Raw genomic sequence first — 72089 nt, 5'->3', positions numbered from 1 at the left:
TTTCAGTTATTATAACTGAATTGGTTTTGGCACCAAAGTATAGCCTTTGTTTCGAGGATTAGCTTTTAGAGTGTATATATACTCTTGATCATGTAATGCAGAGAGAGTTTTTTGGAGGGGCTGAAAAATAGAGTTTTTCTTGCAGAAAAACAGAGAGTTCAATAGAGAAAGAGAGCTAGGAGATTGAGAGAGGTTTTGAAAAAGGGAAACCAAGAGGGATCAAGCTAGTTGCTGCTTGTATTGAACTTGTAATGTTTCATGATCAATGTGATGATGATGAGCTGCATTTCCCGTGGATGTAGGCACATTGCCGAACCACGTTAAATCTGGTGTAAATCTTTAGGTTCTTGCTTTGCTGTGTTTTCTTCCTTTTTTTGATCTTGTGCAAGTTTAGAAGAAGCAGAACTGATACAAGAACCAACAAGTGGCACCGTCTGCGGGGAGATCAAGATCAAGAAAGATGTGAACAACAAAGTATGATATTGAGAAGTTTTCAAGGGAAAATGACTTTGGGTTATGGAGAATCAAGATGGAAGTAATCTTGATTCAATATGGTTGTGCATAAGCTCTTAAAGGAGAAGAAAGGATGTCTGAATCTCTAAGCTCAAAGGAGAAATCAGAGATGATTGATAGAGCCAGAAGTGCAATCATTTTGTGCCTTGGAGATAAAGCTTTAAGAGAATTTGCAAGAGAAAAGACAACAGCCTCAATGTGGTTGAAACTGGAGTCATTGTATATGACAAAGTCCCTTGCAAATCGGCTATGCTTGAAGCAACAACTGTATACCTTCAAGATGACAGAGTCAAGAACAGCCACTGAACAATTGGCTGATTTTAACAAGATCCTTGATGATTTGGAAAATATTGAAGTAAAGCTTGAAGAGGAGGATAAAGCTCTTTTGCTTTTGAATTCCTTACCAAAATCCTTTGAACATTTCAAGGATGCAATTCTTTATGGCAAAGATCAAGACATTACCCTAGAAGAAGTCCAAACCTCAATAAGGACCAAGGAGATGCAAAAACAGCAAGACTCCAAATCTGAGGATAATGGTGAAAGCCTGAATATTTCAAGTGGAATGAGTGAAAAGAAGCGAACAAGAGAAAAGAAGTCCAGATCAAGGTCAAGGGATTCAAAGAATGGCCAGAAAACAAAGCTCAAATGCTTTAATTGTCACAAAACTGGTCATTTCAAGAAAGACTGCCCAGACAAGATCAAGAAAGGATCTTTGGACTCTGTTGACATAGTTGAAGCCTCTGAAGGTTATGAGAGTGCAGGTGTTTTAGTAGCTTCTAATACCAAAACACAAACAGAATGGATTATGGATTCTGGATGCTCGTATCACAGCAGCCCGAGAAAGGACTATTTTGAGACCTTGGAACTGAAACCAGCAGAAGTTGTACTGCTAGGAGACAACTACCCCTGCAAGGTACAAGGCATTGGAACTGTGAGACTAAAGATGTTAGATAATAGAGAGTATCTACTGAAAAATGTAAGGTACATTCCAGAACTCAAAAGAAATCTTATTTCCATAAACATGTTTGATGATCTAGGATATTCAACTAGAATTTTAAATGGTGTTCTTAAGATTTCAAATGGATCGTTAATCATAGCTAAGGGTAACAAGAATAAAAGTAATGGCTTGTTTATTCTTGAAGGTTCCACTATTATTGGACAGGCATCGGTAGCTAGTAATACATTGATTGATAAAACAAAACTTTGGTAATCGTCTGAATGAAATCAAAAGATGTAACTCTTCAAATAGTTTTTGACTTTTTCAAATTGGTTTTTAAGTTTTTCTAAAAGTCATAACTCTTCTAATGGTTGTCTTGACCAGACATGAAGAGTCTATAAAAGCAAGGCTTTGTTTTGCATTTCAATAATCTTGAATACTTTTCCAATCAATCTCTTACAATCCTTCACAAGCCTTGAATCTCTTTGAACTTCTTCTTCTTCTTTGTACCAAAAGTTTTTTGAAGTTTTCTGGTTTTCCAAACCTTGAAAACTTGTGCTATTCATCTTTTCATTCTCTTCTCCCTTTGCCAAAAAGAATTCGCCAAGGACTAACCGCCTGAATTCTTTTTGTGTCTCTCTTCTCCCTTTTCCAAAAGAACAAAGGACTAACCGCCTGAATTCTTTTGTGTCTCCCTTCTCCCTTGTCAAAGAATTCAAAACGACACAATCTGAGAATTCTTTTGATTCTTCCCATTCCCTTATACAAAAGTGTTCAAAGGACTAACCACCTGAGAATTCTTTTGTATCCCCATTCACAATGTATCAAAGGTTTAACAGCCTGAAATCTTTGTCTTAACACATTGGAGGGTACATCCTTTGAGGTACAAGTAGAGGGTACATCTACTTGGGTTTGACTGAGAACAAGAGAGGCTACATATCCTGTGGATCAGTTCAAGTGGAGGGTACATCCACTAGGGTTTCAAAGAGAACAAGGGAGGGTACATCCCTTGTGGATCTTTGCTTGTAAAAGGATTTTTACAAGGTTGAAAGAAATCTCAAGGACCGCAGGTCGCTTGGGGACTGGATGTAGGCACGGGTTGTTGCCAAACCAGTATAAAAACTCTTGTGTGTTTGTTTCCTTCTTCCCTACTCTTTTACTTTCCGTTGTGCATTTAATTTCCGCTTTTACTTTCTGTTAAGTTTCTCTTCTACTCCTTATTCTCTTAACAACATAAGTAAAAGCCTTAGAAGAGTAATTTTTAATTAGTAAAGGTTTAGGAATAATTAATTCACCCCCCTCTTAATTATTCTGAGGCCACTCGATCCAACACTTTTGAGTATGTGCATTTTGATTTATGGGGACCATCTAGAGTGAAAACTCATGGTGGAAGCTCAAACTTTCTCACCATCATAGATGATTTCTCAAGAAGAGTATGACTGTATGTTTCAAAAAATAAGTCAGAAGCTTTTCAAAAATTCAGAGAATGGCATACTCTTATTGGAAATCAACTTGATACAAAATTAAAAGTTTTAAGGACTGACAACGGCCTAGAGTTTGTTTCAGAGCAATTCAATGAGTTTTGCAGGAAAATAGGCATCAAAAGGCACAAAATAGTCCCTCACACACCACAGCAGAATGGTTTAGCAGAAAGAATGAATAGGACCATTTTGGAAATAGTGAGGTGCATGCTACTAAGTGCAGGACTGCCAAAGACCTTTTGGGGAGAAGCTACAAACACAACAACATATTTGATTAACAGATGTACTTCATCAGCCTTAGGTTTCAAGACATCAATGGAAGCTTGGAGTGGTGAACCACCTGACTACTCAGGATTAAAGGTGTTTGGATCATTGGCCTTTGCTCATGTTAAACAAGGAAAGCTGGATGCAAGGGTTGTAAAGTGTGTGTTCATTGGCTATCCTGAAGGAGTTAAAGGGTACAAGCTGTGGAAATTGGAACCTGGTGAGACAAGATGCATCATCAGTAGGGATGTAACCTTTGATGAGAGTAGAATGGAAATGCTAAGTAAGGAGCAGAAGGATAACAGCTCAAGTAGTGAGAGTACCAATTTTGAGGTGAAGCATTCTGAGATTTTAGATCATGGAAGTGGAAGTACTATTGATCACACTGATCAAGGAGAAGCTGGAGATAATGAAGAGCTGGCTACTTAGCATGACTTGTCCAATTATCAATTGACTAGAGATAGAGAAAAAAGGGTGACAAAGCCTACAAAGAGGTATGGTCATGCTGATATTATCTGCTATGCCTTGAGTGTTGCTGAGGAGATTCAAAATTCAGAACCAAGGACCTGGAGGGAAGCAATTGAAAGTGAAGACAGTCAGTTGTGGCTTCAGGCAATGAGTGAAGAAATGAAATCTTTGAGAAAGAACAAGACCTGGATACTTGTGGATCAACCCAAGAAGCAGAAGGCTGTTGGATGCAAGTGGATTTTCAAGAAGAAAGAAGGCATTGCAGGAGTAGAAAGGCTTAGATTCAAGGCAAGATTGGTAGCAAAAGGCTTTACACAGGTTGAAGGAATTGATTACAATGAGATTTTTTCACCAGTTGTGAAGCATTGTTCAATAAGAATCATACTTGGTCTGGTAAATCAATATGATTTGGAACTTGAACAGCTAAATGTTAAAACAGCTTTTCTCCATGGAAATCTGAAGGAAACCATTTACATGAACCAGCCTGAAGGTTTTGAAGAAGGGGAGAACAAGGTGTGCTTGCTGAAAAAATTCTTGTATAGACTGAAGCAAAGCCCTCGAATATGGTACCTGAAATTTGATGAGTTCTTAATCAGATATGGCTTCATTAGAAACAGATATGACAACTGTGTATATATCCTGAAAAAGGGGAAAGTGTGTGTTATCTACCTTATCTTGTATATGGATGACATCCTCATAGCGAGTGCTAATAAGGAAGAGATTAGGAAACTCAAAGAAAGCTTGAACACAAAATTTGAGATGAAAGATCTAGGGTCAGCTAGAAGGATACTCGGGATTGATATTCATAGGGATAGAGCAAAGGGTGAACTATTCCTATCCCAAAGCAATTACCTCAAGAAAGTGGTGGAAAGGTTTAGGATGCATCAAAGCAAACTTGTTAGCACACCACTTAGCCATCATACAAAGCTTACTCTAAAATTGGAAAGAATATAAAGATTGAATAAAAGCAATATTGGAAAGAATATATTAAGGAAATAAAAAAGAAAAGAAAAAAAAAGAGGACCAAATAACAACATAATCCCATCCTTTTATTAGAAACCAGACAGGCCAGTTAAAAGCTATAATCTCATACCTAACATTTTAATCCTAACATCCAAACACACTCTCCAACCTTGGTGCTTTGGCAGGCTGCCTATGCAATGGCTCGTTGACTAGCCCAAGCTAATGTTGCAATGTCAAAGTCACCACTCATCGCTTGTTTTCATTTGACAACTATAATGAATAGCTCTAATAGTAATACCAAAAAATAACTTATTATATTATCAAAATATTAGACATGATTGGAAACTTTGTATGATGACCATATTTACGGTAAGCTTTATAGAAATGCTAAAAATATTTTTCCAATATTGCTTTTATTCAATCTTTATATTCTTTCCAGTTTTAGGGTAAGCTTTATAGAAATGCTCAAGCTCCTCCTTATTCCATTGTGGCCCTAACATGTCAGCCAATTTTCTATTTTGCAAATCATTGAAATTAAAAAAAATTATAAGTTAAGAAATAGAATCCATAATGCCTAACCAAGTTAACCAAATTTTTTTCAATACCTAAGTATACATTGACAAAATGCTAAAAAAAATTATAAAACTGGAGGAGCTTGAGCATTTCTATAAAGCTTACTGTAAATATGGGAAAGATTGGAAGAAGGTTAGTTCTAGTTAGTCATAAGGTTCTTTTTATTGAATAAAGGCTATAGGTCAAATTTCACAATCAAGTTTTGGGACATGCTAGGTGCACCCAGCAAATTTTTGAATGGGCAAAAATGCCCTTGTGCCAATCTGTTTATCCGGAAGAAGGTTCTTCTGGAATAACTACCGGAAGTACTTCTTCCGGAATAATAAGAAGTTCTTATACCGGAATAACTTTTTCGGTAGATATCCCGGAAGGTTTTTATTGGAAAATATTTTTTAAAAAAAATTAATGGCCAAGACTCAAACCCAAGATTCTGGGGTTATTATGATAATGCTCAAACCAACTAAACTAATGAATCAATTACATTATAAAATAAATAATATTAGTATACATAAATTATTACTATACATAATTATCACTAACATTTCTAATGCATATTTAATGCGCATGTAAATTTCAATAATAAATATTTACTTATGTAATATGTATATTTTTTTAAAAATAAAAAATATTTTTTATGGCAACATTTTATTTGTATTACAAAATTTAATATATATTAAATAAATATTATTTATTTTATAACAATATGCATTAAATTTTATAATAATAATCTGAATTAAAAAAATATTTAATGCAAGCTTTGGTTTTCTTAAAATTTTAATGACAATTTTGCCCCTGTCTTGTTTTTCTTTAAATTTAGTGCGCCTTCCGGTTTTACGCTTCCTTTGTGTTTCACTTTCACTCTCGTCCTGTGTGCTGGGTAGTTTTTGCAAGCTTTGGTGGTTTTTGCAAGTTTGTTGGAAGTAGTTGTTTGGTGAAGGTTAAATGTTGGTGGTTTCTATCCTAGTTGCTCTTCTTATTCCCTCGGAGGTACGCATTTTATGGTTTTTTTTTGTTTTCTTTTTGTGTTCATATGTTACAGAAGAAGCAGTAAAATGTTGAGGAAGGTTATTCAGTAAAAACTTCTTCCAGAAGACGTTCCTTCTTCCAGAAGAAGTTGTTCCGGAAGTTGATGCTACTTATTCCGGAAGAACGTTTTTCGTAATAAGGTGTGTCAGCTTCCGGAAGAGCTTCTTCCGAAAGAAGTTTCCGGAAGAACTTCTTCCGGTAGTGCACACTGCTTCTTCCAGAAGAAGTTCTTTCGGAAACTGTATTTTTTTAATTTTTTTTGGAATTGTATTTTTAAATTTGTCAAAAAATTAATATATATGAATATTATAATTTATAATATTTTTATTTGATATTTTTTAAATTGTGGATAATTGATTTAATTAGGTACAATAATTTAGGTATATTATTAAATGATTTAGATAAAATAATTGTATTTTGTTGTAGTAGTAAAATGTTTTACTAGTTGATATAGTGTTAACTTTAGTTTAAGTAAATAATTTAGTTTTAACTTTTGTATTACTTGTGTATGATGCATAATTTAGTAATATGTCGTTAAGATGGACGAAGATCAATGGACGTACGACTACACGATGTCACAAGAAGTTTATATGGATTATGATAATGAAGAAGAATATGGTGTGAATGAACCACATGTTGATTGTTCGAATGCTTTTAATACCTGTCAGGTAATCATGTTCATTAGTTTGAGTCATTTGGTTAAACGTATGTTTCGTATAAAAATTAATATGTCAGAGTTGCGTTGTAGGTCTTTGGTACTCAAGATGATATTTTGCAGTGGGCTCGAACAGTTGCCCATGAAAACGGATTTGTTGCAGTGATTATGAGGTCTGACACAGATACTAGTAGCAGATGAAGAAGTTCATTTGTGTTAATTGGGTGTGAAAGGAGTGGTCTGTAGATGTGTAGGAATAAAGAATTCGTTAGGAGAGACACTGGGAGTAGGAAATATGGTTGTCCTTTCAGGCTTCATGGGAAACCAGTGCATGGAGGGGAAGGTTGGATGGTGAAGTTGATCTGTGGGATTCACAATCATGAATTGGCCAAGTCCTTAGTTGGACATCCATACGCTGGGCGATTGACTAAGGATTAAAAGAAAATTATTGCTGATATGACAAAGTCAATGGTGAAACCAAAAAACATCTTGCTAACATTGAAGGAGCACAATGCCAACAGTTGCACCACGATCAAGCAAATTTACAATGCAAGAAGTGCATATCGTTCTTCAATAAGAGGAGCTGATACCGAAATGCAACATCTAATGAAGCTTTTCGAACGTGATCAATACATCCATTGGCATAGATTGAAGGATGAAGTTGTGGTGCGTGATCTGTTTTGGTGTCACCCAGATGCAGTAAAGTTATGCAATGCATGTCATCTGGTGTTTTTTATAGATAGTACCTACAAAACAAACAGGTACAAACTCCCATTACTTGACTTCTACTTGGATTGCATATCTGGAGGGTGAGTGTGTTTAATAATATTGTATGGGCTTTGGAACGGTTTCAATGTCTATTTTTAAGAAACGATCGTCTCCCTAGGCAACACATGGATTATCCCCCACAAGGAAAAATTTATTATAGCCTAGACGAATAAGGTCATGCACCTAGGCAACACAACAACAAACAGGTATTAAAATCTTATTTTTTTTCTAGTAAGGATTATTAATAAATGGTATTTAATTGTTGTATATTTTTCATGTTTGTTGTGTATTTTAAATGTAGGATTGAATCAGCTCATTAGGCTCTAAAAAGAGTATTACAAAATAGCCTTGGAGACCTGTGTAGTGTTTGGGATGCCATGAACAACATGATCACGCTGCAACATGTTGAAATTAAAGCATCCTTTGAAACCAATACGCATGTGGTTGGACATGTATTTAAAAAAACCTTATACAAGAGGCTTGTTGGAATGGTTTTAAGGAACACTTTAAATGAGATTGTTGGCAAGGTTGAGAGTCTACGTTATCTCGGCAACAATCCCTCTTCTTGTGGTTGTGTGATGAGAAGCACGTTCGGTCTTCCTTGTGCATGTAAGCTTTCTAGGTATACTACTGGCAGCATCCCATTAGATTCAGTCCATATGTCCTGGAGGAGACTTTGCTTTTCAGACCAAGGGTTATGTGAGGTCGAAGACAGCATCAAGGAAGAGATTGAGACCATATCTGAAAGATTTGAGGAACTTGATGTGTGTGGCAAACTAACTCTCAAGAGTAAACTTTGAGATATTGCATACCCTGATCATAACTCTATGTGCCCTCCTCCGTCAAAGGTCAACACTAAAGGTGCACCGAAGAAACCGATGAAAAGAAGTCAAAGATCCACAAAGCGTGATCCGTCTTACTTGGAGTATGTTGATGCTTTTCATTCTGTTCAAAGCAGCAACTCTTCAGTGAAACATAGTGCATCATCTTCTGAACCGCCGAAGCCAACAAGGATCATCCCGATGTTGGATCAATTTGCGCCATTTAGACAGGATTTCATTCACAACATTGTGGATGTAAAAGCGGACGGTAACTGGATATCGGTCCATTACCGGTTTATTAGGTATGGGGGAAGATTCTTGGTCGTTGGTGCGCAACAAATTGATTAAAGAACTTGACAGATGGTCGCATGACTACAACAACCTCTTCGGTGGCACAGAGAGATTTGAACAATTAAGACTGTCCCTACTTGTTGATGGGTTTTCCAAGGTATGTTTTTAGGTTATTTTTTTTAAGAATAAACTTTAAATAACTTATATGTGTATGTTTGCTTGATTCAGGTTAGTGTGGACAAGTGGATGGATATAACGGAGATGGGATATGTCATTGCATCACGGTATAACGTAATCCTTGTGTCGTTGTCCCGAAAACAAAGCATGACATTTTTTCCTCTTAGAAGTCAACCACCACCCGATTCTTCTGTGCACCGCATGATATGTGTTGGTCACATGTTTGAAAATCATTTCGTTCAGGTACATTGAAGGTAGTTAGTCTAAGAATTATGCAATCACTTCCCTGGTTCATTTGAGTTAATAATGTTTGTTCACGCACAACAAGTTTATTTGAAAGACCGTTGTCCTTTACCGCCTCTAGCATTGTTGTGGTCAACCAATTATTATTCTCAGGCAAAGCAGTGGCCAACTCTATATATTAGTAGAATGCAGCAGTACACAAGCTTGATGTCATTCAAAAGAGACTATGTCGACCTAAATGAAGACTGAACATGCATTGTTTATCTAATTGTATTCATTACGCGATATTATTTGTTGTAAGCCATTAAAGGATAATTATTAAGTACTCGTTGCGTTAAGAAAAAAATTAGTTGGTGCAACCAAAATCAATTACGCATGTACGATACATCGTTGTCATAATTGACAGCACATAATGATATGCATACGTATTAAAGTTTGAGCGTGACACGACATTGACTTAGTAGGAAACATAAACATGAAACATGTTCACGCGTGTTCTTTTGGAAAAAAAAAGTGAAGCAATCTGTCGGTGAGAACCATGTATATATATGAGACATGGCAAACGCTAATAAATCATACATTATCTTGCTTTTACATACTCTCCCAATCGATACACAAAGTATGACATTTTTAGGAGAAACTAGCAGTCAGACGATTGTCAACTCAAGGTTGGGTTTCATTTTTCCAAATGGATCGATTATTCACAATGATAGTGGGGTTTACTTCCAAACTTCCACTCCGGTGCCCATTCGAGTACCAAACAGCTATGATTTTGCAAGCCTAAAAACCAGAATACACAATACCCTTCAGCTAACCGACAAATAATTTTTGGATAAAATTCACTACCGCCAGCCATTCACCCATACAGGTAACCAAATTCGCTTTCAATGTATGCAATTGATAAATGATGACGATGTCAACACAATGTTAATGTGTAATGATCAATTTTCGTGTGTTGGTCCGATTGAGTTATTATGCATTGTTGGAAGAACACCAGATGAAGTAATAAACTTACTTGAATGCACTACGACCCCTACTCATGACGCGCTCTTGTATTACAACGGGAGATATAACATGCCACCCCGGAACAAATTTGTAGGATGCCCGTTCACAGGACAAAATCCAAAGAAATTTGAAATTCCTTCAGGATGTACCCTCGATGAACTGAAGGATTTGATAAAGCAAGTTGCACCTAAAGGGATTTCCCCTCATGGAATTCACGAATCACAAGCGGTAAGACGATTATTTTTTTTATAACCAGGACATTTTGAGTATTCAAATAAAGTTATAAAATATGAAATTAATGAGCTGAAAACCAACGATGAAGTGCTAAAGGTGTTAGTACAATCTAATTATTTGAAAAAATATGGGTCAATAGAAATTTTAGTTGTTTTTACTAAACATGGTATGGAATTTGAAGACGATGGATGCCACGTCGCTAAACGAATGAATGCAACATTGATTTTTTTGTTTTTAATGTAACTTTTATCTGTTTGTTTACAGCGTGTATGAATTCCATAATAAAATTGAAGGGTGGAAATCTTTTTTTTTATTTCGTGCTTGTTTGTCTTCTTTGACGATATTATTTTTTTTTCTTCTTTGACGTCCAAACATGAGAAAAAGCGCCCCTAGAATGTCTTAGGCGACTCGCGCATGATTTAAAAAAAAAAACCCCAAACATGGGTACTTGAACATGTGTGAAGGGTCCAAATCCTATTTTTTTTTAATTTCGTGCTTGTTTTTTGAGGTGTTATTCGGTGGAACCGGCTGACGATATTATTTTTTTTGGCTTCTTTGATGTCCAAACATGAGAAATAGCGCCCCTTGAATGTCTTAGGCGACTCTCGCATAATTTTAAAAAAACACCGAACATGGGTACTTGAACATGTGTGAAGGGTCCAAATCCTATTTTTTTAATTTCGTGCTTGTTTTTTGAGGTGTTATTCGGTGGAACCGGCTGACGATATTATTTTTTTTTACTTCTTTGACGTCCAAACATGAGAAATAGCGCCCCTCGAATGTCTTAGGCGACTCTCGCATAATTTTAAAAAAACCCCGAACATGGGTACTTGAACATGTGTGAAGGGTCCAAATCCTATTTTTTTTTTTAATTTTGTGCTTGTTTTTTGAGGTGTTATTCGATGGAACCGGCTGACGATATTATTTTTTTTGGCTTCTTTGACGTCCAAACATGAGAAATAGCGCCCCTCGAGTGTCTTAGGCGACTCGCGCATAATTTAAAGAAAACCCCGAACATGGGTACTTGAACATGTGTGAAGGCTCCAAATCCTATTTTTAAAAAAAATTAGCTATCTTACTTTAAAACATAAACATTAAGCTATCTTATTTTTAAAAATTTATAATTTTAATCTCATTCTTATGAAGGAAAGTCATCATTTTCGGAATCGAAATCGAAATCAGAATCGGAATCGATGTGTCATATAGAGTGCAAAAAAAGTAAAGTAAACTATATTAAACAAAAAAGTGTAACAAATACAAAAAATGATGTCAACTACAAAACATAAAAAACATCATCAATGCTCTGTGCGCTATCTTTGTCGAGCCCTCATTCTTATGAAGGAAAGTCATCATTTTCGGAATCGAAATCGAAATCAGAATCGGAATCGATGTGTCATATAGAGTGCAAAAAAAGTAAAGTAAACTATATTAAACAAAAAAGTGTAACAAATACAAAAAATGATGTCAACTACAAAACATAAAAAACATCATCAATGCTCTGTGCGCTATCTTTGTCGAGCCCTAACACTTCCATCTGCGCTGGCACCCCCTCTAGCGATCCTCAGGCAATCTTGGATGATATCATGTAACTCTGTCCCTGCAGTGACCAACCTAAGGTTGAGCACACACTCCAACCTTTCTGCGATCGCCTCATAACCTTCGTAATCATCCTGTGAAAGTCATAAAAAACATTTATTACAAAATTTAAAATAAATAACAATTCATCAAACATTAAACGCGCAAACAATCTTACCACTTTATGTCGAGGGGGGCAAATGCCACTGGAACCTGTGGGATGTCCGGCTGCATGTAGTCCTCATGGTCTGGGGCAGGTGCATGTCTGGGCTAGTCACCTACCTGGGTCGGTATCATGAATGGGCGAGATATCTAGAAAAACCACTCCATGTAATCCGCAGATACCCGCCCAAACACTACACAAAGGTCACCCACAACTACTACGTGGTCCGTGAAATGCATCCACCTGTCATCTATATCATCATATGACAACGAAGCGCTAACAGGCGGCAGAAGGATGCTCTGAATGTACCCAAACTGGCGTAGCACCCTCTCCGATCATACTATGACCACCGTAGGACCCAATCTCAATTGACCCTAGAACGATGAAATCAGCTCAAACCCCCTAACCCCTCGATGGTCACTGTAAGGCAACCAGCACACGTCTGTGACCGTCAAAGCATCACAACATGCCCAGTATGGTGCTCCTATAATTCCCTTCATATGAGCCTTCATCGTCAGCCACCGAGAGGCACGAGGGGACATCTCCTCATACGCATCATCGGTGACACACTAATGCACACTCAGAAAATGCTCATAGATCCAGCACTACAAAAAAAACTAGGTTAACATAACATAAAAACATGTTTACATCAATCCAATGTAACATATTAACAACACAAAATTTACCTGTAATAAAGTAAGGTGTCCCCCAATCTGTCGTGTCGTGGTCCTAGAAGCTTCATCTAACTGGTCATACATATGAACCAGGGCCGCAGCTCCCCAGGCATAACCCCCACTCTGACCCAGGTCGCGAAAAGCCTCTAGATGCACCACATGAACATTTGTTGCACTCTTGTTAGAAAAAAGAGTGCAACCGACCGGGTGTAGGAGATAAGCACGAGCTGCTACAATCCGTCGTCTTGCTTGGCATCTCATCTCATAGATGTCCCGAACCCATGAGAGGCGTACGTATGCCCCGCGTGCTCGTACTGTCTCGGCTCTAGCCTCCTCACCAGACACCTCGAGCAACACCATCAACAAAAATACCGCCTCGTCCACGGAAAGAGCCTCGAAACTGTGGAAGGCACCACTGATAGGGAGACGGAGGAGTGACGACACATCATCTAGTGTGATCGTCAACTCTCCTACTGGAAGGTGAAAGGTGCTGGTCTCCCTGTGCCACCTCTCCACAAATGCGGATATAAGTCCAAGATCGCTGGTTACAACTGAACACTCGATCAATGGACTTAATCTTATGGCGACAACCAGCCCTTCAATCGCAGGTATTGGCCTCCCAATTAACGCCACCTTCCTCCCGTGTGACACCAACTTTAGCTCAGGACGCTCCTGAATTGAAGTACAAATCATTCGAAATACACAAATATCAAAAAAATTTAATGACAAACAAATCAAGAAGAAAAAAGTAAGAAATTATAATACCTGTCCAGTCCAAATGGCATGTGTGACATGCTTCGCAAATGAAGTCAGAACTGATGGGTCACGGGGCCCACCAGGGAATCCCTCATCAGTATATGACCCCTCAGCACCATCACGACTTAAGTCCTCTGCAACAGTCGCATCTACGTCTGCGGTCATCTGAGGCACATCTTCACTCCTCTGAGCAACATCGTCAGCCATATGAGGGACATCCTCAGTCACCTGAGGAACATCCTCCGCCATATGAGGAACATCCTCAGTCACCTGAGGAATACCCTCATCAACCGTAATATATACTCGTCGCCTACGGGCTGATGCAGTAGGTCTACGCCTCTGGGGAGCATCGACTGCATCATGCTCATCCTGTCTACCTCTACCTATAACCCTAGCTAAAGCATGACCTAAACCTCGTGTTCTAACCATGATCTGCAAATCATGAAGAACACATATTTTTTTGGGTTAAATAAACTATTCATATAATTAAAAATCTACATACATTTACATAAATCTTCAGCCTTACGTTATAAACCCTAATCACACTACCCTAAGCATTGTTAACTACCCTACACTAAACCCTACACACTCAACCACTAAACATATATCTTACACTCAACAAGATCCTAACCCTAATACCAAATTTTTTATGCAAATACAAAAAAACAAAAATTTAACCTAATATATAATATTTAATTAATTTTTTTTACTTACCACCATGAAATCATAAATATTTGAATTATTATAAAGCAAAATTTAAAAAAAAACTTCATTTATATAAAAAAAAAACTAATTTTGGAAAAATTATTCCTTCTTCCGGTAGAACGTTTTGTTATACCGGAAGAAGGTTCTTCCGGAGAAGCTATCGGAACAAGTTCTTTCGGTAGCTGTACCGGAAGAAGGTTCTTCCGGTAAAACAAATTGTTATACCGGAAGAACCTTCTTCCAGTAGCTTCTCCAGAAGAATTTTTTGTTCTAGCGGAAGAACCTTCTTCCGGTATAACAAAACGTTCTACCGGAAGAAGGTTCTTCCGGTAAAGCTACCGGAAGAACTTGTTCCGGTAGCTTCTCCGGAAGAACTTTTCTTCTACCGGAAGAACCTTCTTCCGGAGAAGCTACCGGAAGAACTTCTTCTGGTTGTATCGGAACAGTTGCTCTTCGCCATTTTCAGGCGATTTTCAGGTCTTCTACCCTAAAGCTAAACTAACTAAACAGTTAACCTACGAGAGGAGGGGAGATAGGGGTTACTAACCTCGACGGCAGAAATGCAGCAACGACACCACGGAAGCTTCGCAGCAACGCAACAATAGCAGATGGCAGGCGCGGAGGAAGAAGAAATGAAGCAAGAAGAAAGAAGGCAGAAAGGTGGGGAAGAAAACAAAGGGCCAGCACATTTTCTTTTTAAATTTTAACTTAAGGGCAATTTTGCCATTTCATAAAATTGTTGGGTGCACCAGCAACATTACTGGGTGCACCTAGCATGTCACTCATGTTTTTGTCTAATAAATGGGCCACATATTTAGTAATACTGCTTAAAATTCCACAGAAAGTTGCACAAGGTTATGTCTATTTTTGTGAATCTACCTTATTGAATGCACTGCAATTTCCTTGTGCAACATTATTACTGAACATGTTGTTCTTTTCAGTGACATTTTTACCTATGTTTATAGGTTGCTCTTGCAGTGCGTAATAGATCTGTGGAAATGGTAGAGGCCCTGTACACTATGAATAAGGTAAAAGCAGTACAAGCTTCAACATCTTGATTTAATATATTCTTTTTCCTTAATTAGTTTAGTTTCCATTGATTCATGTAAGTATATTTTTGTGATTTTAATTTCAGTTAATTAACATTTTTTTTTAAATTTATCATAATAAAATATTTTGTTTATCTTAAGTTTTCATAAATTTGAATTTTTTTAATTTTGATCTTCAACAGCAAGAGAAGTAATGCAAGCATCAGGTTCATGTGAAGAAGTGCATGAACGGCAGCTAGCACAAGTAACTCCTCATCATCATCAACAACAACAACATGCTCATCATCATCAAATTTCAAACTCAGCTTTTCATATTAGTAGGTCGTCACATCCCATCTCTACCATTATCTCTCCTCCCCTCCATCACACTTTCATCATTCTCGATGACAACTCTTACCATGTCTCTAGCATAATGCTCCAAAATGAAAATTTTTAGGTAATCACAACTCAAATCTCACTTCTTAAAAGAAGTATATAAGGTTATAATACTACAAGAATTATGATTTTTAGTGACTAAAAAATTGTGATGAAAATTCCAAGTTGTCACTAATAATATATCATCAGTGACTAAATCTTATTTTGTCACTAATATTATTTACAATAGTGACAAAAAAGAAGTTGTCACTATAATTTTATTATTAGTGACAAAAAAAATATTTGTCACTAATATCTACATATTTTATTTCCATATTTAAAATTGTTACTAATGCACATTCTAGTAATCAACATTATTAAGGTATTTATGGCAAAAATAAAAAAACAAGTTTGTCATAAATATTATGTTTTATTAGCCTATTTCTTTTCAATTACAATTGACAAATTATTCGTCATTAAAAATTTAAAGCAAAAAAGAAGAATTTAACCTATAACCTCTTACTATAAGATAATATAAATAATAAAAATAAATAAAAATATAAATGAAATATATAAATAATAACATATAAATAAAAAAAATATAATGATGCAAATATAAATAATAACATAAAAATAAGAAAACATAAATAACATCATATAAATAATAATAAAATATAATGATTCAAATATAAACAATAAAATGTAATTATTGAAATATTAGTTATCTTGTAAATGTAATTTTTAAAATTATTTGAATACAAATATTTATCAACTGGTAGAATGCCGAGTGTGTTGAGATTTGAGATAAGTAATTAAAAATACTTATTATATGCAAAAAAAAAAACTTAAAATATTAAAATATTTCATGTCTATTTTGGTTATTACATAATTTATTCAAACTTCATCCATTTTAATGTTCTCTATATTAATTAATTATCACTAACAGTTGAATTTTTTAATTTTTGCTATAAAATTGTTTTAAATTATTTATTATCATTTAAATTGTTTATTGGAGTTTTAAAACACATATATATTAATTTTTTTCTGACCTTAAGATATTATTAGAATAAAATATTATATTTTGATTTTACTAGCATTTCTGTAAGGAGGTCACTAACAACAAATTTTGTACAGTTAACTTTGAAAATATAGACGACTAAAATATAGTTAAAGTAGAATTTTAACCACCTTATTCTCTTCTGTTTTTTTTTTTTACCAACCACCTTGTAGTGGTGGATTTGAGGGTAGTTAAAACATTAACTACCTTTTAATATTAATATTAGTTTATTAAATCAAATTTTTCATCTATTATTCCTATCAAACTAAAAATGTAAAATTTAGTTTTATTATGCAGAGTAAATTTCAAGAAAAGGAACGTGTATGATCTTCAGCATAACAATTATTATAGCAAGCAACAAATATAATATATGACTAAAATAAATACAAAAGTAACTAATAATAAATTTTAGTGTACAAAAATTAAAATAAATATGTACAATACTAGTTTTTATCTTTCCTAATTTTTCTCAATATCTTTTTATCTTTATCTCTTTTGCTTTATTAATAACTATTATTTTATCATTTTTATATATTTGTTATCATTTTATATTAATTATTATTACTCATTATTTAATTGGTTGAAAATAAATATGTATTTTTTTTAAAAAAATATTTTTAACAAAATTGTGTCATAAGAAAAAATGTTAATCCAAAAATAAAATAAAATTTAAATTTAAATAAATAATTTGATTTTTTTTACTTTTTAAAATATTTTTAAATACATAATATTTATTTAGTCTAATTAAAATTTAATATTTTAATGATAACTATATGTTTTATACATTAAAATAGACTAATGTAATGCACATGATAAAATAATAGTCTGAAAAAATGTATATTTAATAAATTAATTATGATGATAAAGTTATTTTGTTTAAGAAAATAACATTATCAACATTTAAAAAAAATTAAAAGGTAATTTATGACATTAAATTTAATGATTTGGATTTATCTTTTCTTTTAATCCAACTAAAAGTCTAGTTTCATTTTTTATTTAATTATCTAAATTTACGATTATTTTTAGATAAATTTTTAACTTAGTGCACTTTGAGGGTTCAATGTCATTATATATATATATATAAAGTATCTTATATTTTATACAATTTTATTAGTCACCTCTTTAAATATTTTATCTTATAAGAGTATTTTTTAACGGTCATATTTATCTTTTGTTTATTTTTTCTTTGTTGCTACTCCAACTAAATTTATTTGATTTTGTGTTACTTCTAACAAAAGATAGTTTGAATTTAAACTTGAATAATACTTATTCGAGTAGTTTTCCCTCGGTTAATTAAATTTTGAAAATTCCTGTAACATGGAGTATGTACCATATATGGATTTCTAACTACACTAATAACTGTTGCAAACCAAGGAAAATTTATCCACCAAATTAGAGGTTTTTTTGGACTTGAATATATTTTTTGTCCTTGGTAAATTAACAAATTTTATTTTTGGTTCTTAATAAAATTATTTTTTGTGTTAAGTCCCTAATAAAATAAGAAAATTAATTTGTTTTATGTTTTAATCCTTCTAATATATCTATTTTTTATCTCTCTAGTATGTAGATAATTTTTTATTAGTATCTATCGAGTATTTTTTTTCAAAGGGACTAATAAAAAATGAACAAAATTTTATAAGGACTAAAATAAAATAACAATAACTAAAAATAAAATTTTTGTATTATTAGGAACTCGATGAAAAAAATTATTAGAAATCCAAAATAAAATTTAACTAATTTATTATGGACTAAAAGCATATTTAAACTTTTTTATAAAATTAGAACTCTCTCCTGCCTCATTGATAAAAAAAAATAATTCTTCATTCAATTTCCTCTCATTCCACCTCCCCAACTAAAATATTATGTGAATGAATTAGATAAAGGAGGAAGTTATAACTTCCCCATTATTAATTAACCTCTCTCACCCACTCTTAAACAATTCGTTCTCTACAAAGACTCACCTGTAACCTTCCACCTACTTGCGTCAAAATTAAAACCAAAAGCACCCACACAAAGAAGTTACCTTCCCTTGCACTGAAGAAGGAGAAAATAATATCAAAGGTTGAAGGTTCAAGTACGAGGAGCTTAGGTGACATATGAAGGTTAGTATACAATTAGGTCAATTATATTTAATTTATTTATATATTTGAATATTAGTTATATCTTCAAATTGGTTTGATAATGTATCTTGATAGTATTTAATTTTTAGTTTATCTAACTAGGTGAAGGAATATGCAATGAAACAAATTCAATCTCAATACAAGAATAAGCTTTATCATTTACATCAAGCTTGTCTTAAAGAAAATGATAGACCAAAATTTGTATCTTGGAATTGGCTAATTAAAAACAAGTGGAGTGGTTCAAAATTTCAGGTAAAGTTATCTTATTATTTTGAACATAATTTTTTAATAGTTTTATGCTTATAATATAAAATCATTTATACTTTGATGTAGGAAAGAAGTTTGACAAACAAAGCTAATCGAAGCAAGTAAGAAATAAAATCAATTATTGGCACAAAATCAATCATGCAAAAGGCATTTGAAATGGTAACATCTTTTAATATTTTATATTCATTTTTTTACAAGTTATATAATAATAACTCTTTTTTTATTTTGTGATTTTTTTTATATGATATATGAAAGTTTGGTGAAATTTATATAAAGGCATCATGCATTAGATTATATTGTTTTTATATTATTTAATTTGTCTTTTACTATATTTAATTTTAATAGAAATAAGATTCAAAGTCTGGTGAATGGCATGGAAGTTTGGAAGGCCACGCACATGAGATCTAATGGAATTTGGTGCATTCCAAAAGGAGAAGAAATCATGGTAAAGAAAAAATTCATTTTAAAGTCTTGATGTCAATATTAGAATTAAAGACATTAATTGTATTATGATATCATATCTAGTTATATTTTTGTGAAAGATTTTTCTTTCCATTTGTCAACTAATAATGTGAAGATTTTAATGTAAGTATGAAAATTATACATACTTTTTCCACATTATACAGGAAGCTTTGGAAAATATGGGAGATATATATCTACTAACTCAAGTGCTCATGTTAGTAATACGAAACTCTTTTATTGAATATTTTCTTTTAAACTTATTATGTGGTCATTTTTCTAAAACCCAAATTCCAATATTTTTTATTTTTTATCTGATTTATTTTTTTATATTTATTTGCAGGATTGAAACTAAATGTAGTTTTGGTATTGAAACTAAACGTACGACGATACTACTTAATGTAGTTATGGGATTGAAACTTACGAAGATATTATTTTTTATTGTGATGTCGAGACTTTAATATTATAGGTTATGTACTTGGCTTTATTATTTTTATGAGAATCTAAATATTGTATTAATGTATTTGATTTACGTATTTTTGGATACTATTGTTTTAGTTTATCGTTCAACATGTAATGACTTTGTTATATTTTAATGTAAATTTTGATTTATTTGATTATTTATTTTTATTTCAATGATAATTATTTCAGCATTTAAAAATAATTTTCAATGCATTATTGATATATTTAAAAAATAATAGTGATAATAAAACAATATTTTTTTAAAAAAAATAGTAATAAAAATCATACTAATTACAATTAGTAGTTACTTGTGACGAAAAATTGATACTAATAATAACATTTTATCATTAATTATTTTGTCGTTATAAACTATTATAGGACATTGGTGACGATTACATAGAAATATTAGTGATGATATTTGTTTTCACAATAAAATAATATTTTTGTGACAACTAAAAATATCGTCACTCTTATATCAGTGACTCGCATATTAGTGACGACTGGTGACAAATCAAAATATTGTCACTAAATATTTATAGTGATGATTTTTAAAGTTTTTTGTCACAAATTTTTTCATCACAAAAGATATATTTTCTTGTAGTTTGCTTTCATAATAAGCTAAATTTTGTATATGCTCCCTAAAAGGTTTATATGGGAGGATTAAAAAAAACGTTTATCACCTTGTATGACTTATATTATTATTATTATTATTATTATTATTATTGACAACTCAGATCATCATAGTCATCATCATTAATGCTTGAAGCCTCCCTCTAGTTTTCTTTCAACAAAATCCCAAGAAATAATATTCATAGTTTTCCTATATATGGTGGCCATTTAATAATATCCACTAAGTTTGATTTTGTTCTTCTAATTTTGCTATATATTCTTCACAAAGTTTAATTTTTTATTCATTTGTAATGATTTTTTAAATTATTTAAAAAAACATTCTAAGACAGTTATCTGAAAAATTGTCATAGAATCCTCAATATTTTTTAAAAAAAAATATATTCTTTTTTAATATTATCTTAACATGTTATAAAAAAGAATTAAATGAATAATAAATATATTGTATTTAATTTTTATATAATAAATAAAATAATTAAGAAGAGATATTACAAAATAATTTAGAATTAAATGTTATATCATTTTGAGTTCTTATTTTTTGTTGACTCAATTCATAATGTTACATTATAGTTTTTTTAATGAAAAAATTTAGGTGAATTAAGTTTTGATGACTCATCAGGTTGGACAATGAACATTTATAAAAAAATATTTATAAATTATTTATCAATAAAATTCTCAATTCAACAATGAAAATCAAACATTTAAATTGATGTTTTTTATGAGATATGAGTATGTTCTTTTATTAACCGAATCAATATTTATTGACTTAATATAATTAAGTAATTCATACATATTTTTTCTAATATAATTTTAAGTAATCTTTGATTGACAAGATTATTTTTTTAAAAAAATATTGTAAGTAATTCAGCATGACACATAGGTGCTGAATAACTAAAAAAGAATAAAATAAAAAAATAAGAAAGAGGGAATGTAAAATAAATAAAGTCAGTAGAAAAATGCAACTTACTATTGTGGATTGATGTTGTTGCACGATTGCAGTGAACAAATATTGTTGTACAATCTCAGCTCTTCAAAAATTGAAAACCACGTGTCCAATGTACACGGAGAAATGGAGATATGAAGAAATGGAGATATCTATTTTTTTTGAGAAAGGGAGAGGAGCCTGACTCCATTTTCGTACTGAGCTACTTTAACAAACCTTTATTGAGCCTCTAAAAAGACGCGAAGCGATCATCATTTGCGAGTGTCGCTGCACACACACATTGACCAATGGAGCTGCAAAGCATGAGCGTGTTTGGATCCGAAGCATTCCAATAAATATGAATATATTTAATAGAAAAGTGGGAATAAAATAAACAAATATACCTATAAAAATTGAGCACAAGCTAGCTAATACCACGTGGTAATTTAAAAACAGAAAGAAAAATAAAATAAATCAGAAATCACGTGGTCATCTTAAGATTGGCTTCGCACTCTGCACGATCACAATAAAATACAAAAGGGAAAAGTTGCTACAATTTGTGGTGTGTATATAATAAGGAAGAGAAGAAAATTTATATTTTTATGATATTTTTATACTTACGAAAGAGATAAAAATAAGACAAAAATATAAAATAAAATAAACAAATGACGCGACGATGAAATAAAGAGAAAAAATCATTACAAAAATATTGTAAGTGCAGAACTAAATAACTTTATGTATATCGTTATAAGATTTGATTTCTTTATTTAAAAAAAGATTTCATTTCTTAAAATTATTTCTTCTTACATGTCATTTTAAGTTTTATAGAAAATGTAATTTTATATAATATCATGATATATTCAGTAAAAAAAAATATCATGATATAATCCAGTCCTCCTAAATATAATGTTACAAAAAAATATTATTATGACTTAAAATATATTTACAAATATTTTATGAGTTTGATTTTGATAAGCGTTAGTATAAATTTTTTATATTTAGATATAATTTCTAAATTAATTATAATAAAAATTAACAATTTTTAAATACACGACTATTTATAAATAAATAAATTTGATACATTATTAATTTATTATTATAAGTTAATTAATTAAAAATAATTTAGTTGCCTATGTTTGTTTCTTCATACTTACACACACAAAAGACTATGTTTGAATCAATTTTTAATTTCTATATGTTTTGTTCATTTCTCTCGATGCTTTCCACGTGTATGGAGGTAATCTAAAATAAGATAGATTCAGATACATGCGACACGAACTTCTGTATGATTTGCTTCCAGTTGGATCACGATCTTCTATGATTTTTCCTAAACAATAGAAATTTTAGTCTTCAAAATTGTATATTTTATGACAATGTTAACGTGATATAAAAAATTTCACGAACGGATAGATAAAAATATAAATGAAAAATAAAATGTAGCTGGTATGGTCTTTCTAACTTTCTCAACTGCATCTTTGTTCGTCTTAATTTCCTTTCACTTAAACATCGATGCACGGATATTTCAAAATGAAACAAGTACCAGTATCAGATATTTAATTAAAGAACATTAAAAACAATAATAATTTTACAATAAATTTATAACCATATTAAAAGTCCCACCTACGCATGATAATTAGTGCTGTACCCGTTATAACGTAGCACCTAACGCTTATTCTAAGCTTAGATCGAGGGAGAGTAATAAAGTTAAATTTTATTATTTAAAATAGTTAAAATAAGATAAAATAAAATAGGATAAATTGTAATTTTACTCTTCTATAATTTTAAATCCGCGAATTTAAAATCGTAGGAAAACCAAAATTATAATTTAACCAATAAAATACATATATGAAAAATAAAAGAAAAATAATTGTGTTGATAACATGTGTTTGTGAAATTAAAATAGAACTTAATAACTTAGAAGCAATGGAGCTTCGGAAACAAGAGAATAGAAAGAATAAAGAGACTAGAAACCAAACAGAGAACTTCATTTTCTCATTCCATCTACGATTAATACAAATGAGATGTCTTCTTTTTTCTGAGATAAATGGGCAAAGCCCCACAACAGAATGAGATGTCTTATTTATAGGCATAAATCTATAACTTAAGAAATTCATCTTTATTAAGGGTGAAAAGATGAATAGAGAATGGGTTATAATGAGTTAAAAGCTTAGATTTATGAAATGTCATAGATCGAGGGAGAGTAATAAAATTAAAATTTTATTATTTAAACTAGTTAAAATAAGATAAAATAAAATAGGATAAATTATAATTTTCGTTTTCTATAATTTTAAATCCACGAATTTAAAATTGTAGGAGAACCAAAATTATAATTTAACCAATCAAATACATGTATGAAAAACAAAAGAAAAATAATTGTGTTGATAACATGTGTTTGTGAAATTAAAATAGAACTTAATAACTTAGAATGGAGCTTGGGAAACAAGAGAATAGAAAGAATAAAGAGACTAGAAACGAAACAGAGAACTTCAATTTCTCATTCCATCTACGATTAATACAAACGAGATGCCTTTTTTTTTTTTTTTCCTGAGATAAAGGGGCAAAGCCCCACCACAGAATGAGATGTCTTATTTATAGGCATAAATCTATAACTCAAGAAATTCATCTTTATTAAGGGTGAAAAGATGAATAGAGAATGGATTATAATCTTTTAGGAAATTAGTAAAGTTTTGGGATCCGGAGATGCACCTCTATTCATAATTATTCATAACATTATGAGAATATTTTAATCAACAAACTATTATTTAATAGAAATAAAAATATAAATTAAAATATAATTACTACCGAAGCTTTTAATTTTCATTTTTTTTACTACCAAACACATAAAATAAATGAAATTATTTTAATTTAACTAATAATTTAAAACTGGAACGTGATTGTTTTCGGTGGAGGATATTTTGGATTTATATAATTTTTTTAGAAAAATAGTTTATTTAATTAAAAATATTTCAAAAATAATTCATAAATGTTTTATTATATTTCAAGTGAATTAATTAATATAAATTTTGTATCAAATGAAAAATGTCATAAAATTCAATTCATTGTATAAATGAGTCTAGTAAGTCAAGTCACTATGACATTGCTACAAGCCCAGCTTGCAAAGAAGAACCTTGGATAGATACAAAGATGTGTTTTTTTTTAAGGCCAATTTGTTTACTTCAGTTACATACTATCAAAGTTAGAGAACGGAGGAACCTTTGTACTTTCTCTGGGGTGTGTGTGCGTGTGCGTGTCTCACACCACAAACACTGAAAGTACAATCTTCTTGTAGTTACAAAAACTCTGAAACACACACACTTCTTATGTCTATGGCTGGTGAGCAAGGTGATAGATTCTCCTCCGTTACCATACCCCTTCTCGATGATGAAAAATTGCACCAAGTGAATGGTTCAGATGAGGCTTTGGTGTCCAAAACTTGTGTTCTGCACACACCTCATGTGGGTAATACCTCCTTTTTCATGACCTGCTTCCATCTCATTAATGCCCTCTCAGGTTTGTTTGCATGCCCTCTTTCTTTCTTTCTTACACAATCATTTTTACCATTATGATGCACACTTTATTGCGTGTTTTTGCTTGAGTTTTGGTCCTTTTTGGTATCTTTATTTGGTATCTTGTTTTTTTCTGTTCAACTTTACTCTTTAGCTTTACCATTTGGTTCTGTCCTTGAGCATTGAAGATCTTGTTGCTACACAAAAATGCATGCTCTAAAAAAGGGTATTTTTCATAAGGTCTATTTATCATAAGCAAGGTCTATTTAAGGTGTAATAGTGAGGGAATTTAAAGTGCTTCTTGAGTGAGTGACATTTCTGAATAAAAATGTCGTAACATTTTGGACTTATTGTTCTGATTCTAATTATATACTTAAAATCCAACAATGTTCTCCAACACTAGTAGGAGGAGTGTAAGTTTTGCTTTTGGAGGTTTTCAATGAAAAAGAAAAAATCTTTAAGATTTTGGGTTAGAATTAGTTTATTTTCAATTTACTCTTCTGTCTACTTGAGTACAAGGGCCATTGTAGGTAGTGTTACATCAATAGGCCCAACTAATAGGCGATAGATTAAAGTATAGAATTTTAGGACACATTAAATTAATCCTTTGTAAAAATAAAAAAAGACACATTAAATTAACAACCATCCAATCTAACAATAAAATATAAAGAAATTATTATGTTTGTTAATAAACATTTGTATAAGTGTGCTTAAGCTTTGAGATTATCCTAACCTTGGTGAGTCCGAGATCCAATTCAGTTAAACTGATAAAAAAAATATTTACATCCCTACTTATACATTATATATATTTTTTTAAACCATATACGTTATATCTTATTAAATAAGAATTTGATTTTATCTTATAAAAAAGAGTTTGATTTTGATATGATATTAATTAGTGTAAAATGATTTACACCATCAACTAATTAAAATTTATCACAAATATATTTTTAAAATAAGTATTACAAAAAATTAACAATCTTATTATATATAATAATTTGTGACTATTTGACTCTAATATTTAGACTGTCATTGTATACTTAATTAAATTCATTAAATAATGTTATATCCTTTTATAATATTATCTTATAAAAAAGAATTAAATGAATAATAAATATATTGTATTTAATTTTTTATATAATAAAAAAAAGAATTAAGAAAAGATATTACAGAATAATTTAGAATTATTGTATTTTATACCTAATTTGGTTTTGACTTTTTTCTTTATTTTTTAAAGAAAACTTTTGTCTTTATGTAATCTTACAATATTTCTCTGCATCCAGCTACGGGCTGATATAATAGTGCAGCGATCACATGACTTGTTTATGTCTTTTTCCGACATAGACGACGATGTTTGAATGATACATCTAAGCTATGTCTATAGTTGAAACTTACTATTATTACTAACATTTATGCTGCTATGTTTCAGGAGTTGGTATTATTTCCATGCCTTATGCACTGGCATCTGGGGGATGGTTAAGCATATCCCTACTATTTGTGATTGCCATTGCTTGTTGTTACACTGGCATTTTGGTCAAAAGATGCATGGATATGGACCCTGTTATCAAGAATTTTCCTGACATAGGTCAACGTGCATTTGGCGACAAGGGAAGGATAATAGTATCAATTGCTATGAATTCTGAGCTCTACCTAGTTGTAACAGGTTTTCTGATTTTAGAGGGTGACAATCTCGACAAACTAGTACCAAACATGCAACTTGAACTTGCAGGGTTAACAATTGGTGGTACATCAATTTTTACCATGATTGCTGCCCTTGTTATTTTGCCTAGTGTTTTGTTGGAGGATTTGAGCATGCTATCTTATGTCTCTGCTAGTGGTGCATTGGCTTCTTCCATTTTCCTCCTTTCTATATTTTGGAATGGAACCATTGATGGCACAGGATTTCATGCAAAGGGAACAATTTTTAGATTGAGTGGAATACCTGCTGCTGTCAGTTTATATGCCTTCTGTTATAGTGCTCATCCTATCCTTCCTACTCTCTATAATTCTATGAGAGACAAAAGTCAGTTCTCCAAGGTAAGAACGTAACAATTTTTGCACTATTACATGATTTTTTTTATTCGTAGTAATCAAAGATAGGTACCGGGGTTTACAACAAGTTACGCATCCTGCTTAACCAACTGGACTAAACCCCCTTTACTATTGAATGATTTAGGAATGCTTGAAAGAGTTTCTGCAAAGTTATAGGTTTATTGACCCACATGATACCCATCCATGTATCTTGGACATGCCTAACCAGTCACCAAAACAACTAATTATTTCTTTTCTGTGCATTTTGATATGAATTTTGTGTATCTTTTGCACCAGATAAAAAAATTAATATGGAGTTTTATTAATAACTTGTTTTTAGAATAGAAACTTGTAAATATAAATCATTTCACATCAAATAGTGTTTTGGTTCTACATCTCAGATGTGATTTAAGAAGCTAATTATGACTCCACATTTTAAACATAATTTCTTCTCAATTGGTTTTTAAACAAAATCAATTTCATCCAAAATCAATTTTGCAACAATCCTACAGTAGTTTATTTCAATAAGCTTATTATAGTACTCTTGTCAATAGCAACAATTCTACTTTCAACCAAGTGCTTATGACATGAACTCTGATGGGATTAGTTTTTTTTATTGAATGAGTGTCTAATTAAGTTACTTACCCAGATTGCATTCTGAATGAAACATGGATTAATGCTTCTTCATTTTCATGATTTGGTTTCTAAATAGTTAACAATGGTTCAAATTCCTCTGTTTTGGCAGGTGCTGTCTGCATGCTTTACCGTATGCACCCTTGGTTATGCAGCAGCAGGTGTTTTGGGCTACTTAATGTTTGGACAGGAGGTTGAATCACAAGTGACTTTGAACCTCCCAACAGGCAAGTTCAGTTCACATGTGGCAATATTCACTACCTTGGTCAATCCTATAACCAAATATGCATTGATGCTTACTCCAGTCATAAATGCTGTAAAAAACAAAGTTTCATGGCATTACAACAAAAGGTTCACACATATGTTTGTCAGTACTTCCATGCTCATTAGCACTCTTATTGTAGCCGTGGCAATTCCCTTGTTTGGATATCTCATGTCACTCATTGGGGCATTACTAAGTGTCTCAACTTCAATTTTAATGCCATCAGTGTGCTACTTGAAGATTTCAGGAGCTTACAAGAGATTTGGGTCTGAAATGATCATCAATTATTCAATAATAATAATGGGGGTTACTATTGCTGTTGTGGGTACTTATACATCTCTTGTAGATATAGTTCATAATTTGTAAGTGTTAGTGGATTGGATAGTGCATTTGGAAGAAGCTGCTATAACTGAAACTTTTGAACATGCATGTACTTAAATGTGCAAAGATATGCTTCTGTCAATACTTAGGCAGCCTGTATCGACATTTTGTGAGGCATAACCTTTGTCGGATATATCTTCTTGTCATTTGAACATTGTTACGAATCCATGGCTCAAAAAAATGATGATCAAATTGATAAGAGAGATAAAGATCATATTGATACTCATGTGGCAACATACTAAATTGATTGAAAAAGATACTAAAAAGAATTACAATACTCCTATTTGTAGAGTTTATAATTGAGCTAACCAATTAAGTTTAACTAATTTCTGTGATTAGTAGTAAGCCTATATAATGGCCGATGAACGATCACAAACTACATATCTCTAATTATTAAAACATGTTTAAGAGACTTGTTTTGTTGCAAGAGTGTTTTTCTGAACAAGGTGACATGATATTTTGACCACCTTTTGATGCAAGGGAAGTAAAAAGGAACTGAACTGAAAAATGAAAATCACATACACTTTTGCCTCTTGTGAACTACTTGTGTGTCTATATCGCTTGATTTTAAGTCGTGTTCAAAATAACATGGTTATATATAGCGAGTTATACACCTAGGGAGAGACCAAAGTTACGAGTTCAGATGACATTATTACAAGAAACTTTTTGTTGACAAAATTAGCTTTTACGTATTGGCCGGTTAAATCATGATTTAGCTGCTTGAGTTGAAGTGATACTTCTTTCGCTTGGCTTTTATCTGTCTTTTAAGGTTTATATGTAAAAACTAAGAAATACAAAAGTACTGTTACACAGTTTACGCAAATATACGAATACGTAACAACAAGCATTTCCCTTACCCAAATATAACTAAGATCATCTCCTTTTGTCAGGTCATGATCAAACATACTTAAAAGTTCTGAAAAGGAAACTGAACATGATCAACTCTTAAATAATAAAAACAAGGAAACAGACCCAAAACACAAAAAAACAAATAAAGCTAGCTAACAGAATATGGTAGCTCCATACGAGCTATAACAAGGATAAATACATATCCTCATAAAAGTAATTTTTGAAAAGCTGCATAAGTGCTGTCTGAAAAAATAAGGCTACAATAACACCATCTCCATCTGGGCTTGGAAGAATTGCAGCCCTATCTGCTGGAGATCTACTTGCTAAGCCAAAATGCACTGGCTTTCCCCAACCAAAATCTGATTCATACACTGGCATGTTAGTGAAGCTTGTGAGGAACAAAACATTATGATTCAAAGCATAAGGGATATTCACACGGTGTCCTTGTCGCATGAAGAAAGCCCTTATGTTATCCAATTGCACTTGGCCTAAACGACTAACGTTTAATTGTGACTTTACAAACTCGTCCGTGACTGCATGAGATGCTTCCCTTATCTTATGAGCAGCAAAACCTAATGGGTTTGATATGATATCTCCCTCAGGTGTGGCTACGTTTGCCACAGCATTGCCAAAATAGTTATGAGGGAGAGGTGGGTTCATTCTATTGCGAAAATTAACACTGAACCGAACTTGAGTTAGGTCATCACCAAGAGCCTTAGATGCACACCTCCATATATGAGCAGCAACAACTTCAAATCTGCTATAATTAGGTCTTGACCCTTGTTTTGAAGATTGATGGTTATTAGCCATAGCCTTATTCTTTAGCCTCTCCACCTGGCTTGATGTGAGTTTTAGCATTGCACCACTTCTCTTCTTTGGCTTATCTATCCCATCATCTTCTGGTGTTTGTGGCACCACAGGCTTCTTCCACTGATCTAACAGTTTTGATGTTGGAATATGTTGAAGTGTACTGGTGTCAAGTTTACTAATCTCTCTAGTATTTACTTCCCTCGGTTTCTCCAACCAAATGTCTGGGAATTTGAGTAGTGTTCGATCAAGAAACGGGATTTCATTAGGGTCTAGTTCTTCTCCCCGAGACAGCTTTGCCCATCTGTTCATGAAGTCAATGATGCCGGTGGCATCGGTCAAAGGATGAGATAGAAGAACTCCAATGGCAAGGCCTTCACAATCACCACCACTATGGAACCTTGTTAATTGCACCAGCAGTAGGGGAATCTCCTCTATAGGTTGTTGAGTATCATCAAGTTTTGGAATGAGTTCATCGGTGAACTCGGACGGTGAAAAGTCGTCTCCATAATCAACAAATGTGTTTGTGGTTTCGGCTTCAAGCAATGTCACTCCCTTTGCGTTGCAATCCAATTCCATTCGACCACTTTTTGACAACCTTAACCTGCCAGCTACTGGATAGTAGTACGATAGAAGCTTGCTAAGAGAGTTCTTCATCCTCTCAACGGTGTTGTTGTTGTGTTCTTTTGCTGATCTGTAAATGTAGAGAATGGATACATGACCTAGGACCCCGATTTGGTCACTATCGGATAGCCATAAAGGGTCCTTTGGAGTTGGTTGATTTGGAGTGATGTTGTAAGAAGCCACAATGGTTTTCATCTTTTGTGCTTGAATATTGTGCTTGAGGCTGTATTTGTATTTGTACTGTATGGAACAAGTAGTAACTTAAACCAAGGACCAATATTGTACATATATTTACTATTATCAAATAAATATTAATATATTATAAATATAAATTAATAAAATAATACTTACAAATTATTATTAATAAATATAAATTAATCAGTATACATTAATATAGTTCATGCTACTGAGAAATTGATATTAATTAATTACTATATATTTTTAATAATCAATAAATATATATATATACTAATCTACAACTATTAATATTATTAGTATAAATTTCTTGCTTAGGATATGATTCATTTCACATAAGAGACAAAAAAAAAATCCCTGTGTCTCTCTCTCTCTGATGACAGTTCAGCATTTTTAAATCTCTACAAAAAACCTGCACACATAAAAACTCATCCTATCAGGACCACTACGCAATTGTGGTCCCAGCCAATAAGCCAACCACACGTGAACTGAGGGAGAGTCACTAACGCAGTTAACACCGTTATAATCAATTTACACCAAAAATCATGGGAAAATCAATTTGTTTCAAATTTAAAACTTCCATTAATCAACTTAATCGGAAATCTGTCAAATGGGATTTTGTAAATCATAAAAGATCAATTTTCGAAAATAACTACAAATCTTTACGGTAATCTTCCCCATTGGAAAAAAAAATAAAAAATCAAGCCAATCTGCCATTGATGAACCAAGAAGATTGCACTGTCACAAGCTGTGATACAAGCTAGCTGCAACAAATTACAAGTATGTAAAATGAAGGAAAAAAAAAAAACCCAATACAAATGTGTGTGATGGATTAGGGGTAATAAACTTAGAATTCGAGGACTAAGTGGCCTCCACAAAAGACAAAGAAGGAAAAAGAGCTAAATTCTGCTTGTCCTTTTTATTCCATAGAGTAGTTTATATAGGTTGTTACATAGTATTCTAGAATATTGTTTTCACACGACTGTTAACCATCACTATAGCCTAATACACCTATGCATAACTACCACTATACACGCACCACCCGACAAGCACTATTGCCCCTAATAGAAAGTTGTTAACAAGCATTGACAATTACCACTACTAAACTTGCCACCCTTCAGGCATAATCCTTCAAGTGATTGGGCACAATGATTCTTCTCTTGGGCTTGCCTTGAGTGATTTTTGCATTACCAATCTTGGGCTTATCATTTTCCACCCCATTGGGCAATACCTTGTCCTTAAGGTGGTGAGCTTTCTTTAAACTGGCCCAATCTTCTTAAGTTGTGTCATCTGGATGCAACCCTTGCCATTGCACCAGCACTTGCAACCGTGGTTAGTCCTACACTAAATCCCAATGCGTTCCCAGAATAGCCAGAGGTATAATAACGGGGTTGTTGTCAATGTCCTGTGAAGGTAGAGCTAGAGGAGTTGTTGTAGTGGAGTTTTGAAAAAGTTTAAGGTTGGAACAATGAAACACTGGATGGATTCGTGATTCTTCAGGGAGTTGCAACTTGTAAGCTACTTTACCAATGAGTGAGAGGATTTGGAATGGCCCATAAAAACGTTTGGTCGAAGTTTGACCATGACCCATTCTCCAGGTTCAAACATGACGTCCCATCGATGCACGTCCACTGTAAGTTTCATTCTTTGTTGCGCTTTGGAAAGTTTCTTACTCAATGTTGTGAATACTACTTCCCTTTCATTCAAGATGTTGTCTACTGCAATCACTTGAGAATCACTCGTCAGATACTGGGGAATGCTTGGAGGTTTGCGCCCAAAAGTTTCTTCAAATGGTGAGACGCCCGTAGCCGAATGGATGGAGGTGTTGTAACACCATGCTGCCCACAACAACAACTTCCCCCAAGATTTCGTCTTGTTATGCATGAAGGCTCTTAAGTACTGTTCCATAACTCTGTTTAACACCTCTGTTTGACCATCCATTTGTGGATGATAAGAGGAACTCATCCGCAGCTTTGTTTCACTCAAGCGAAACAACTCCTGCCAAAATCTACTAACAAATAGAGGGTCCCTATCAGAGACAATACTCTTAGGCATTCCATGGTTTTTACCCATGATCTCCATGAATAATAAAGCAACAGAGGAAGCTGTGTAATTTGTCACTAACATGCCCAAATGAATTCCTTTAGAGAACCTGTCAACAACAACCAAAATAGTGGTATTGTCATGATACAAAGGAAGACCCACTATGAAATCCATGGAAAGGTCTTTCGATGGTCGTGAAGGAGCAGGTAACGAATAGAGGAGCCCAGCTGGTTTCTTGGCTTCATACTTAGTAGCTTGACAATCCAAGCAAGCTAAGACGAATTGACAAACATCAGTGCACATGTCGGACCAGATGAAATTTTACCCCAAGCATGCTAAAGTCTTTTTGATTCCCATGTGCCCTCCATTTGGTGTACTGTGGAATTCCTGAAGTAATGTTTGAATGAAAGCGATTCCCTTAGGTAACCATATGCGGTTGTTCAGCAGAATCAAATCATTGGCAATCGTATACTCAGGTCTCTTTGTCGGATTTGCCAAAATCTCCTGACGAAGGGCCACGAACTCAGGGTGAGTGGTCAAGTCTGTATTGAGCGAACGGAGGGCCACGAAATCAGGGTGAGTGGTCAAGTCCGTCTTGAGTTGTTCTAAGAAATTGAAATGAGGAACGAACAAGATGAAGAGAGAACTCTACGAATCATCAGGAACATGAGATAAGGCATCTACAACTGTATTCGTCTTACCTGTGCGATACTTGATCCTGAAATTGTAACCCATAAGCCTAGAGTGATAAAATTGTTGTTCTGGTGTCTAAATGACTTGAGCCATAATCTCTTTCAAGCTGCGATGGTTAGTCAATATGATGAATTGGCGCCCTAACAAATATTGACGCCACTTTTTAACTACGGTCGTGAGGGTGGCCAACTCCCGGACATAGGTGGATGCATGTCTGAGTTTCAGGCAGAATTGTTTGTTGAAAAAAGCGATGGGGTGTTCGGACTGAGACGCCCCCATACCTACTCCTGACACATTTGTTTCTACTGTGAATGGAATTTCAAAATTTGGTAATTGTAATACCGGAGCAGAGCTGATGGCGTCCTTCAGTTGTTGGAAAAAGGTTTGGGCAACCGAAGACCAAACAAGGTGAGGTTGAGTCAAGGGATTTGCAATTGAAGCATATCTCCTAATGAAACGTCGATAAAATCCCATGGGCCCCAAAAATCCCCGAAGCGCTCTAAAGGTTCGTGGAACCGATCACTGTTGTTTGGCCCTTACTTTTTCCAAGACTGGTGTTACTCCCCTGTTGGACACCACATGGCCCAAGTATTCGATTTGGGGTTGAGCAAACAAACACTTGGACTTTTTCAAGAAGAACTGACCGTCTCCAACGCACGAAATGTCTTTACTAGATGAACCAAGTGATCTTGGAAGGTTTTGCTATAGACGAGGATGTCGTCAAAGAATACGATTATGAATTTGCAAAGATAAGGTCGGAAAGTCTCATTTATCGTGGCCTGGAAGGACAAAGGTGCATTGCACAACCCAAAAGGCATTACGCGAAACTCATAATGGTCGTGATGGGTGCAGAACATTGTCTTGCTAACATCTTCATCCTTTATCAAAATTTGATGGTAACCCTATAGCAAGTCCAATTTTGTAAACCATTAAGCACCCCCTAACTCGTCCAATAACTCATCCACTATCGGTATCGAAAATCGTTTCTTGATTATGATAGCGTTAAAGGCTCGATAATCTACACAGAAGCGATATGACCCATCTCTCTTTCGAGCTAACAGAACGGGGGACGAAAAGGGGCTTGTACTCGATCTGATGATGCCATTCCTTAACATTTCCTCAACTTGCAATTCAATTTCCTACTTTTGAAAATGGGGATATATGTAAGGACGAACAATCACTGGTTCGGAGTTAAGGTGAAGATTAATTGCATGGCTGATTGTTCGAGTAGGTGGTAAGGTTGTTGGGGCTCGAAATAGCTCGTCAAATTAGTGAATAATGTGCTCAACCTCCAGTCTGATGGGTGGTGATTGAAGGATTTGGGTTGAAGGGGGCTTGACTCAAAGATGAAAAAATTCACTCACTGTATTGGTTTGCACTAGACAATGCAACTGATGTACAGAGATGGACCCAGCACCACTATTGCGATCACCCTTTAATTCCACGATTCTGCCATCGTGAGTAAACTTCATAGTTAACTCATTGTAATCTGTCAAGACCGGGCCTAATGATTTCAACCATTCAACACCCAGGACCAAATCTGCTTCGCATAGGTGAAGAACATGGAATTGAACCCGAATATCATGCCCTTGAATCCGAAGAAGAGTGTCAGGTCACCGCAAGTGGCACTCCAACTCGTGGCCACTACCCACCATTACCCATAAGGGTTGAGTGGCTTAAGTGGTTAAGCCCAAATTTGTAATCAAGCGCTTCTGGATAAAATTATGGGTACTACCCCCATCAATTAATATCCACACCCTGTGTCCCGCTAACCAGCCCACCAAACGTAGTGTCTCTGGAGCTATGTGGCCCGCAATAGTGTGTAGATTGATTTGGCCTGACAATGGCCCCACTGGTTCCCCGGTATCGCCAAGTTCATCAGGAGGGATTAATTCATATGTAGGATTGTCGTCTTCATCCGTGATGGACAAAAACATCTTGGAGGAACAACAATGACCCCTACTAAAATTTTCATCGCAATTGAAACACAAACCCTTCTCACGGCGTAATGCAAGTTCCTCTGGCGATAATTTCTTAAAAGGGATAGAAGGAGACGGTTATGGAGTAGGTAGCAGTGCTGATGTTGGAATTGGCGGTAACAATAGTGAAGGAGGAGGGACTGATAACGCTGATGTGACCGAATGACATTGAAAAAATAGATAGGAATTTGCTAGTTTCTCCTCATGAAGGCGAGCCAGTGTTGTAGCTTGGACCAGCATGAGGGGCTGTGCTACCTGCACTTCGCGGTGAATCTCGGGAGTTAATCCTGAGATTAAACAGTTGAGCAAAATAGGTGTTGGGAGACCAACAATTTTGTTGGAGAGGGACTCAAACTCTGATAAGTAAGTATTAACGAACCTATGTTGATTGAGTTTAAATAGAGCTCTGGTTGGGTCGTCGTACTAGGATGGAGCAAAGCGAGCTTCAAGCTCACGCAAGAAACTGGGCCATGACGACAACTGGCCATTCATAGACATCCATTGGAAACAAGCTAATGTTGGCCCTTCCATGTAAAACGAAGCAATGGTGAGGCGATCTAGCTCTGGCGTCTCATGATACTCGAAAAATTGGGTTATCTTGAAGATCCACCCAAAAGGATCCTGTGACACCCTCTACCCCTCACATATATACTAACAAGGAATAAAAATTCAAATATTAATTAAAAGTATTTTTTTTACATTTTTAAATACAAGTCTTTCAAAGGGATAAAAGGTTCACAATCACTTTCTTCTACATCATATTCAAACTTGTCCAAATAAATAATAAAGTCATCGGCTCGAACAAGGCCGTCTGAGACTTCATACAATTAATATAAAACCCTATACCCCAATGTCACATCCTATCAGAGCGTTGTGTCTCGACGTCTTTCAGCACAATATTCCTTAAAGCAGTTCACCTAGTCATTTGCTCCCCTGAACACAAAGTTCAAGATCATCACAGGATCCAAACATAAACAACAAACCGGGAGTGAGTTATCACATTCCTAACTAATAGAGAAACAAGACAACTAGATATACATATCATATAAACCAAATAAAACTTACTTACACGTAATTCATGTAATTCCACCACTTTGTCATTCAAAATTCACTTTTCATCAATCAATCACACTTTTCAATCATCAATCACATTACACAAGAATCACACGCTCTGATCAAGACATAATAACATCTCAATTTCATAATAAACAATTAGCAAGCGCATGAAACAGTTATGCTAAGACTCAAGCCTATATGCAATGTGGTACCATGTCAGTGAAAAACCACCCTGGGGCGCTTAGGAGTACATAACAAGACACACCACACAATGGGTTTGTCAGGTCACTCTCACTAAGTAAGATCATAGGGAGACCAGTCAGGGTCACGATGTTTTGCGAGAATGCTCCAACCATATGGGATCAGCATAGGCTTAAAGGAGCACTCAAACCCGATGACCCCCAAGGCCTACACTTCGAAGAGTCTGTCAGGGTCTCTCCCTCCTGATTCAGGTCCAACCCCTAAAATCATTTTAGCACACAGACACTGCTCGTGAATTATACAATACCCACGACCTCACACTCGTGTTTTAAACACGTACAACATATTGCGCTACAATTTAACACTGGTTCCTAAATAGGAAACCTACACTTTCTCTTTAACACTGCGCATTTACACTTTTCTCAAGATAACACTGGTCGGGTTATTGTACAATTCACATCTTACGACACAAATAATGTCACATCAAGAGTTAATCTCACACTTATTTACAACCAAAACTCATTCACAATTTCACATCTCATAATGTCACAATCCACCATCACATGTTTTCACGTATCTCACAATTCAACACCTGTTCTACTTTACACTTTTACTCAATCTCAATAACAATATTATAATCTCAAGGCAACATATTATTCCACAATTCATCACATATTTCATTTATAAGCACTGCTCATGAATTATACAATACCACGACCTCACACTCATGTTTCAAACATGTTTAACACAATTGCACTACAATTTAACACTGGTTCCTAACTAGGAACCTACACTTTCTCTTTAACACTGCGCATAAACAATTTTCTCAATATCAACACTGGTCGGGTTATTGTATAATTCACAGCTCATAACTCAATACACACATCTCAATACACATGTATCTCAAATCTAAACATAGTATTCTCAAACTCCAACACTTGAATAATTTTTGGAATCACACAATAACAACACTACAACATTATTTACATAAAATATTAATATAAATAAATATATAACTAAATCTATATATATAAATCCAGCAACGTATTTCATATTTGATCATGAATTTTAAGAAAGTTTTCAATGTACCAATTCTAAATAATTATATAAACACGTTCTCATATATATAATTATACATGAATTCATATATATATTATCTAAGAATACAACACATAGTCTATTAGAATTCTTTTCTCAATTTCAAATATAATATCAATTTTAAACTATAAAAAAACTAAAAACCATGAAAAGGGGAAAAATAAAAACTCAATATCTCCTTACTTAATTTTATCAACTACGGTTCACACTCAACACAAGAGCACATTAATTTCACAAAAATTCCTCATTGGGACATCAAATGATTCATCAAACATATATAATTTATATATAACTCATAGTTATGATTACAATGCGAAGGGTTTTCCTCTAAGCTCAGATATGATTTTAAAATTCCCAACGGTGAGAATGTTTGAAATTTGGTTGCGAACGTGGTACTTAAATTTCACGACAATCCAACTATGAACGAGTCCGAGATCGTCGTTTTTCTGAGACAGGTTTGGTGGGCTGCGGGAAAAAGAAAGGGTTTTGAAAGGAGAAGGGGAAAAACGAAAATGAGGCCAAAAAGAGACACCTGACTTAACATAACTATTTATACCTAGGGTACTCAGCCTATTATTTACTCTATATTTATTTATTTATTTATTTTATAAAAACAAACTCTATTTTATTTTCTATCAAACAAATAAATGAAATATCCTTTTTATTTTCTCTCAAATCATTATTTTAATTAATAATTATATCTCCTTATTTATTTATTTATAAAATCTCATCATTTTTCTAAAACTCTATTTATTTATAAATAACAATCATTTTTAATCTAGATTACAAAAATTTGGATGTTACAGATCCGAACCATCAAAGCATGGTACCTCGAGCTTCAAGCGATGAGAAGTGACAGATGAAGGGACAGTAGAAGGATTAGCATATGAAGATGAAGGGGACAGTGGTCGAGTTTCTAGAGTCGGAACCTTTTGGCATAGATCCTCCAATCTCATGGACAGGTTAAATTGAGAGGCTGTGAGTTTGACTATGGCATCTTCCAAGCGATCCAGGTTGGACTTCGAATGAGTGGAGTATGTCATACTCAATGAAAGCACCAAATATTGATGGGTGAGGGGTAATAAACTTAGAATTCAAGGACTAAGTGGCCTCTAGAGAAGACAGAGAAGGAAAAAAGCTAAATTTTGCTTGCCCTTTTTATTCCATAGAGTAGTTATATAGGTTGTTACAGAGTATTCTAGAATATTGTTTTTGCACTTTTTACTCGAAAAAACTTAGAATATTGTTTTCACAACTATTAATATTATTAGTATAAATTTAATAAATAATATTTATTAGTATTTAATGATGTCACACATTTATTATTAACTTATATGTACTAATATTTAATAGTACTTGTGTATATATAATATCAATAAATATGATTTGTTATTATATTAATTGGTATATATTTAATATAAATCAATATGTATGGGTCAAAAATCACGAGTGTTCCTAGGGATGTAAGCAGGTGTGGGCAACATGCGAACCCGAATTAATCTAAATAGTTTGGGTTGGATAATTTCTATGTTTACGTTAAACCCAAATCGAACCAATCAAATTTGTTGAATTTTGGATTGGGTCACGGGTTTTAATATTTGAATCTGCTGATTTGTAGACTTGTTAATTTGTATTAAACTATTATTATTATTATTATATAATATATATTTTTAAATTTTAAAAAAATCAAATACTATTGACTATTGATTACATAGACTTATCAGCTTGAATTGACTATGTATCAATGCATCCTTAACCTTAAGGATAAAAGTGACAAATGTTTTATTTATTGAAAGTTGAAACCACTTTAGATGAGCTTCTAAAAATATTTCAAATCTATTTACAAAGAATATGCCTCCTAATGTTCTATTGATTTTGGTAGAAAAAAGTGTTTAAAACTCATCCTTATTGTGCTTATTGAAACTCCTTATCTTGAATATGATATGCTTAATTTCTCATCCTCCATAAATAAATAAATGATGGATAGCAATAAGTGGAGTGGAGTGTGACAATATAAAAAAAATTCTTTTTAATAAAAAATCTAACAAGAAACAGTTATGTCTAATTCATTTAATAAAAATTTTAACTTGTAAAAAATATTGTCTTTCAAAAAAAGAACGGACAAAATTAAATGTTTGACGCGTTGATCTAACTCAACCCAAATCGTTCACAAATGAATTGATTTGGGTTGTATTTCATTTTTTTCTTAAAAAACCTACCCAAACAAACTCGTTCAAATTTGATTTGATTTATCATGAGTTTGATTAAACCTAATCCAAATCGACCCGCTTACACTCATAGGTATTTCCCAACCTACTAGGTCACTAATCTCACTATGTGTAATTATTGTTGGTCCAATTTTTTTTTACACATGATTAGAATATAAAACAATATTATCCAACAAATATATACTAATTTATATTTGTTAATAATAATTCATTAATATTAATTTTAAATTTTCAGTATATATTATATTATTAATTTCTCATTTTAATACTATATATTTATTAATATTAAATATTATTTCATATGTTAAAAATTAAAATTAAAAATATAAATTTTATTAATTCAAATTCATTAATATTTAATATTATTAGTCTATATTGATAAATTAATTTTAATAAATATAAATTAATATATATTAATAAATTTCTATAGAAATATTAATATATTGATTATGATATAAATACATTAAAATATAATTAATAGAAAATATAATTTATATTAATCTTATTTTATATAATTTCTATTAATTTTATTTTAATATTTCTTTTGATTAAGTAATTGAACCGAACTAGCTATATTATTTGTTTTATCTGACCAATCCAGCCGGCCGATTTGAGCCAATTATCAAAACAGTGGTTGTTACTAGACTTCATTATATTCAGTTTCAATGAATTTATGTAATACATGTCTTATTTGCTTTTGGTCTCTTTTCGGTGCTTCACGATACATTTCAAAAACGTCTCAATCATCAACTATAGTCAACTAATTAAAGGTAAGAATAAATAATAATATATGTTAAATTTAAGTCACTAATAAATTAAATATTAAATTTAAGGCAATAATAAATTTATTGATTTAAATTTTAAGTATGCAACTATAATAAACATTTAAATTAAAAGATTTATCTTTTTATAGTAATTTTATTGAACTTGAGCGAGATAGTCACCTACTAAGAATATTTATATTTTTTTACCATAAAAAATAGTATACACATTAATAGTGTAAAGTATTTTCCATAATCATTGAAATAAAAATAATCATATATAATAATTTTTTAAAAAATTTGAAATAATTATTTTAAAAGTGACACCAAACATAATTTAATTATGTTGACATATATAGTTTAGTAGGATATAAATTAAAAATCTTATTGATGAAAAAAAAATCCTAAAAGTGTAATTACTTTTTTATTTTAAGTTTTTAGCCATTAAAATCATGGATTCAAAAATAAAAATTATTTTATTTTAGTATGCATGAATTTTTATATGATTATTTCCTAAGTATTTTCTTTTTTAATAATTTATGCCAATAGATATTTTTAAATAGTGATAAGAGGTATTAACATGTTATTGGACTAAGTAAAATTAAACTTAAATTTACGAAACAAAGTCTAATGTTGTGAATACTCCATAAACAATGTAATATGGTGACAAAAAAATAGTGATAAAAGGGAAAAATAATTAAATAATAAATTAAAATATTTTGAATTTAAGGAAAGTCCCTTGTTATTTAATTTTCCCCTTTTATATTCTTAATTTTTTTTAATATTAAAAATAAAATTATAAAGAGAGAGAAAGAAAATGAAATAAAATATCCTGTAGTACTATATTCAGAAAGAAAAAAAAAGGAAGAATAATCTGTTTTCCTCTATTTTATGAAAATAGAAAGAAAAAAATAAAGTATATTTCATAACTTTAGTATTTTACTACTAAATTAGTAGATAAGTATATAAGTAAATAGTAAATGAATGCAATATATGCATTACATTTACAGGTTGGCTCGTGGGTTTGAGAAAAAAAAAATACATCATTTTTTTAAAACTTTCTCAATTTTAGTTTTAGTTTTTAATCTAAATTTTGACCAATAAAGTTTTTGAAATTTTTTTACGCATTCAAATAAAAATGTTAATTAGTGATGTAATAATAATTCACAGTGGAATGACTTGTTACGTCATTACCAAATTAGATAAGATAGTCAATTATAATTTTTTTTCAATAAATTGTATTTATTTGTTCAAAATAATTGAGGCCAAATTAATTAATAAAAAGATTAAAATTACAATTTATAAAATAAAATATATACATGACTATTTTATTATTTTTTTTTATCATAAGACAAATCATTAAATTGTCAATATTATTTTTGTTTTGTCAGTTAATGTTATTACTTAAAATGCAAGGATTAAAAGTGATCACAATAAAAAAAACTCATGTATTTTCACCGATCAAAATTTAGGTTAAGAATTAATAAGTTTAACGATCTTGTGATAGTAAACCTTTCGAACCAATCGAATGTTATGTGATATCACGAGGATTATATATGTTAATTTTTTTTTTTTTTATAAATTGAACAAGTAGTAACTTAAACAAAGGACCAAAATTGTACGTATATTTACTATTAACAAATAAATATTAATATATTATAAATATAAATATTAAATACTTTGTACCAATAACAAAATTATAAAAAATAAACTAAATCTTTTTTAAAAAAAGAAAGTGAAAAAAAACGTGCAAGATATCACCAAAAGTAAAGGAATTTTGCATTCTCAGGCAATGCACATTTCATTCATTTTTTTAATAATCAATTGATAAAATATTTTCCCAAAATTATCCCAACCTATCTTTTTTATATTCCATAAATATCCTCACCCTTCTTCTTTTATATATATAAAAATATTCTCCTTTGTTGATACATGTTAATAAAAAAAATACCTTATACTATTCCCCATACATTATAATAAGAAAAACCATATATCAAAAGGGAACATTAACTATATATGGGCCTATATGCTACTAGAACATATGCACCACAAGCAAAAAAGGAATTTCTCAAATTAAATAAATGGGTATATTAATTAATTTAAATCAAATTAACTATGATACTGGAATCTACATATATTAATTATATTTTTAAGGACCCGAATATTACAAAAGTTATTATATATTTTAATTATAATTTTATCTGATGTTTTCTTATAAATTGTTAATTATAGTATAATTTTTTAAATTAATTTGTAAGTATGATAATTATTATAAATCATCCTAAATAAATTATACTTAATTTAATTCAATAACGACAATAATTTAATTTATGTAAATTTAAACTATTTGAAGTAACTTTTTAATGGACAAATCACTGTTATAAAAAGACAGATAATGATTTTTGTAAAAAAAATATTTAATGTAATTTTTTATCTGTAATATTCATTAAAAATCATATTAATATATATATGGTAATTTTTAATATGATTGATTAGCTATTTTAATACATAATTATTTGAATTATTACAAATATTTTTTTAAATATTTTGCGACTACTAGACCCAAGTTGAGGGAGCAATTATCAGTTAATGAACTCAATAAAAATGATTTTAATATATTAACATGTAAGTTCTTTTTAATTAAAATGATTTTTTTATCATATTTTTATATAATTCAATTTTTCTATTAAAACTTATCGGCATCCATAATATACGCATGGTTCGAACCCATGTGTTGTGGTTAAAGGGAATGCTTCAAACCCACAAACCACTTATGTAAGCTGCTTGACATCCATAATATAAACATTAGAAAATTAAACTTTATACCTGAACTAGAAAATAAGCGCATTTAGTTAAATTACTCAATTTTTCTATTGTTATCAATTATTATATAGTAAACTATAAGATGCAGATGCCATATTACAAAATTTCATACAAAACAAAATATCTGCATTTTTTTGGTAGATAAGAGATTATGGGTGTCCCCAACCTATTACGTTAAAGATTAATCTTACTCGTAGTGTCTTTATTGTTGGCCCAAACAAAATTTATCCAAGGTGGAAATTGAATACATGCGAATGCAATAGGGTCTTACACCACCGCGTCAACCCTTTGGATTTGCATCGTAAGTTCTTTGAATTAAATTTTAAATTAATAACTATCATATTTTTAATTAATCTAGTTTGTCTATCAATTTTCATATTAATTAAAGTGCATGTAACATATACAGGCACTCTTAGGTATCCAACAAAAAATGACATGCATATTCAAGTTATTATTCACATGAGTATTGATAAGTGTTATGCATACCTTATTTATATATTGAAATCACATTATAATTATCTCATTTTCTTCTCTTTTATTACTTATTTTGTGTTAAACAATATGAACTTAGTTTCTTCTTAGTTCTTATCCAAAAGATACTAAAGTTAATGACTTTTAGAGTAATTCTTGTTATATTTTGTGTAGAGTTGTAGCAGAGGCCTGAAAGAGAATAGATGAACTGAAGTGTCACGCTCAATGCAGAACGACCTTCTCGCTTAGCAAGTCAAAACCATTCAACCCAAGCAAGTCGCTTAGCGCAAGAAGCCACATTGGAAGACAACTATCACGAGCAAGCCCACATCCTGCACTTAGCGCGCGACCACTTGATTCAACTGTAAAAGCGCACTCAGCACAAGTGTCGTGCTAAGCGCACAAGAGAGTTCTGATTGACCAATCAGTTGGTGAAGCATATAAAAAGAAAAGGAAACATTTGTTTCCTTAGAGACAAAAAAACCAAGAAACAAAGGAAAGCAAAGAAGCCAGTGGAAGGAGATTCTGTTTCCGGAGCTCTAGATGATTCGTTTCAATCCATTTCACTTCCACTTTCTTCCCTTTCATCCCACTTTTATATTTGTAAGTTTCTTATGATAATGAAAGACTAAAACCACCCGTTGTTGGCAAACTAAACTCTTTGATGTAATGATTCTAAACTATCTTTTAATATAATGTTGTTATTATTGTTCATCTTTGTGCTTATTCACATACTTATGGTTCGATCATCAGCTTTATGTACTGTTTTAAGATATAAACATTAGAAAATGTTTGTATGCTAAGAACTTGGGAAGAATATCTAAAGTGAGTCATATCTAGGGATAGAGTCATATCTAGGGATAGAGTGGTCTTCTTTAGCCTATTTATGCATCTATACTCTTAATGCAAATCATTTAGTAATCAATCACCAAGAGCCTACGAGAGATATTAAGTGATTTGGTTATTTCACTCGAGGGATCTTGGTTAGAATAGACTAATAAATGCGGGTAATAATTATATCAATGTTAAAAGAGAAAAATTTATTAAGATTACATAAAAAGTAATTTTGGCGAGCAGAACCCCCAACACATTCCTTAACTCATCACAACACCATCTCACAACTTGAGCATTTGTTTTCTTAACTTTCATGTTCCTTGTTTTGTAATTTATTCCTTTTAGTTTATACTTATAGTTAATCAATGAACAAGATTCGATTTGATTCACTAATTACTTAGTGTTATATATATATATATATATATATATATATATATATATATATATATATATAACTCGGAGTACAAGCATAGTTCCTATGAAATTCGATACTTGGTCTTACCGTTTTATAGTACTTATACAACTTGATATGTTTGCCAAGGAATCAGCAAGTATGAATTCAAATATAAGAATCTTTTCAATGAGTATGGAAGCCAATATTACATTATCCTTCTCAAACCATCTAGTTGTCATATGAAATTATAGGACATAAAATTTAATATTATAATATATTACACATATGAGATATTAGTCATAATTTTAATTCATGTTTTTATTTTTATTTTCTCATATTTTATTTTAAATATAATAAGTAATAAGATATTCAACCAATTATATATATTGCACAATAAAAATTATTATACTTTATGATACATGAATACATGAGATGTGTCGCACAAAATTCTTATTATTTTGACTTCATAACTTCTAATTTAAATTTTCAATATTTAAAATTTAATATATTTTATAGCACTGTCTATAATATATTTCATGCATGACATGCATAACTTCAATTTAAATTTTAATTAAAAATTATAGTTAAAATGTCATTTCATAATTTTTTTTTATTTTTTTTTGTGACTAATAATTCTTACTTTAGCTTGCTTAGAATATTCTTTTACAAAAATTACTTAAATTACTATCTTACCTAACATATATTTAATTTTTACTTCTCTCATAGTTATAATTTTAAAATTCATATTCTACAATATATATACTCAAATATATATTTAAAATGACAAAAATAATTAATAATTAAAATATTGTACTTTAATTTTGAAATAATTCTTAATACAAATTTAAGAAAACACTTATATATTTAAAATATTTATAAAAAAATATTTAACTCGTGCATGGCACGGGTTACACACTACACACTCTAGTAATATAAAATTTTGAAAATCCTAAAACTGGTTCGGATAACACATGATGAAACACAATTATTTTTCAAGGATTTGATGACATGTGTCATTTGGTGCTTCAGAGTAGATTAGTTTGGTTACAAACCAAATTTAAATTAAAGCTCATTTGGGGTGGTTGCGAGTTTTTAGGTTTTTGGTTTCCAATTCAATTTTTAAAACAAAATATTTTTGACAAAAATAGAGCTAAAATGATTTTTGAAACATTTTTACACTAATTTTCAAAACTAAGAAAATTGTTTTGTGAATTTGGTTTAGTTTAAAAAACATAAATTTCTCACATTTGACAATGACACTTTTTGTTGTCATCACCACCACCATCACCACCAATACCACCATCATCGTCATCTCCATGACCACCATCATCATTAGTGTCACTATCACCACCATTGTTGTCACAACCATCATCATCATCACCACTTGGTACCCCAACTAACACTACTATTACTGCTACTATCATCGCCACTAACATCACCATCACAACCAGCATTACTACCACCCTCACTACCATCAATGTTACTACCACCGTCATTGTGTCATCACCACTACTAACAATACCACATTTGTCATCACCATCATTGCCACAACCACCATTGACATTGCTACCATTAATACCACATTTGTCACCACCGTCACCACCACCACTAATACCACCTCTGTCACCACCACCAACAACGTCACTACCATTGGCCAAAGGGAATTTTACACAAGGTGGAAATTGAACACGAATTCTCCTACTAAATAGATTATTCTAACTCATGTGAATGCATTAGAGCCTTACACTATTGTGTGGTCATTTAAAATAATTAATTTTTATGTTAGACTTAAGTAAAATAATAATAAAATAATATGGAGGTGACGCTATAGTGTTAAAATTGATTTATAATCATATGATATAATAATAAAACTTCATTGGCCCAAATTTATATAATCTTTATTAAATGATTGATTAATTAATTGATTGATTTATTGATATTAATTTGAATTCAAATTATGTCGACATAATTGTGATTTTTAACCAAACCAACCAACTATGAAGCACTATATGACGACATGTGTAATCTGAAGCTTAACAAACAACAATTGAATGTCATGTGTACTTCAAGTATATATATTAGTAGCTTCTTGCAACATTCTGACCCTGTATTAGTAGTTTATATTTTTGGCTCTATTCGGTTTCCACTCATTTTTACTCAAAGGGGTAACTATGTTTGATAGGTAGATGGATTAATTGGACAACCTTGTTGCATTCTCTACTTTTTTTTAAAGGGTTGTTGTATTCTTTACTTATCCTTACTCATTTATAGACTATGTATTTGAGGATCTCTTGCCTATGCATATGTTTCAGGTATCTTATTATGTGTGGAGGAGGGCTAAAACATAAGGGTACCAATGATTTTTCTCAAATTCGAACAAACGAGATTTTGACCTGATAAGAAAAACCCATGATACAAAACTCTTCCTACCAGCATACAATGGGAAGTTTTTCATACCCTTCCCAATTGAACACAACAACAAATTGGTTTAATTTTTCCAAAAGGAAAAGAAGGATAAAGAAATTTATGAGGCTAGTGATTGTCATGGACATCAAACTCCTCCATTTCCATCCATTGATCTTTCCATGGAAGACTCATCAGACATTTTCTGCTCTAGAAACGTCCAAGAAGAATAAAATGTTACTGTTACAAAATCTTCAAAGAATTGATCAGAAGAGAGACACATCCTGCCAAAATACAGCTATTAATTGAAGTAGGAATCTTTACTTTTGCCGAGACTCTTAATTGAAGTAGGAATCTTTACTTTTGCCGAGACTCTGACATTTTGTCTTTTCATAAAATAGCTGTTGTAAAAAATGGGCCCTGTGACAGAGTAAAAGAATAGTAATTTTACTATTCTAGACTAAAGGGGTCTTTTGTTTTCTTCTTTCATCTTTCTCTATACAAAGAGTCACTAAATAGTAATGAGCTCAGTTGTAACACACAGAAAGATAACGAGAGAAAAAGAAGTAGATGTTTGTAATGGTTTGATATCAACAATAATATTTAGTGTTCTTTGGATCTCCCCCTCTTCACCCTTATTCTTCCTCCTATTTGTAAGTATGATATCTACTATGGTCGGCTAAGTTTTTCGAAGACACTCTCAAGGGTCCTTAGTTATTTTCATTTAGAAAATGGGAATATGATTTAGAACGAGAAAAATCACATTACTAACATTTTCTATTTCTCAAAAGCATATGGAATGATGGGATTACTCGTGCTTATACATATAAAGTAGAAACAAGACTAAAGCATTAGCAAAAACCTCAAAAGACAAATAGGTTGAAATTCATTTGTTACAAAATCAAGAAGTTGCTAGTCCAACTTTTTTCAATTTGGCCATCAAGATCCACCACCACGTGGGTACCAAGAATTTAATGCCTGAAGGAGATATAATGGTCCACGAGCATGATAAAGCACAATAACCCTGTGTAGTTGAGAGGAAATAAAATGAATAAAGAGAAATGTTTAAATTTTGGATTATAAAAACGAAAGAAAATTTTGAAAATTTGCTTTTAAAAGATAATTTGCTGTCTCCTTTTTCCGTTATTTTTTCTTCAGCCATACTAAATGAAATGTATTATTATTTGTACTTTTTCATCTTTCTATTTTCTTTTATCCAAATAAATCATAAACAAGTAATTCAACTTCTACAATTTTATTATTTTTTTGGATGTTTTTAACCTTTAGCTAGCTTTTGATTTTTGAGATAATCGAGCAATTTTCTTTACCAAATAAACCCTTAATTAACCAAGAGGTCATTGTTCCTTGTTGCAGTAATTATTTTTAAGCACGTGCTAGCTCAATTTTTGAAAACATCTATGATGGAATCAATTAACATGATTAACCAAAGGTTCACCCACGTGTAGAGCCCATCTCTGGCTTCAACAATTCTTCTATCTCTATCATCACTATAATCTAACTCAAAGATAACACCTTTTGAATTAGGAAACTACTGTCTCCACATTGGTCAAATGTTCATAAAAATTGGCAAGAAAACAAATCGATGTAGTTTACTTGTAACTGTTGAAAAATATATGGTCATAATTTTACTCATGAACCTATGCAATACTTCGACATAAGTCGATCAGCAAATACCAGACTAAAGGTGCAACACAAATACTTTGGCAAAAATAAACAACAACTGTATCCCTAATAGTGAGAAATTATTAAGTAGCTCTGAACGATTATGTCTTCATTAATCTTTACATTACATATAGTTAAATATTATTAATTCTTTATGGTAAATTGAAAAACTTGAATACATGTCGCACGTAGATATGAAGCATAGAAACTAGGTGGTCTTGAACTACTTATCGAGGCTTGAGGCCCATGACTGACAAGTTGTATCTTGTCCTATCCTTCCACTTCCACATATTGAAGCTGACATTTGAGCACTTACAGTCTCAACTTTAAAGTCTGTCTTAGACTCATTTGATTTTTGAAATTTCCTCTAGCCATAATTCATAAAGGGAGCACATGGAAGAATGAATTTAGCCAAGTTATGCCACTATTTTTTTTATAAACCCTTAAATAAACTTAACAAACTGGCCAAGCTTGTTAGATTTGTTGGTCAATACTAAATACCATCAACTACGCTCACTGTTAAAAACTAATGACATGCTAACAAAGAACTATGTATAGCTAGTTCAGAGACGGTGAAGAACTAAACAAGTTTTGATAAACAATGGCTGTTTTTGTTTCTATAGTGATTGAAACACATGCCTATTGCCAACAGCTAGTGTATTGTACTTTAAGTTTTTGTGTCTTCTTCTTTGGATTCGTAACTCATCCGAAAGCCACAAGAACGAACTAGGCAATTATGGTCCTTGAAAATAGTTTGATCTTATATAATTATGACCATTTACATTGAACACTGGGAGACAGAAGCGAGACAGCATGTTAATAAAAGATTTTTAAATTTAGGGGCTGGAGTGATTTGTGGGAAGTGTAGCATTTTTTTTCAAATTCAAAACACATATATGGTGTGGTTACATGGAATTGACCATGTGACAAACATTTATTTTTAAAATATACGCTTTGGGCATTTGCAGCTACATCCATTTCTAAAACTGATAAGATTCATAAATAAATCAGAACATATGTTCGTTTGTGATTGTCATTTTGTAGGCCAAAAGAAATAAAGAACCTCATGTAGCTGAGTTCATATCAGCTATAGCAGGAGGCAACAAATGCACAACCCAAGTTGGTGGCTGGTGCTGGTGTGGCCAGTTCGGCCACGCTTGCTCTGCCTGCAGGTGGTGACCAAACAGGTTGTCGTGTGGTATGCATTTGTTGTGACCAAACTGAATGACACACATCAACAAAAGTTGTAGGAGTTGATGGAGATCATGTCGAGTTCATTGTAGGAGATGTGAAAGCCCTTCTGCTAGGGAATACAAAGGACCTGATTTTGTGCTGGTAGATTGTGACATCACTAATGCAAAGGAAGTTTTTCTGGCAGCATTTGAAGGTGGCAACAAAAATGGGGCATTTTTTATTTGTTATTGTAGTTTTTTGTTCTCAGTTTAGAGTCTTCACTTACTAGTATCACAAATTGGTTTGCTCGATTTCAATTCCTTAATATAAAAATGTAATAGACCTTCGGGGCCATTCAAGCAGCCAAGAATATATTTGAAAAAGGGATTTCTACTTAAAACTCAGTATATGTAGGGTTTAAACAAACACAAATTCACAATGTCAACAAATTCATAAGCATATTGCAAACAACAGGCACACATGAATGAAAGCTATAACAAATGAGGGAACACGAACAACAAAGAAATTAAATTTAGGAGCATCAAGACATTGGTACTTACTGCACGACAGAGGCAGCTGGAAGCAATAGATGGAATGCGCTAGCTATCATGGTGGGACGAGAGTGAGAGAAAGTAGTGCAGACTGAAGCAGAATTAAGGGCACGACGGAGCTTGCGGCAGACTTCGGAGGTCACCATGGAGTGAACGGCGCATAAGAGTAAAGGCACATATATATTCAAAGAGTGAAAAGTAATTAAAAATCTAATGACTTCAAAAGACAATTTTTTAAAAAATCATAATAGTCAGTTTAAAAACAAAGACGACTTTTACAAAATCACTTCGAATCATTCACATAAAAGACAGTTTTATAAAAATTGTCATTAACAACTTAAAATATTTGATATTAATTTCAAAAATGTAATCATATATTTTATTATATCGATTTTTCAATAATCGACATAGATACAAGGATGTTAAATTATCATATTTTAGTAGTGTCCTAAACTTTTATATTGAACAATTTAGTTCTTGTATCTTTTAAAAACATGTTTTTAATCCTCCTCGCAATGAAGTTACAAAAAAGTACAAAAATCAAAGACTAAGTCCCTAGACTAAAACCATTTTTTTAATAAATTTCTGGAATTAAATTGTATAATATATAAAAGTTCGAGGACTAAAAATAAGATTTTAAAAAAGAATAAAAGATTAAAAACTCATTTTATCCTAATTATTATTATATTTAATGATTTTATTACTATTTTTTATTGTGAGATTATTGTTGGTTTGATTGTAATCGTTTCTGGATACGTCGCTCATCATGTTGACCGCATTATCTAGAATTTAAAATTTATCTTAATCTTAAACCACAAATCATGGGATACAGATTAATTTTGAATTTAAAACTTTCTAAAGAGATAAATATCACAAATAATTAAGAGAATCTTCTAAAGCTTTCTTACAGCATAGATGCATATCGAGCTAATTAGGTATGCTTTGTTGACACATATTGGTCAGAATATCGCATGACACACTGATAGGCCCAAGATTGGTAATGCATAAATCACTCAAGGCAGGCCCAAGAGAAGAATCATTGTGCCCAGTCACTTAAAGGATTATGTCTGAAGGGTGGCAAGTTTAGTAGTGGTAATTGTCAATGCTTGTTAACAACTTTCTGCTAGGCAATAGTGCTTGTCGGGTGGTGCACGTATAGTGGTAGTTATGCTAAAGTGTATTAGGCTGTAGTGATTGTTAGTAGTCGGGTGAAAACAATATTCTAGAATACTCTGTAACAGTCTATATAAACTACTCTATGGAATAAAAAGGGCAAGCAAAATTTAGCTTTTTTTCCTTCTCTGTCTTCTCTAGAGGCCACTTAATCCTCGAATGCTAAGTTTATTACCCCTCACCCATCAATATTTGGTGCTTTCATTGAGTATGACATACTCCACTCGTTCGAAGTCCAACCTGGATCGCTTGGAAGATGCCATAGTCAAACTCACAGCCTCTCAATTTAACCTGTCCATGAGATTGGAGGATCTATGCCAAAAGGTCGCGACTCTAGAAACTCAACCCCCGTCCCCTTCATCTTCATCGCTAATCCTTCTACTATCCCTTCATCGGTCACTTCCCATCGCTTGAAGCTCGAGGTATCGTGCTTTGATGGTTCGGATTTTGGGTGAATCTTCAAGATAACCCAATTTTTCGAGTATCATGAGACGCCAGAGCCAGATCGCCTCACCATTGCTTCGTTTTACATGGAAGGGCTGACATTAGCCTTCTTCCAATGGATGTCTAGGAATGGCCAATTGTCGTCATGGCCCAGTTTCTTGCGTGCGCTTGAAGCTCGCTTTGCTCCATCCCAGTACGACGACCCAACCGGAGCTCTATTTAAACTCAATCAACATAGGTCCGTTAATACTTACTTATCAGAGTTTGAGTCCCTCGCCAACAAAATTGTTGGTCTCCCAACACCTTTTTTGCTCAGCTGTTTAATCTTAGGATTAACTCCCAGATTCACCCTGAAGTGCAGGTAGCACAACCCCTTATGTTGGCCTAAGCTGCAACACTGGCTCGCCTTCATGAGGAGAAACTAGCAGATTCCTGTCTATTTTTTCAACGTCGTTCGGTCGCATCAGCGTTATCAGTCCCTCCTCCTTCACAACCGTTACCGCCAGTTCCAACATCGGCGCTGCTACCTACTCCACAACCGTCTCCTTCTATCCCTTTCAAGAAATTATCGCCGAAGGAACTTGCATTACACCGTGAGAAGGGTTTGTGTTTCAATTGCGATGAAAAGTTCAGTAGGGGTCATTGTTGTTCCTCCAAGATGTTTTTGTCCATCACGGATGAAGACGGCAATCCTGCAGATGAATTAATCCCTCCTGATGAACTTGGCGATACTGGGGAACAAGTTGGGCCATTGTCGGGCCAAATCAGTCTACACACTATTGCAAGCCACATAGCTCCAAAGACACTATGTTTGGTGGGTTGGTTAGCGGGACACATGGTGTGGATATTAATTGATGGGGGTAGTACCCACAATTTTATCCAGAAGCGCTTGATTACAAATTTGGGCTTAACCACTCAAGCCACTCAACCCTTATGGGTAATGGTGGGTAGTGGCCACGAGTTGGAGTGCCACTTGCGGTGCCCTGACACTCTTCTTCGGATCCAAGGGCATGATTTTCGGGTTCAATTCCATGTTCTTCCCCTATGCAGAGCAGATTTGGTCCTAGTTGTTGAATGGTTGAAATCATTAGGCCCGGTCTTGACAAATTACAGTGAGTTAACTATGAAGTTTACTCACGATGGCAGAATTGTGGAATTAAAGGGTGATCACAACAATGGTGTTGGGTCCATCTCTGTACATCAGCTGCGTTGTCTAGTGCAAACCAATAAAGTGAGTGAATTTTTTCATCTTTGAGTCGAGTCCCCTTCAACCCAAATCCTTCAATCACCACCCATAAGACTAGAGGTTGAGCACATTATTCACCAATTTGACGAGCTATTTCGAGCCCCAACAACCTTACCACCTACTCGAACAATCAACCATGCGATTAATCTTCACCCTAACTCCGAATCAGTGATTGTTCTTCCTTACAGATATTTCCATTTTCAAAAGCAGGAAATTGAATTGCAAGTTGAGGAAATGTTAAGGAATGACATCATCAGACCGAATACGAACCCCTTTTCGTCCCCCATTTTGTTAGCTCAAAAGAGAGATGGGTCATAGCTCGAAAGAGAGATGGGTCATAACGCTTCTGTCATAGCGCTTTTGAGGAAATGAATGAAATGTGTATTGCGTGAGAATGCAAAATTCATTTACTTTTGGTGATATCTTGCACGTTTTTTTTTTCACTTTCTTTTTTTAAAAATGATTTAGTTCATTTTTTATAATTTTGTTATTGGTACAAAATATTTAATATTTATATTTATAATATATTAATATTTATTTGTTAATAGTAAATATACTTACAATTTTGATCCTTTGTTTAAGTTACTACTTGTTCAATTTATAAAAAAAAAATTAACATATATAATCCTCGTGATATCACATAATGTTCGATTGGTCCGAAAGATTTACTATCAGAAGATCTTTAAACTTGTTAATTCTTAATTTAAATTTTGGTCGGTGAAAATAAATGAGTTTTCTGATTGTGATCACTTTTAATCCTTGCATTTTAAGTAATAACATTAACTGACAAAACAAAAATAATATTGACAATTTAATGATTTGTCTTATGATAAAAAATTAATAAAATAGTCATGTATATTTTTTTTTATAAATTATAATTTTAATTCTTTTATTAATTAATTTGGCCTCAATTGTTTTGAACAAATAAATACAATTTATTGAAAAAAAATTACAATTGACTATCTTATCTAATTTGGTAATGGCGTAACAAGTCATTCCACTGTGAATTATTATTACATCATTAATTAACATTTTTATTTGAATGCGTAAAAAATTTCAAAAACTTTATTGGTCAAAATTTAGATTAAAAACTAAAACTAAAATTGAGAAAGTTTTAAAAAAATGATGTATTTTTTTTTTCAAACCCACGAGCCAACCTGTAAATGTAATGCATATATTGCATTCATTTACTATTTACTTATATACTTATCTACTAATTTAGTAGTAAAATACTAAAGTTGTGAAATATACTTTATTTTTTTCTTTCTAATTTCATAATAGAGGAAAACATATTATTCTTCCTATTTTTTCTTTCTGAATATAGTACTACAGGATATTTTATTTCATTCTCTTTCTCTCTCTTTATAATTTTATTTTTAATATTAAAAAAATTAAAAATATAAAAGGGGAAAAATAACAAGGGACTTTCCTTAAATTCAAAATATTTTAATTTATTATTTAATTGTTTTCCCTTTTATCACTATTTTTTTGTCACCATATTACATTGTTTATGGAGTATTCACAACATTAGACTTTGTTTCGTAAATTTAAGTTTAATTTTACTTAGTCCAATAACATGTTAATACCTCTTATCACTATTTAAAAATATCTATTTGCATAAATTATTAAAAAGGAAAATACTTAGGAAATAATCATATAAAAATTCATGCATACTAAAATAAAATAATTTTTATTTTTGAATCCATGATTTTAATGGCTAAAAACTTAAAATAAAAAAGTAATTACACTTTTAGGATTTTTTTTCATCAATAAGATTTTTAATTTATATCCTACTAAACTATATATGTCAACATAATTAAATTATGTTTGGTGTCACTTTTAAAATAATTGTTTCAAATTTTTTTAAACATTATTATATATGATTATTTGTATTTCAATGATTATGGAAAATACTTTACACTATTAATGTGTATACTATTTTTTATGGTAAAAAAATATAAATATTCTTAGTAGGTGACTATCTCGCTCAAGTTCAATAAAATTACTATAAAAAGATAAATCTTTTAATTTAAATATTTATTATAGTTACATACTTAAAATTTAAATCAATAAATTTATTATTGCCTTAAATTTAATATTTAATTTATTAGTGACTTAAATTTAACATATATTATTATTTATTCTTACCTTTAATTAGTTGACTATAGTTGATGATTGAGACGTTTTTGAAATGTATCGTGAAGCACCGAAAAGAGACCAAAAGCAAATAAGACATGTATTACATAAATTCATTGAAACTATGAATATAATGAAGTCTAGTAACAACCACTGTTTTGATAATTGGCTCAAATCGGCCGGTTGGATTGGTCAGATAAAACAAATAATATAGCTAGTTCGATTCAATTACTTAATCAAAAGAAATATTAAAATAAAATTAATAGAAATTATATAAAATAAGATTAATGTAAATTATATTTTCTATTAATTTTATTTTAATGTATTTATATCATAATCAATATATTAATATTTCTATAGAAATTTATTAATATATATTAATTTATATTTATTAAAATTAATTTACCAATATAGACTAATAATATTAAATATTAATGAATTTGAATTAATAATATTTTATATTTTTAATTTTAATTTTTTAACATATGAAATAATATTTAATATTAATAAATATATAGTATTAAAATGAGAAATTAATAATATAATATATACTGAAAATTTAAACTTAATATTAATGAATTATTATTAACAAATATAAATTAGTATATGTTTGTTGGATATTAGTAAATATATATTATTTTATATTTTAATCATGTGTAAAAAAAATTTGGACCAACAATAATTACACATAGTGAGATTAGTGACCTAGTAGGTTGGGGAATACCTATGAGTGTAAGTGGGTCGGTTTGGATTAGGTTTGATCAAACTCATGATCAACCAAATCAAATTTGAACGAGTTTGTTTGGGTCAGTTTTTTAAGAAAAAATATGAAACACAACCCAAATCAATCCATTTGTGAACGATTTGGGTTGAGTTAGATCAACGGGGTCAAACATTTAATTTTGTCTGTTCTTTTTTTGAAAGACAATATTTTTTACAAGTTAAAATTTTTATTAAATGAATCAGACACAACTATTTCTTGTTAGATTTTTTATTAAAAAGAATTTTTTTTATATTGTCACACTCCACTCCACTTATTGCTATCTATCTATTTATCTATCCGTGGAGGATGAGAAATTAAGCATGCCATATTCAAGATAAGGAGTTTCAATAAACATAGTGAGAATGAATTTTAAACATTTTTTTCTATCAAAACCAATAGAATATTACAAGGCATATTCTTTGTAAATAGATTTGAAATATTTTTAGAAGCTCATCTGAAGTGGTTTCAACTTTCAATCAATAAAACCTTTGTCGCTTTGATCCTTAAGGTTAAGGATGCATTGATACATACTCAATTCAAGCCGATAAGTGAGACTTTCCGACCTTATCTTTGCAAATTCATAATCGTATTCTTTGACGACATCCTCGTCTATAGCAAAACCTTCCAAGATCACTTGGTTCATCTAGTAAAGACATTTCGTGCGTTGGAGACGGTCAGTTCTTCTTGAAAAAGTCCAAGTGTTTGTTTGCTCAACCCCAAATCGAATACTTGGGCCATGTGGTGTCCAACAGGGGAGTAACACCAGTCTTGGAAAAAGTAAGGGCCAAACAACAGTGATCGGTTCCACGAACCTTTAGAGCGCTTCGGGGATTTTTGGGGCCCATGGGATTTTATCGACGTTTCATTAGGAGATATGCTTCAATTGCGAATCCCTTGACTCAACCTCACCTTGTTTGGTCTTCGGTTGCCCAAACCTTTTTCCAACAACTGAAGGACGCCATCAGCTCTGCTCCGGTATTACAATTACCAAATTTTGAAATTCCATTCACAGTAGAAACAAATGTGTCAGGAGTAGGTATGGGGGCGTCTCAGTCCGAACACCCCATCGCTTTTTTCAACAAACAATTCTGCCTGAAACTCAGACATGCATCCACCTATGTCCGGGAGTTGGCCACCCTCACGACCGTAGTTAAAAAGTGGCGTCAATATTTGTTAGGGCGCCAATTCATCATATTGACTAACCATCGCAGCTTGAAAGAGATTATGGCTCAAGTCATTTAGACACCAGAACAACAATTTTATCACTCTAGGCTTATGGGTTACAATTTCAGGATCAAGTATCGCACAGGTAAGACGAATACAGTTGTAGATGCCTTATCTCATGTTCCTGATGATTCGTAGAGTTCTCTCTTCATCTTGTTCGTTCCTCATTTCAATTTCTTAGAACAACTCAAGACGGACTTGACCACTCACCCTGATTTCGTGGCCCTCCGTCCGCTCAATACAGACTTGACCACTCACCCTGAGTTCGTGGCCCTTCGTCAAGAGATTTTGGCAAATCCGACAAAGAGACCTGAGTATACGATTGCCAATGATTTGATTCTGCTGAACAACCGCATATGGTTACCTAAGGGAATCGCTTTCATTCAAACATTACTTCAGGAATTCCACAGTACACCAAATGGAGGGCACATGGGAATCAAAAAGACTTTAGCATGCTTGGGGTAAAATTTCATCTGGTCCGACATGTGCACTGATGTTTGTCAATTCGTCTTAGCTTGCTTGGATTGTCAAGCTACTAAGTATGAAGCCAAGAAACCAGCTGGGCTCCTCTATTCGTTACCTGCTCCTTCACGACCATCGAAAGACCTTTCCATGGATTTCATAGTGGGTCTTCCTTTGTATCATGACAATACCACTATTTTGGTTGTTGTTGACAGGTTCTCTAAAGGAATTCATTTGGGCATGTTAGTGACAAATTACACAGCTTCCTCTGTTGCTTTATTATTCATGGAGATCATGGGTAAAAACCATGGAATGCCTAAGAGTATTGTCTCTGATAGGGACCCTCTATTTGTTAGTAGATTTTGGCAGGAGTTGTTTCGCTTGAGTGAAACAAAGCTGCGGATGAGTTCCTCTTATCATCCACAAATGGATGGTCAAACAGAGGTGTTAAACAGAGTTATGGAACAGTACTTAAGAGCCTTCATGCATAACAAGACGAAATCTTGGGGGAAGTTGTTGTTGTGGGCAGCATGGTGTTACAACACCTCCATCCATTCGGCTACGGGCGTCTCACCATTTGAAGAAACTTTTGGGCGCAAACCTCCAAGCATTCCCCAGTATCTGACGAGTGATTCTCAAGTGATTGCAGTAGACAACATCTTGAATGAAAGGGAAGTAGTATTCACAACGTTGAGTAAGAAACTTTCCAAAGCGCAACAAAGAATGAAACTTACAGTGGACGTGCATCGATGGGACGTCATGTTTGAACCTGGAGAATGGGTCATGGTCAAACTTCGACCAAACGTTTTTATGGGCCATTCCAAATCCTCTCACTCATTGGTAAAGTAGCTTACAAGTTGCAACTCCCTGAAGAATCACGAATCCATCCAGTGTTTCATTGTTCCAACCTTAAACTTTTTCAAAACTCCACTACAACAACTCCTCTAGCTCTACCTTCACAGGACATTGACAACAACCCCGTTATTATACCTCTGGCTATTCTGGGAACGCATTGGGATTTAGTGTAGGACTAACCACGGTTGCAAGTGCTGGTGCAATGGCAAGGGTTGCATCCAGATGACACAACTTAAGAAGATTGGGCCAGTTTAAAGAAAGCTCACCACCTTAAGGACAAGGTATTGCCCAATGGGGTGGAAAATGATAAGCCCAAGATTGGTAATGCAAAAATCACTCAAGGCAAGCCCAAGAGAAGAATCATTGTGCCCAATCACTTGAAGGATTATGCCTGAAGGGTGGCAAGTTTAGTAGTGGTAATTGTCAATGCTTGTTAACAACTTTCTATTAGGGGCAATAGTGCTTGTCGGGTGGTGCGTGTATAGTGGTAGTTATGCATAGGTGTATTAGGCTATAGTGATGGTTAACAGTCGTGTGAAAACAATATTCTAGAATACTATGTAACAACCTATATAAACTACTCTATGGAATAAAAAGGACAAGCAGAATTTAGCTCTTTTTCCTTCTTTGTCTTTTGTGGAGGCCACTTAGTCCTCGAATTCTAAGTTTATTACCCCTAATCCATCACACACATTTGTATTGGGTTTTTTTTTTTCCTTCATTTTACATACTTGTAATTTGTTGCAGCTAGCTTGTATCACAGCTTGTGACAGTGCAATCTTCTTGGTTCATCAATGGCAGATTGGCTTGATTTTTTATTTTTTTTTCCAATGGGGAAGATTACCGTAAAGATTTGTAGTTATTTTCGAAAATTGATCTTTTATGATTTACAAAATCCCATTTGACAGATTTCCGATTAAGTTGATTAATGGAAGTTTTAAATTTGAAACAAATTGATTTTCCCATGATTTTTGGTGTAAATTGATTATAACGGTGTTAACTGCGTTAGTGACTCTCCCTCAGTTCACGTGTGGTTGGCTTATTGGCTGGGACCACAATTGCGTAGTGGTCCTGATAGGATGAGTTTTTATGTGTGCAGGTTTTTTTGTAGAGATTTAAAAATGCTGAACTGTCATCAGAGAGAGAGAGACACAGGGATTTTTTTTTTGTCTCTTATGTGAAATGAATCATATCCTAAGCAAGAAATTTATACTAATAATATTAATAGTTGTAGATTAGTATATATATATATTTATTGATTATTAAAAATATATAGTAATTAATTAATATCAATTTCTCAGTAGCATGAACTATATTAATGTATACTGATTAATTTATATTTATTAATAATAATTTGTAAGTATTATTTTATTAATTTATATTTATAATATATTAATATTTATTTGATAATAGTAAATATATGTACAATATTGGTCCTTGGTTTAAGTTACTACTTGTTCCATACAGTACAAATACAAATACAGCCTCAAGCACAATATTCAAGCACAAAAGATGAAAACCATTGTGGCTTCTTACAACATCACTCCAAATCAACCAACTCCAAAGGACCCTTTATGGCTATCCGATAGTGACCAAATCGGGGTCCTAGGTCATGTATCCATTCTCTACATTTACAGATCAGCAAAAGAACACAACAACAACACCGTTGAGAGGATGAAGAACTCTCTTAGCAAGCTTCTATCGTACTACTATCCAGTAGCTGGCAGGTTAAGGTTGTCAAAAAGTGGTCGAATGGAATTGGATTGCAACGCAAAGGGAGTGACATTGCTTGAAGCCGAAACCACAAACACATTTGTTGATTATGGAGACGACTTTTCACCGTCCGAGTTCACCGATGAACTCATTCCAAAACTTGATGATACTCAACAACCTATAGAGGAGATTCCCCTACTGCTGGTGCAATTAACAAGGTTCCATAGTGGTGGTGATTGTGAAGGCCTTGCCATTGGAGTTCTTCTATCTCATCCTTTGACCGATGCCACCGGCATCATTGACTTCATGAACAGATGGGCAAAGCTGTCTCGGGGAGAAGAACTAGACCCTAATGAAATCCCGTTTCTTGATCGAACACTACTCAAATTCCCAGACATTTGGTTGGAGAAACCGAGGGAAGTAAATACTAGAGAGATTAGTAAACTTGACACCAGTACACTTCAACATATTCCAACATCAAAACTGTTAGATCAGTGGAAGAAGCCTGTGGTGCCACAAACACCAGAAGATGATGGGATAGATAAGCCAAAGAAGAGAAGTGGTGCAATGCTAAAACTCACATCAAGCCAGGTGGAGAGGCTAAAGAATAAGGCTATGGCTAATAACCATCAATCTTCAAAACAAGGGTCAAGACCTAATTATAGCAGATTTGAAGTTGTTGCTGCTCATATATGGAGGTGTGCATCTAAGGCTCTTGGTGATGACCTAACTCAAGTTCGGTTCAGTGTTAATTTTCGCAATAGAATGAACCCACCTCTCCCTCATAACTATTTTGGCAATGCTGTGGCAAACGTAGCCACACCTGAGGGAGATATCATATCAAACCCATTAGGTTTTGCTGCTCATAAGATAAGGGAAGCATCTCATGCAGTCACGGACGAGTTTGTAAAGTCACAATTAAACGTTAGTCGTTTAGGCCAAGTGCAATTGGATAACATAAGGGCTTTCTTCATGCGACAAGGACACCGTGTGAATATCCCTTATGCTTTGAATCATAATGTTTTGTTCCTCACAAGCTTCACTAACATGCCAGTGTATGAATCAGATTTTGGTTGGGGAAAGCCAGTGCATTTTGGCTTAGCAAGTAGATCTCCAGCAGATAGGGCTGCAATTCTTCCAAGCCCAGATGGAGATGGTGTTATTGTAGCCTTATTTTTTCAGACAGCACTTATGCAGCTTTTCAAAAATTACTTTTATGAGGATATGTATTTATCCTTGTTATAGCTCGTATGGAGCTACCATATTCTGTTAGCTAGCTTTATTTGTTTTTTTGTGTTTTGGGTCTGTTTCCTTGTTTTTATTATTTAAGAGTTGATCATGTTCAGTTTCCTTTTCAGAACTTTTAAGTATGTTTGATCATGACCTGACAAAAGGAGATGATCTTAGTTATATTTGGGTAAGGGAAATGCTTGTTGTTACGTATTCGTATATTTGCGTAAACTGTGTAACAGTACTTTTGTATTTCTTAGTTTTTACATATAAACCTTAAAAGACAGATAAAAGCCAAGCGAAAGAAGTATCACTTCAACTCAAGCAGCTAAATCATGATTTAACCGGCCAATACGTAAAAGCTAATTTTGTCAACAAAAAGTTTCTTGTAATAATGTCATCTGAACTCGTAACTTTGGTCTCTCCCTAGGTGTATAACTCGCTATATATAACCATGTTATTTTGAACACGACTTAAAATCAAGCGATATAGACACACAAGTAGTTCACAAGAGGCAAAAGTGTATGTGATTTTCATTTTTCAGTTCAGTTCCTTTTTACTTCCCTTGCATCAAAAGGTGGTCAAAATATCATGTCACCTTGTTCAGAAAAACACTCTTGCAACAAAACAAGTCTCTTAAACATGTTTTAATAATTAGAGATATGTAGTTTGTGATCGTTCATCGGCCATTATATAGGCTTACTACTAATCACAGAAATTAGTTAAACTTAATTGGTTAGCTCAATTATAAACTCTACAAATAGGAGTATTGTAATTCTTTTTAGTATCTTTTTCAATCAATTTAGTATGTTGCCACATGAGTATCAATATGATCTTTATCTCTCTTATCAATTTGATCATCATTTTTTTGAGCCATGGATTCGTAACAATGTTCAAATGACAAGAAGATATATCCGACAAAGGTTATGCCTCACAAAATGTCGATACAGGCTGCCTAAGTATTGACAGAAGCATATCTTTGCACATTTAAGTACATGCATGTTCAAAAGTTTCAGTTATAGCAGCTTCTTCCAAATGCACTATCCAATCCACTAACACTTACAAATTATGAACTATATCTACAAGAGATGTATAAGTACCCACAACAGCAATAGTAACCCCCATTATTATTATTGAATAATTGATGATCATTTCAGACCCAAATCTCTTGTAAGCTCCTGAAATCTTCAAGTAGCACACTGATGGCATTAAAATTGAAGTTGAGACACTTAGTAATGCCCCAATGAGTGACATGAGATATCCAAACAAGGGAATTGCCACGGCTACAATAAGAGTGCTAATGAGCATGGAAGTACTGACAAACATATGTGTGAACCTTTTGTTGTAATGCCATGAAACTTTGTTTTTTACAGCATTTATGACTGGAGTAAGCATCAATGCATATTTGGTTATAGGATTGACCAAGGTAGTGAATATTGCCACATGTGAACTGAACTTGCCTGTTGGGAGGTTCAAAGTCACTTGTGATTCAACCTCCTGTCCAAACATTAAGTAGCCCAAAACACCTGCTGCTGCATAACCAAGGGTGCATACGGTAAAGCATGCAGACAGCACCTGCCAAAACAGAGGAATTTGAACCATTGTTAACTATTTAGAAACCAAATCATGAAAATGAAGAAGCATTAATCCATGTTTCATTCAGAATGCAATCTGGGTAAGTAACTTAATTAGACACTCATTCAATAAAAAAAACTAATCCCATCAGAGTTCATGTCATAAGCACTTGGTTGAAAGTAGAATTGTTGCTATTGACAAGAGTACTATAATAAGCTTATTGAAATAAACTACTGTAGGATTGTTGCAAAATTGATTTTGGATGAAATTGATTTTGTTTAAAAACCAATTGAGAAGAAATTATGTTTAAAATGTGGAGTCATAATTAGCTTCTTAAATCACATCTGAGATGTAGAACCAAAACACTATTTGATGTGAAATGATTTATATTTACAAGTTTCTATTCTAAAAACAAGTTATTAATAAAACTCCATATTAATTTTTTTATCTGGTGCAAAAGATACACAAAATTCATATCAAAATGCACAGAAAAGAAATAATTAGTTGTTTTGGTGACTGGTTAGGCATGTCCAAGATACATGGATGGGTATCATGTGGGTCAATAAACCTATAACTTTGCAGAAACTCTTTCAAGCATTCCTAAATCATTCAATAGTAAAGGGGGTTTAGTCCAGTTGGTTAAGCAGGATGCGTAACTTGTTGTAAACCCCGGTACCTATCTTTGATTACTACGAATAAAAAAAATCATGTAATAGTGCAAAAATTGTTACGTTCTTACCTTGGAGAACTGACTTTTGTCTCTCATAGAATTATAGAGAGTAGGAAGGATAGGATGAGCACTATAACAGAAGGCATATAAACTGACAGCAGCAGGTATTCCACTCAATCTAAAAATTGTTCCCTTTGCATGAAATCCTGTGCCATCAATGGTTCCATTCCAAAATATAGAAAGGAGGAAAATGGAAGAAGCCAATGCACCACTAGCAGAGACATAAGATAGCATGCTCAAATCCTCCAACAAAACACTAGGCAAAATAACAAGGGCAGCAATCATGGTAAAAATTGATGTACCACCAATTGTTAACCCTGCAAGTTCAAGTTGCATGTTTGGTACTAGTTTGTCGAGATTGTCACCCTCTAAAATCAGAAAACCTGTTACAACTAGGTAGAGCTCAGAATTCATAGCAATTGATACAATTATCCTTCCCTTGTCGCCAAATGCACGTTGACCTATGTCAGGAAAATTCTTGATATCAGGGTCCATATCCATGCATCTTTTGACCAAAATGCCAGTGTAACAACAAGCAATGGCAATCACAAATAGTAGGGATATGCTTAACCATCCCCCAGATGCCAGTGCATAAGGCATGGAAATAATACCAACTCCTGAAACATAGCAGCATAAATGTTAGTAATAATAGTAAGTTTCAACTATAGACATAGCTTAGATGTATCATTCAAACATCGTCGTCTATGTCGGAAAAAGACATAAACAAGTCATGTGATCGCTGCACTGTTATATCAGTCCGTAGCTGGATGCAGAGAAATATTGTAAGCTTACATAAAGACAAAAGTTTTCTTTAAAAAATAAAGAAAAAAGTCAAAACCAAATTAGGCATAAAATACAATAATTCTAAATTATTCTGTAATATCTTTTCTTAATTCTTTTATTTATTATATAAAATATTAAATACAATATATTTATTATTCATTTAATTCTTTTTTATAACATGTTAAGATAATATTATAAAAGGATATAACATTATTTAGTGAATTTAATTAAGTATGCATTGGCAGTCTAAATATTACAGTCAAATAGTCACAGGTTGTTATATATAATAAGATGGTTAACTTTTTGTAATACTTATTTTAAAAATATATTTGTGATAAATTTTAATTAGTTGATGGTGTAAACCATTTTACACTAACTAATATCATATCAAAATCAAACTCTTTTTTAAGATAAAATCAAACTCTTATTTAATAAGATATAATGTATATGGTTTAAAAAAATATAATGTATAAGTATGGATGTAAATTTTTTTTATCAAAGAAAAAATTTATCTGAGTTGAATCTCAGGACTCACCAATGTCAGGATAACCTCAAAGCTTAAGCGTGATGCTTATTAACAAACATAATAATTTCTTTATACTTTATTGTTAGATTGGATGGTTGTTAATTTAATGTGTCTTATTTTTTGCGAGGATTATTTTAATGGGTCCTAAAATTCTATACTTTAATCTATCGCCTATTAGTTGGGCCTATTGATGTAAGGTCTATTTATCATAAGCAAGGTCTATTTAAGGTGTAGTGTCTCCGGACACTACATACCCTCGCTCTTGTACTCATGTAATGACAGAAGAGTAAATTGAAAATAAACTAATTCTAACCCAAAATCTTAAAGATTTTTTCTTTTTCATTGAAAACCTCCAAAAGCAAAACTTACACTCCTCCTACTAGTGTTGGAGAACATTGTTGGATTTTAAGTATATAATTAGAATCAGAACAATAAGTCCAAAATGTTAAGACATTTTTATACAGAAAGGTCACTCACTCAAGATGCACTTTAAATTCCCTCACTATTACACCTTAAAATAGACCTTGCTTATGATAAATAGACCTTATGAAAAATACCCTTTTTTAGAGCACGCATTTTTGTGTAGCAACAAGATCTTCAATGCTCAAGGACAGGACCAAATGGTAAAGCTAAAGAGTAAAGTTGGACAAAAAAAAAAGATACCAAAAAGGACCAAAACTCAAGCAAAAAAACACAAGAAAGTGTGCATCATAATGGTAAAAATGATTGTGTAAGAGAGAAAGAAAGAGGGCATGCAAACAAACCTGAGAGGGCATTAATGAGGTGGAAGCAGGTCTTGAAAAAGGAGGTGTTATCCACATGAGGTGTGTGTAGATCACAAGTTTTGGCCACCAAAGCCTCATCTGAACCATTCACTTGGTGCAATTTTTCATCATCGAGAAGGGGTATGGTAATGGAGGAGAATCTATCACCTTGCTCACCAGCCATAGGCATAAGAAGTGTGTGTGTGTGTGTGTTTTTCAGAGTTTTTGTAACCACAAGAAGATTGTACTTTCAGTGTTTGTGGTGTGAGACAGGCACACACACACACCCCAGAGAAAGTACAAAAGTTCCTTCGTTCTCTAACTTTGATAGTATGTAACTGAAGTAAACAAATTGGCCCTTAAAAAAAACATCTTTGTATCTATCCAAGGGTCTTCTTTGCTAGCTGGGCTTGTGGCCATGTCATAGTGACTTGACTTGACTCATTTATACAATGAATTCGCTTTTATGACATTTTTCATTTGATACAAAATTTAATTAATTCACTTGAAATATAATAAAACATTTATGAATTATTATTGAAATATTTTTAATTAAATAAATTATTTTTCTAAAAAAATTTTATAAATCCAAAATATCCTCCACCGAAAACAATCACGTTGGAGCTTACAATTATTAGTTAAGTTAAAATAATTTTACACAAGTTATTTTACGTGTTTGATAGTAAAAAAAAAAGAAAATTAAAAGCTTCGGTAGTAATTATATTTTTATTACTATTAAATAATAGTTTGTTGATTAAATAAATATTCTCATAATGTTATGAATAATTATGAATAGATGTGCATCTCCGGATCCCAAAACTTTACTAATTTCCTAAAAGATTATAACCCATTCTCTATTCATCTTTTCACCCTTAATAAAGATGAATTTCTTGAGTTATAGATTTATGCCTATAAATAAGACATCTCATTCTGTTGTGGGGCTTTGCCCCTTTATCTCAGAAAAAAAAAAAAAGACATCTCATTTGTATTGATCGTAGATGGAATGAGAAATTGAAGTTCTCTGTTAGGTTTCTAGTCTCTTTATTCTTTCTATTCCCTTGTTTCCCAAGCTCCATTGCTTCTAAGTTATTAAGTTCTATTTTAATTTCACAAACACATGTTATCAACACAATTATTTTTCTTTTGTTTTTCATATATGTATTTTATTAGTTAAATTATAATTTTGGTTCTCCTACGATCTTAAATTCGTGGATTTAAAATTATAGAAGAGAATTACAATTTATTCTATTTTATTTTATTTTAACTATTTTAAATAATAAAATTTTAATTTTATTACTCTTCCTCGATCTAAGCTTAGAATAAGCGTTAGGTGCTACGTTATAACGGGTACAGCACTAATTATCATGCGTAGGTGGGACTTTTAATATTGTTATAAATTTATTATAAAATTATTATTGTTTTTTAATGTTCTTTAATTAAATATCTGATACTGGTACTTGTTCATTTTGAAATATCCGTGCATCGATGTTTAAGTAAAAGGAAATTAAGACGAATAAAGATGCAGTTGAGAAAGTTAGAAAGACCATACCAGCTACATTTTATTTTTCATTTATATTTTTATCTATCCGTTCATGAAATTCTTTATATCACGTTAACATTGTCATAAAATATACAATTTTGAAGACTAAAATTTCTATTGTTTAGGAAAAATCATAGAAGTTCGTGATCCAACTTAGACATGTTCAAAAAACCGAATCAATCCAAATGAAAAACCGCAAAAAAAAAAAAAAACTAAAATTCAAATCAAACAACGAGTTTTTGGATTAGTTTGATTTTTTTTTATAGAAATCGAACGGTTTGGTTTGGTTTCGATTTCTAACTGAAAATTCAAATCAAATCGAACCAAACCGCATATTTACGGCAAATTTCCCAACGAGGGGCTGTTTCACAAACATATTCCCAGATTAGGGTTGTTTCAAAAGTATTTGCCAGGGGGTGCTGTTTTTGCACGTCCCCAGCATGGGATGCGCCAGTTCTGCTGGCGACTTCGTGCATGGCGGACACGTGTCGAGGGGGGAGGGAAGCGCCATTACTGCTGGCAATTTCAGCCCACGTGAAGGGGAAACGCCAGCACTGTTGGCGCCACAATGGAAGCGCCAGTGCTCTTGGCGATTCAGCCTAGGGTAGGCAGGTTTTCTGCAGCAGCTAGGGCAGCTTTGTAGCAGGTGTGTGCAGTGCCTTTGGCGTTTTAGGAGGAGGAAAAAAACGCCACTCCCTTTGGCGTTTTAGGCTATTTAAATACAACTCCTCTTTCAGTATTTTTCCAGCGCTTCACTTTACGTCTGCAAGTTATTTTTCATTGTTGGCTTTGGCAATCAAAAATATCTGTGGCTTCACTTTATGTCTACAAGTTCTTTTCCATTGTTGGCTTTGGCAATCAAAAATATCTGGGATATGAAATATTTCTTTAAAGTATGTTTTATATTTCATAGACTTTTCATAGATTTGTTAGTGTGTATTTAAATGTATAAAATAAAAGAAAAATTAAGTGTTTAATGTTATTTATTTGAAGAAAATTTTATGAGTGAAAATAAAATATTTTGAATATGAAATTTGTAGTACTTTTTTAATTAGATTAAGTTGATATTGATGATTTATTAGTGTGTTAATAATTGATGAACGTTTGATCTTTCATTTAAAAAAAATTGTAGATCATATTTATTTGAAGTATTTTGAGTACGAAATTAATTTTAATATGAAGGTGTAGTATTTTTTTAATTAGATTAGGTCCATTTGTTGGTGTGTTAAAAATTTATAACCGTTCAAGTTGAAAGTATTATTTGATGATGCTTTGTTGTTTCTAGTATCATATTTATTTTACTATATTTGTAGTAATTTTGTAATTAGTTATTGTCATTTTGAATTTATTATTGTTAAGATTAATTGTTTATACTACTAACTTCGTTCATGAATTATTTTATTTTGTCTTTAAAATTATTATCTTGAAATTATATTTTTTTTAAGTGTGTCCATGAAATTAATTTGAAGTTAATTAAATTTTTTTAAAAGAAAAATTGAATGTCAAGTTCCAATAAAGGGACCTTTTGTGATTACATTTTATTAGTTTGGATTTAAAGTTTTATAAAATGGTTCGTGTTATTTAAGTGTGTTGATGTGAAATTTATTTAAACTTAATAATTTTGATTACATATTGATTAGTTTAAAATTACTACATTGAAATCGTAAATTTTTTTAAAGTGTCTTAATGTGAAATTGATTTGAAGTTAAATTTTATTTTAAAATAAAGTTTTATTTTGAAGTTCCAGTAATGACTTTTTGTGATACCCATTTTATAATTTATTTGACGTGTTAAAATATTGTTTTTGTAGGTACACGATGAATTCGGTTATAACAGTGTTGTATTTCAATAGAAAGATATATGAAGACAATGATGGTGTAATATTTGAAAACAGTAAAAAAGCGATTCAGATTAAACGTGGAATTAGTTTCAATGCTTTGAAGAAAAAAATTGGAGATAAGGTAAAGTTACAAAATAATGAAATTATTTTTGCTATCAGCTGTAGATTTTTAGTGTCAGGAAAATATATTGCCTTGCAAATTTGTGATGACGAAGACGTTGAAACGATGCTGGAAAGTTTTAAACAACAAGACCAAATGTCAGTTCTGGAATTGTACATAGAAAAGGATGTGGCTGGTGGTTCAATGTTTCATTCTGCAAATTTGCTTACATCATGTGGAAATTATTTATCTAATGATGACACACAACCGCCAACAAATATGAGCAATTTAAATATTGACAAAGACGATGATGATGATGATTATCTTGTGTCTAACTCATACGTTGAAGAGTCTTTAGACGAAGATGACAGTGTTGACGGTATATCTGATACAGACGATGAAGTCACCGACATTCCTCAACCAGTAAGAATTGTTCATCCAGCAGAAGGTATAATTTGCTGAATTAAAAAATTAGACAATACATTTATTATTTGATGACAATTGAATTTAATGCTAAATAAGTATTATTTGAATTTTTATTTTGAACTGTTAGGTGCACAACGAATTGAAAATCCATTTTGGAATTATGCTTTACATTATAACAATATCAACTGGAGTTATCCTGATGAGGAGGTCATTTGCGGTTTGGAGATGCCGTCGACCTTTAATGTTGGCCAAGAATTATATGTTGGCATGAAATTTGATAGTAAAGATGCGGTCAAAAATGCAGTCAAACAATATGTTATGAAGGTGCATCAAAGTTTCAAAGTTGTTGAAAGCAAATCGAACAAGTATGTGGTTTGTTGCTTGAATAAAAATGCAGAGTGTCCTTGCCCTTTCTATATGAGGGCAATTTTATCCAAAAAAATAGATACGTGGAAAGTCACACAATGGGGTGAACCACACACATGTCTGAATATGACCATGACACAAGATCACGAGAAACTTGATTCAGATTTAATTGCCACTTGTGTAGTAGGTACGTATTTTATGTTCATATTATGTTCATTTTTTTGTTAATTCTCATTTAAATTTTGTTATGTTATTGACAGGCATGGTCAGAGAAGATCCATCAATAAAAATTTCTTTGATTCAAGAGAGGATTAACAGTGAATTTGCGTACAAGGTGTCGTACAAAAAAGCGTGGTTGGCGAAACAGAAAGCCATTGCAATTGAATATGGCGATTGGGACGAGTCATATGCGAAACTTTCGTCGTGGCTAACATACATGCAAATTCATTCTCCTGGATCATATTTTCAAGTACTACATGACGATTTTATCGTTGGGAATACGGTTAGTCGCGAACACCGTCAGTTTCATAGAGTTTTTTGGACTTTTGGGCAATGTAAAGAGGCTTTCAAGTACTGTAAGCCAATCATACAAGTTGACGGCACACATTTGTACGGCAAATACCGTGGGACCCTCTTAATGGCCACATCACAAGATGGAAATGGTGGTGTGCTTCCTCTAGCATTCGCGGTGGTTGAAGGTGAGACGTTGACAGCGTGGTCATGGTTTTTGGCACACTTGCGTGAACACGTCACAGATAAAAATGGTATTTGTCTGATATCTGATCGACATGCGAGTATAAAGTCCGCTGTCGCTAACGAAGCACTTGGTTGGCAACCTCCCCATGGTTATCATGTCTACTGGGTGCGACACATAGCAAGCAACTTCAATCGGAAATTCAATAATG

At 32.6% G+C, this 72089-nt stretch overlaps 6 protein-coding genes and 1 long non-coding RNA gene across 7 annotated transcripts; 2 read left to right on the top strand and 5 right to left on the bottom strand.

Moving 5' to 3' along the window:
* Positions 1 to 11924: 11924 nt before the first annotated feature.
* On the bottom strand, positions 11925 to 14016 carry LOC114373063 (protein MAIN-LIKE 2-like). The gene is made up of 4 exons (XM_028330614.1): positions 13597 to 14016; positions 12844 to 13503; positions 12565 to 12726; positions 11925 to 12089 (listed from the first exon to the last, which is right to left on the bottom strand). The coding sequence occupies exons 1-4, from the start codon at positions 14014 to 14016 to the stop codon at positions 11925 to 11927; spliced, it is 1407 nt and encodes a 468-aa protein (XP_028186415.1).
* A 10718-nt stretch (positions 14017 to 24734) lies between these two features.
* Positions 24735 to 28642, top strand: LOC114374198 (amino acid transporter AVT1I-like). Its single transcript, XM_028331812.1, has 3 exons — positions 24735 to 25119; positions 26545 to 27152; positions 27892 to 28642. The coding sequence occupies exons 1-3, from the start codon at positions 24930 to 24932 to the stop codon at positions 28405 to 28407; spliced, it is 1314 nt and encodes a 437-aa protein (XP_028187613.1). The 5' UTR covers positions 24735 to 24929; the 3' UTR covers positions 28408 to 28642.
* Positions 28643 to 29247: 605 nt separating this feature from the next.
* Positions 29248 to 30967, bottom strand: LOC114375583 (spermidine hydroxycinnamoyl transferase-like). The gene has a single exon (XM_028333408.1). It carries the CDS (start codon positions 30895 to 30897, stop codon positions 29452 to 29454), a length of 1446 nt encoding a protein of 481 aa, XP_028189209.1. The 5' UTR covers positions 30898 to 30967; the 3' UTR covers positions 29248 to 29451.
* A 15752-nt stretch (positions 30968 to 46719) lies between these two features.
* LOC114373062 lies at positions 46720 to 48262 on the bottom strand. The gene is made up of 2 exons (XM_028330613.1): positions 48243 to 48262; positions 46720 to 47176 (listed from the first exon to the last, which is right to left on the bottom strand). Exons 1-2 carry the CDS (start codon positions 48260 to 48262, stop codon positions 46720 to 46722), a joined length of 477 nt encoding a protein of 158 aa, XP_028186414.1.
* A 362-nt stretch (positions 48263 to 48624) lies between these two features.
* LOC114375695 lies at positions 48625 to 51481 on the bottom strand. Its single transcript, XR_003658819.1, has 2 exons — positions 51298 to 51481; positions 48625 to 48905 (listed from the first exon to the last, which is right to left on the bottom strand). It is a non-coding gene; the product is annotated as an uncharacterized LOC114375695 (long non-coding RNA).
* Positions 51482 to 61033: 9552 nt separating this feature from the next.
* Positions 61034 to 62753, top strand: LOC114375578 (spermidine hydroxycinnamoyl transferase-like). Its single transcript, XM_028333403.1, has one exon. It carries the CDS (start codon positions 61104 to 61106, stop codon positions 62547 to 62549), a length of 1446 nt encoding a protein of 481 aa, XP_028189204.1. The 5' UTR covers positions 61034 to 61103; the 3' UTR covers positions 62550 to 62753.
* A 605-nt stretch (positions 62754 to 63358) lies between these two features.
* Positions 63359 to 67333, bottom strand: LOC114373756 (amino acid transporter AVT1I-like). Its single transcript, XM_028331280.1, has 3 exons — positions 66913 to 67333; positions 64849 to 65456; positions 63359 to 64109 (listed from the first exon to the last, which is right to left on the bottom strand). Exons 1-3 carry the CDS (start codon positions 67100 to 67102, stop codon positions 63594 to 63596), a joined length of 1314 nt encoding a protein of 437 aa, XP_028187081.1. The 5' UTR covers positions 67103 to 67333; the 3' UTR covers positions 63359 to 63593.
* Between the last annotated feature and the right edge of the window lie 4756 nt (positions 67334 to 72089).

This window comes from Glycine soja, chromosome 11 (genome assembly GCF_004193775.1).
Source record: "Glycine soja cultivar W05 chromosome 11, ASM419377v2, whole genome shotgun sequence".
Classification (NCBI taxonomy): domain Eukaryota; kingdom Viridiplantae; phylum Streptophyta; class Magnoliopsida; order Fabales; family Fabaceae; genus Glycine; species Glycine soja.
Note: the sequence above shows the minus strand (reverse complement) of the source record. Positions and strands in the feature narration are given on the sequence as shown.

Coding starts and splice junctions, on each gene's coding strand:
- LOC114373063 (XM_028330614.1), bottom strand. CDS start 14,016: ATGGTTAGAACACGAGGTTTAGGTCATGCTTTAGCTAGGGTTATAGGT. Junction 13,504..13,596: donor ATGCCATTTGGACTGGACAG/GTATTATAATTT, acceptor ACTTCAATTCAG/GAGCGTCCTGAGCTAAAGTT. Junction 12,727..12,843: donor GACACCTTACTTTATTACAG/GTAAATTTTGTG, acceptor AGTGTGCATTAG/TGTGTCACCGATGATGCGTA.
- LOC114374198 (XM_028331812.1), top strand. CDS start 24,930: ATGTCTATGGCTGGTGAGCAAGGTGATAGATTCTCCTCCGTTACCATA. Junction 25,120..26,544: donor TCTCATTAATGCCCTCTCAG/GTTTGTTTGCAT, acceptor GCTATGTTTCAG/GAGTTGGTATTATTTCCATG. Junction 27,153..27,891: donor ACAAAAGTCAGTTCTCCAAG/GTAAGAACGTAA, acceptor CTGTTTTGGCAG/GTGCTGTCTGCATGCTTTAC.
- LOC114373062 (XM_028330613.1), bottom strand. CDS start 48,262: ATGTCAGAGTCTCGGCAAAA. Junction 47,177..48,242: donor ATGTCAGAGTCTCGGCAAAA/GTAAAGATTCCT, acceptor TCTATTTAGTAG/GAGAATTCGTGTTCAATTTC.
- LOC114375578 (XM_028333403.1), top strand. CDS start 61,104: ATGAAAACCATTGTGGCTTCTTACAACATCACTCCAAATCAACCAACT.
- LOC114373756 (XM_028331280.1), bottom strand. CDS start 67,102: ATGCCTATGGCTGGTGAGCAAGGTGATAGATTCTCCTCCATTACCATA. Junction 65,457..66,912: donor CCTCATTAATGCCCTCTCAG/GTTTGTTTGCAT, acceptor GCTATGTTTCAG/GAGTTGGTATTATTTCCATG. Junction 64,110..64,848: donor ACAAAAGTCAGTTCTCCAAG/GTAAGAACGTAA, acceptor CTGTTTTGGCAG/GTGCTGTCTGCATGCTTTAC.
- LOC114375583 (XM_028333408.1), bottom strand. CDS start 30,897: ATGAAAACCATTGTGGCTTCTTACAACATCACTCCAAATCAACCAACT.